Source organism: Dromaius novaehollandiae, chromosome 3 (assembly GCF_036370855.1).
Source record: "Dromaius novaehollandiae isolate bDroNov1 chromosome 3, bDroNov1.hap1, whole genome shotgun sequence".
Lineage (NCBI taxonomy): Eukaryota > Metazoa > Chordata > Aves > Casuariiformes > Dromaiidae > Dromaius > Dromaius novaehollandiae.
In genome coordinates this window covers 83786747-83858835 of record NC_088100.1, presented here as the reverse complement: position 1 = coordinate 83858835, position 72089 = coordinate 83786747, and positions in this window count along the sequence as shown.

The window sequence follows — 72089 nt, the reverse complement described above, 5'->3', positions numbered from 1 at the left end:
AGTTCGGGTCATCTTCATATTTCACGTGGGGCAGCTTTTTTGGTCGCTATGGTCCTGTGCCCCGGGAGAGCTGGCCAGAAGCCGGCTTCTTGTCGGCAGAGCCACAGTGCCATCTACTGGCGATGGCTTCTTCTCCACTGTGTGGTTCATGAACCATTTCAGTGTTTTTCCTACTCCCCCACGTCATTAAACCTAATGGGCAAAGCCCCCACTTCACACCCCTCCGCCCCCGAGCTAATGCAGCTTGGTAAATGTTTGATTACAAGATCACCTGAAAGTTATGCTAAATGTCCATAATGATGCTATCAATTATTTTTTTTCTTTAAATGCTGTTATATTTCTTTCCTTGGAGAAAACATGTTTTGGTTTCTCTAATGGAGCGTTCACAGGTACTGTGTAAATTTGTTTTGTAGACTAAGAGGAGATGTGTGTTACGAAGTTCTCTAAGATCTACCCTAAACATAGCATTTTTTTCTCTCTTTCAGGTCCAATGAGGCCCCAGTATGACACAAGGAAGATCCTCACCTTTATGTTAGGCATTTCATAATCCTAATGATTCAGATATTGCTCTATAAATCATGTATGCTGGAGCTGGAAAAAATCTTGAAAATATCATACTCTGAGTAATTTTGCCATATCTATCAATATTTAAGAAGCAGAATTCAGTCCACCTGGGAAAGGGCTCCAGGGCACTGCCAGGTTCTCCATTCACACACATTAATTCCAGCTTTGCTTTCACTGGGAAGGACCTTGTGTGTTTTCAGGTCCAGTCTCCTGCAACTGCGGGCAAGTGTGACCACGTAATTGCTTTCCTTTGCCCATGTGTTCAGAGAGGACCAGAAAATGTTTTGTTAGGGTGAATGCCCTGGGAAAGTAATATTGCATAGCTCAGTAAGCTGGCAGGCTAGGGAATTTATTTGCCCAGAGTTGTGAGTTTTGATTTATTTGCCTCTACTGAACCCCACTGATTGATTTTTGTCAGGTCATTGCAACTGCGCTGAAACTTGTTGAACATATCAAAAAAACCCTGCAAAGCCTGGTTGTTTTGAGAAATACATGATTTGAAATCTACCTTCTTGCACTGCTCTGCAATGTTTGGATTTTACCACCTGAAATGATACAGAGAGTTTCATTCTTAGGGTCATGGAGTCCTGTGCTGTAAATCGCTGACACACCCTCTCTGTTCTTTTGTTTGACATGTATCCCAAGTAGAAGCATAATGACTACTAGTAGTGGGGTACTGATTTCTCTCATCACTGGATTTTTCTAGTAAGCACCTCTGCAAGGTGGTTGTTTTGATATAGCATTGTGATTGCTACCAGTATGTGTGCATGTGGCAATGCACAGTGCTTTGAGTTCTGTCATCAACTAAGCTCAGAATTCAAAGACAAAATCTTCTTTCCTGTGTTCTCGGATAAAATCTTCTAAAAACAAGGCATTTAATATTGCAACAGTTCAAGCTGTAACTCTGCTTGGAATAATTCAGACTTTGAATTAGGTTTGCAGATGTTTGAATTTCAGCAAGTCTCTTGAGGGAACTTGAGTCAGTCTTTATATTTTCCTGATTGCAAGGTTTCAGTGCTAATATCTTTTTAATGACACCTTTATACATACTACAATGGCCTTAGCATAGAGCACTTTTACTGAAACTAATTAAAAATCCGTGTGCTGCATAAAATTCAAATTCTAAGTGCTTCACAGAAATGTTGACAATGGCTACTCCCTATCTCCTTCAGCTGCTTAGACAAAATCACTTTCGATGTCATTTACTGGTGTTTCTGTCAACTCTCTTCAGAATCTCTAAGCAGCATTTAAACACAGCAGCTATATCTATATATTTGTGTGCATATATATGTACATGTGTGCGTACATACACACACACTAATCAGTAGGAGTGCAAAGTGGTACATGCTTTTGGGGCCAGCTTCTCTAGTGATCTGAGTCTCACCGTGTCAGCATTTTGAATCCATACAACCCAGCCTCAGTGGAATTTCCACCCACTGTGTGTTTTCCAACCCTGAGGCCTGCTCCACATTTCAGACCTTGACTAGTAGAAATATTTTGATTAAAGGTCTAATTGCTAAAATAAACTGAAAATATTTGGATGGGTAAAAGTCCAAGCCTTTGATGCAGTTTTACCGAGATATAGGTAATACATACCGTACATTTTAGTGGCAGGGATTAATTAACTATTATGGCTTTTTTTGTGCTGGGATATCAGTGAGGTTTCTTGGCCAGTTTCACCTTTAGAGCCCATCTTCATGTTCTCCCAGGTTTGTAGCCAGCATGTAAGCTTTGGGATCTTACATACTTCTGCATCCTTTATAGCCAGACCACTGTGATTTTTCTTTCTGGATAGCAATTACAATATCATTGTAAAGCATGTTTAGCATACTAATATATAACTGGGCCAAGCTGGGGGGAGTGTGCGTGTGTTTGTGCGTGTAAGAGATAGCTGGATCACTTTGGTTCTACAAATGTAGTAAGATAAGCTTCAGCAAAAGAAACTGATTCTGCTCATTTCCAAACAGAATCCTGCCAGAATAGTGCATTCAGTTTCCATAAAACTTGTAAATAGGAAAAAAAAGTCAATATTGTGACAGAAATTTGCCACACCGCTTGCTGCCTTTTGCTGGACAAATGGGCTGTGGGAGGACATGCTTGGACATCTGTTGCCATCTCCTTTCCATGTGGTTGTGGGTAGAGGGATGGAGAACCTGCTCTTCTTTGCAGCCAGAGTTGCTGAAAATTAGCACATTGACAAGGAACTATTGTCTGCGAAGTCCCTCTTCAAAGACTGGGTTTGATGCTTTATTCATCGGGACATATTATTCTTTGAGAACCTCACCATGGGTTCTGCTGGGTGCTCGAGATGGGTATTGATAAAGGTGATTTGAAAAATGGATTGATGATAACAAGCTATTTAAAACATTGCAAAATACTCTTAGCGTAATTTCTGCCACTTAAAACATCAGTGGGTACAGGTCATACAAGATAAGTGGTGATGAAGGGTACACATTTCATTGGTGTTCATGTATAATGACTCATGTTGCTCAGTTGAGACTTCTCTGTTTGTGAGTCATGTAGACCTCTGAAGCACTTATTTCTGAAGCTGTGCCTCTTCACTGTGATATTGCTAAGCCTAGGATGATCCAGAACATGAGAGTGGAGAAAGAAAATAAATGGCTTAGAGAGCAGAGGAGAAATCCATCCAGAGAAATCAAAAGGAAGAAGGGATAATGGATCACTTAGAAAGGTGGGCATGCTTTGATGCAAGTGAGGAGAAATGGAAGAGGCAATATTTGTATTGAAATAAAAAATAAAATGGCATTAGAAAGCTCTTGGTGAATGGCTGCTGTTGTTGATTTATTCCAGTGTGACACATTGGTCTATGTATTCATGTACCAGTGAAATACAGTCTTCTACTAAAACAGAAAACCTAGAGTTTACATGCTGTTCTTCTGGTAATGCGCTGTGCTGTCATATGACTCATGTAGAGAAACACAATAAAGTTTTTTTAATGCCAGTTTTATAATGTCAGTTAACTGCACTGCACTGAAGGCTTGTAAACTGTAACTACTTGGCAGGGTTGACCACTCAGGGTGTTGATCTCACTAATCAGAGTCATGGCTTGGAGATGTCATCAGTCATCCAAATCATTCAGGCTTCTTCAGGTCATTTGCTTAGACTCACACATCACATGGCATGTGCATTCATATGCAGCAGGGCAGAATCATCAAGACTCCTGCAGAAAAAGGTAGTTCAAATCATCCTGGATTTGCCAGTCTTCCTTTTTGCTCAGAATGAAACTCAGTCCTTCCCTTCAGGATTTAGCTTAGGCTCTGAGTCAGTTCCTTAGGCATTTCCTGGGGAAAAGTTGCCTTGTAGGTGAAGCATGAACTGGTGTGTGAGCTGAGATGCCACAAACAGAAGGTGGCTGGCATACTGTGTGGTTACCCCTGATCAAGGGGTACACTATATAGAAGTCATATTTTCTGTCTAGTGAGGTCTTTTCAGGACCTACCTTACAGGAGGAGGGCAGCAGAAGATGCTAGAAAGGTGCAAAGGCAGGAGTTTGTCTCCTACATACCCACCTTACATGATTAGTCTTTAATTAATTTAGAAATGCCTCCAGCTACAGAGAGAGCTGAGAAGTTGCTAATTCTTTACCTTAATGCTCAGCACTGGGGGCAGATATATTCTTCATGCAAATCCCATGGAAGTCAGCAGAATCTGCATGGGCTGAATGGAGGCTACAGCTGTTCTTTTGTGCATTAAGCCACTGATCATGTATCATATGTATATCACGTCACAGGTGAAAAGAAGACAGCATGCACCTCTACCATATGCCCGTGGTAGGCAGGAAACACAAACAGACTGGACAACAGATGTTCCAACTTATCCACTTGTAGACATTTCCGATCTGTCTTTTGGTACTCTCAGGAACTGAACTGCTTTAACAGGCAGGATTTCATCTGCGTTCAGAGAATCTAATAAAGGAAGTCATACCCGTCAAGGCCTTTTATTTCTAAATGGCTGCTCTGAATCAATACTCTAGAGTTAACAGCCTCAAAAAAGACTAGCTGGAGCAAATGTTATTTTGATAGTTACAAATTCAATCATCAGGCTCATGAGCTTCCTCCTCAGCAGCACTTTGACTCACAGCTGAAATATTCTGGGTGATGGAAAGTGCAGGTTGCAGAAATGGGGCGAGAGGAAGTCGCAAGGGCATGGAGGGAGTTGGCAAAATGCCATAGGTCACAGCAGAGAACATACAATGATGATAGGATTAAGTTTCCTAAGACCTGCTATAGCCACTTCCCTTGATCCTTCAGGATTCCTTGTGGATCACAAGAAAGAGCACAGCTGCTATTTTTCATTGTGGCCAAGCATATCCCAAGTGCCCACCCGTGCCAGAATGAGCCACTGCATTGTTTTTTCAGCTGTTTTCTTCCTTTCACGTGTGCTATCAAAAAGGAAGAGGTACTGAGAACATAGCTGGGAAAAAGTATTAAGAAGTCATCAGAAGAGAAATGAGATTATTTTCTAAGCATGGTAAGTGGAGGACAAAACCGACTTCAGAGTATTTCACCTTGACTAGGTCTTCCTTGTGAAGTATCAACCTTATTACTCAAGAGAGTGAGCTATTTCTAACCACAAAATACTTCACTATGTTGAGAACTACAGTTACCATACACATAACAGGTTGCTGAGATCTTAGTGGCTGAGCAGGCTGATAAGAGGTTGGATAAATTTTCACCCCAAGGGTGCTGGTTCCAGTCCAGATGTTGGCATAGCTGAGTCCCCTAAGTGCAGGCCAGCATGTACTCCTGATGATCATATTTCAGTTGCCTCTGTTAAATGATGTGGTTTCACTGCACTCTCTGGATGACATCCCAGAGACTGAAAATAGGCTCTTTTTGTGGTGGAATCAGCAGAGAAAATGGTAGCTGGGATAATCAGTTACTTTCAGCCATTAGACAGTTTCCACAAATCAGCATAGCAGCTGAGACAGAAATTGCCACTGCCATTTCCAAGCAAGATGGAGAGATGGTTGGTGCTTATAGCAAGGCTGTAGAGCGGTCATTCTGCTCTAAAGAGGATTTAAGTAGAGTTGGCTCTTCAGACTGCCAACAGGTGAAGGAAGGCCGTATTTGCAACTGATGGCCCTCTCTCCTGCTGAAGTAACACCTATGAGTTAAACCTTAGAGTTCTTGCCGATATCCTTATTTTTAATGTAACATTTGCTCAGAGCAGAGGGAAAAATGTAATAAACTGTAAAAACTGCTTGAAGTGTACAAGAGCATTTCATGTTAGCAGGAGACCACACTAACTTTTCTTTTCACTGGAAGTCTTCTGGAAAACACCCAGCAGCCTTTTATTCCAGTAATTATAGATCTTCATTTTCAGGCATTTGTATTCTAACAGTTCCTTAGCTTATTTTCTGTTAAACTAATGATATTGCTGGATATGTATTTAATTGACCCTTCAGGGCATTAAAGTAAACTGACTGAACATTTAGAAAAAGCAGCCAAGTCTGGCATTGTGTGTTGTAAAATAAGGGAGTTTGCCTCAGCCTGGGCATAGGAGTCTTGTGCATTAGAGCATGACCAAAGCACTAGCAGAAATCTGATAGCTGGAGAAATACCCTGTAGTTAATGGCCATGTAAACCAAGGAGCCATTGCAAGATTACGTATCAGGTACTATTACACTCTGCCGCTCTAGGACGTGTTTTTGGTTCAAAGACCTATTTATACTAGTGCCCTTTACCAGGCCTGAGCTGAGTGTATAAATGCAGAGACTCTCTATGTGTAAGGAGGCCATTATTTTCTCATAGTGAAACAGAGGTTCAGCTGTGACCTTTGCTGGCCTCAGCTCCCACCTCTCTCCAGTGCTCTCCTCAAGCAACTAAGTGACTGTTTGAAGTTGGGGAGACCAGCAACAAGGGGAATTTGTATTTGGTTCCACTGAGGCTTAATGAAACCTTTATCATCGCTGTCACTGCCTCTAGTGCTGCTGGAGCTTAGAAAGTGTTTTAAACAGATCAAGGCACATTTTAAACTCTTAGCCCAGGGCAAATTGGCCACTTTGTCTGATCACAGCCTCTGCACTGATATAAAGGTCCATCTGTGAGATTGCACAGACAGCTCTTGTAAAAGTCCTACTGACCTTGGTACGTACTTCAAATGCTGTGTACTTAGTATTAGTCAATAGCTTCTCAGCTGCTAAGTTTTCTCAGGGCTCTGTGTGTGTCTCTTAATCACCATAAGGGCAATATGCATTCTTTGAAACAGCTAAGAAGCTTTTAGCAAGGTATTGGGAAGGTGAGCTGTAGAGTGGCCTTCCTTGTTAGCCAAAGTGCTATTGAAAGGATCTTGGCGTTTTACATAGCACAACTGCTGTGTTTGGAATAGGAGTAATTAGAAATGTTGAGGTGCTAAGTCTGCAGTAAAATTATACAAATAAGTGATTTTCAGTTTACTGACTGCGCTAAAAAAATCCAAACCAGGAAAACCATCAACTTATTTCCAGCTGACCTCAAAAAGGTGAAGGCAAACAAATATTTTTCTAAAATTTTCTGTTTATTTTTATCTTTATCAAGTAGGAAAACAGTTTAGATAAATTGTGAAGCAAAGTTGTTTTGAAATAAAAATCAAAATAATTGTCTTGAAAAGTCAGTTCACAGGTAGAGGAGCTAAGACTATTGGGCAGTTGTAATTGTGTAATAAAAATAAGCACATGCTTGTACAACACTTCTCATCTTCCACCAGGTGCATAATTATTTGCTGGAATTTTGTTTAAAAATGCTGGAAAGTGTTCTGATCATGGTACATTACTTTGGGAGAAGTGGTTTTGATTTTTCATTTTACATTCTTTTTCACACAGATGCATTTAAAATTCTATTTTGAAGAGCTAGGCACATCACTTGCTTTTGTATACTGCACCAAACACCTTACTGTGTAGCTTGTGGTGCTTAAACAAAGTTTTAAATCTTACTTTTAAAACATAGCACCTAGGAGCCTGTATTTGGAATAGAGGCAAGTTCCTAAGTCATTCAGAAGCTTTGAATTTTTTCAACCCTTCTGTTTACAGAAGGAAAAATAAAATAGTAAAATAATCTTCACACATCAGTTGATATAAAAGAATAAACATTCAAATTATATGTTAAATACCACATACAATTAGTGGAGGCAATACGGATCAGCAAGTTATTAGAAAAGAGCGCTCATACATATCTGCTGTGTGCCACAACATCTTTTCTTAATGCTTCAATTCCCTTTTTGCTAATAATTTCCCAAGCTTGCAAAATGCTTTGAACTCTAGTTTAAAGCATATGCTCTAGGACAATAGTATCTTGTTATCATTACAGATAGTGTTACCACAAGTCGCACATACATTTGCTGTTTCAGACTGTATTGCAGGCCTTCAAGGAGTATGGAAAGTCACTTCTTTCTCCTGGAAAGATTTTGCTGTGAGGACAGTTAAATACAATCTGAAGCTTGTGCACTGGAGGCGTATCATAAGTCTTAACTTCCTGTAGATGCTGACATTGAGCTACCCTTCAGTAAAGTAAATGTAAAGTGCATGCACTAACATATATAGAAACAACAGGGCAGCTGCTTTCTTTTGTCATCCTGAAGGTTTTTTAAAACTTCTGTAGCATTTTAAGGTTATAAAGGAAAGCAAATGACAGTTCAAGCTGCTGTTTTCCCAGTCTCCATCCCTAGCTTGTTATTGTTTTTTTCTCATGAAAGGGCTTTCATTACAGTAGAACATTTGCCCGGCTAGACAGTCCCAGTGCCATTAACAGCCTTAAACGTTTTTTTGGACCTTAATAGGTGGGGTAAATTAAACTGGTTGGTGGAGCAAAAGCAGTGCCTGTGTTGCTCTGAGGTCTCGGCGACCCTGGCCGAGATCTTACATCCTCAGAAAGGGACACCATCCTTGCTGTTGCTTGCTCAAATCATCCAGATGATTTATACTAAGAAGCTTAAATTCAAAAGTCAAACAGCACATAATGAAGTGAGTAAATGAATACAAAACATTCACCCCTGTTTTTTTACACCGATCCTGTCTTCTCCCTGCCTGTGGTCTAAGCAGAGTGTTGTATGTCTTTACCATGGGGTATAACAGTGCAGCAGCTGTTGTGATCAGAAAGCAATTTCTGCTTTGGCTATGAGGGCAAGGTCCCCCTCAGTCATCCTGGGCCGATGGGTAGATAGTTCCTTCTTCCCCAAACAGGCCTAATGAATCCTAGGTAAGGGGTAGCCAAAATTTCTGTGCTTAGTGGGCATAAGGTTACTTATGTGGGGCTAGAGGGGGGAAGGTCTTCAAAGGTGCACAAACATCAGAAGATGTAGAATTTGTACAAGCATGTAGGTAGATTTGGTTCCTAATTTCTATTGCCTGCTTCAGAAGCTTTTGAAAATCTTGACAGGCACCTCTTTCTCATTTCGGCAGTCTAAGTAACTTTGAAAACCTTCCCCCTGGAGTCTATCAGGCTGATGGCATGTGGAGGAGTAGTGGTGTACCACTGCCTCCTTTTTCTCCCTCATGGCTGAGAGGCTGCCTCGGCACGGCACGCAGGCTGCTGTCATGAGGAGCAGCTTTTTGTGCCCCCTGCCCAACATGACGGTGAAGTGCTCCCTCTAAAGTGCCTTGTATCAGCCCCTTCATGAGACAAATCTGGCATAAGAAGCCAGGACTGATGCAAATACCAGTTTATTGGTATTTCCATCCTGAAGGCCTCCCTTAGGGATTGATGTGCTGGCCTTTCTCATGGTGTGTTGTTCTTCTGTCAGGCTGCAGTTTTCACTGAGGGATAGATGGCTTTTCAGGGGAAATGAGGACAACAGAGTTAGGCTTCAGATTTTTACTCAGTCCCATCTTAAGGTAAACTTCAGTGAAGTTAATAGCCTTCTGCCTAATCGGGAATGGTAAGGACTTCAGGGCTTGGTCTATGAGACTTAGCTCCACTGTAGATCAGAGGCTGTCAGAGCAGGTGGTTTCATTCCCCACACAATGGTTGCTAGAAGAAGGCAGTCTAGAGTACTGTGTTCTACTGTGTGGAGGAAGCTGCTCTGCCAGGGTGGTGTTCAGATATCTTGGTGGCAGAATAAAACCTTATTTCCCTCCATTTTTGCATGACTCTCCTGTCATATCTGTTTTATTTTCCCAATGTGGAGGTGTCCCATCAAGCAGCAGGTGGAGAATATTTGAAGGTCTCTCAGGTTACTAGAAACCCTGAGGTAATGGAGAAAGGACATTTGCTCCTCAGTGAGGAGTGATGTCACAGTTAGTTCTGAGGCTGCTGTCTCGTTGGATGAGGAGGGAACCTGTACGGGACAATGTGTCTTCCCAAGGCAGGCTGCTGCTGTTGAGGTATAGCACGTCTCCTGTGCCGACACCTGAGGTGGCCCTCTGTACTGGCAAATGGGGTCTGCAGTGCAGGGGAGGCACTGGTGCCATTCTGCAAAGGCAGGGGCGAGCCACCTCCACAGAGAGGCAGCCAAGAGCAGAAGGCACGAAAAGAGGGTGTTGCGCTGACAGCTGAATTGGCAGGTAAGGATCTGGGCTTTTCCCATGAAAAGGTATTGAGATCTTTGCTGCAGCTTGGGCATAGTGTTGGGATACTTTCTCATTAGGTTTGCCATACATAGCTGGTAACTTAGTACAGTAATGTGTTGGAGTGACATATCCATTTCCCCTTTACAGTGTGTCTCTGCTAGGGGAATCTCCAAAGCACTGGCTGAAATAGGATTTTGTTTAACAATCAAGCAGCCTCAGCAGTGAGGTCATGGATATTTTCAATGATAACTAATGAGCACATAGGTAGCTAAGGTGAACTTTGATGCTCCAGCTAAAAATCTGAATGAGAGCTGAAATAGCCATTAAGTTATTATTTCTGTTCACAGTGAGATGACAAATAGATCTGGAGTTTTTCTAATGTATTTGTGATTCAGAATTGTTCCCTGAGTTTCTTCAAGTAATTGCAAATCTTTGCATGTTTACAATAACACAGTTACACACTACAAATCATGCTATGATAGTTAATAGATATAAAATTCTGATCCTACAGAGTATGAAATCCTGGCCGTACTGAAATCAAATAGGAGTTTTGACATTAATTTCATGGAGGCTAGGACTGAATCCTGATGCCATTCTACCAGAGCCTTCTTTACACTGTCACATTCATGGCAGATATGTAGCTCAAATATACACGTTGACTGTGTAATATATGCAGCTAGACCTATTTGAAAGAGAAGGCATACATCTGATCCATATAATTTTAGTCACATATACAATATTTGAAATATAGAACTTTTTTCCCTTTTGGTTATTCAGAGAATTTTAAGAACTCACACATAAATTTGTAAGTTAGAAGTTTAAGCCTCCTTCCTTACTAACAGATCACTCCAAAGGTTTAGCAGAATGTGAATAATTTTATTCTTCGTGAATATTTTTCAAAGAAGCTGACTGACAGCTGACAGGCACTTTCTCTTTGGACTACAGATAGGTCAGTTTTACCCATTTTTGTATGTATGGATGCATTGATCTCCTCATTTCCAAATGTGATGATATGTTTCTTTTATAATATGGAGCTCCCACAAAAGCAAAATGCAGGAAACTCACACTCACACAGTTACTTCAGAAACTTTGCAGGGACAGGGCCTTCTTTTGGTTATCTACTAGAAAGTGCCTGGCACGGCATCCTTGACTGTGGCTGTGGCTACCGGGAATTACCACAGTACAAACAGCCTGACACAAAAATACAGGTAACTGCTGAAAACTTTCAGATATACTCGGGATTAAGATAGTTGTATCCCTCTTTGCACCAGGAGATGGCAGGATCGTGCAGTTTAGGCAGTCTTTACGAGCAACAGTTGCTTCTATGCCTTTCTAGGACAGGATTTTAAAGCTTTCCCAGGAGTAACTATAACTTGTTTAAACGGTGTTAAGCCTATGACTGGCATTCATGAAAAATATGCTGTATGTGCTCACCAGTTTATTCAAAGAACTATCACTCTTGACTTGAGCCTGATCTGAATTAAATCCTCCAGAATCAAATACCCTCAAATGTTAGGAAAGTGCAGTTGCGGGTCACAAATTTCAGTTTATTCTGCCTTTTCTCTTGACACTTCTATTTTACTGCTTGTTCCTGAGACACCTAGGAAACTGTGTGATAGGTGATGCCAGAGCAACTTTTCTAACCTTGTTCTGTCCCTCTGCTCCCTCCCTGTGGGTTTTCTTTTTTTCAGTTTACTCTGAAAACAAGGTGGTTGTTTTTAATTTCTTTGGTGCTGTGCTCCTGTTCAGCACAATGCACTCAGTCTTTCAAGCCCTGGAAGCAGGTGGGATGATGGCTTCATGCATGGCACACACAGGGAATTCTTAACCTGTTCTACCTACAAGGCTCACAGTGTCATTCAGTTGTCATGTAATCAAACAGATAAGGGAAATGTCACTGCCTGGTGCCATTAGGGGACAAGTCTACTTTGTTTGTCTCAACGAAGAAAACAAGGCAATTTCTGCTGACCTCTTGGTAAAGATAATAGCTTTCCACTGCTAAATTTTATAGCCATATGCCAGAAATGAATTATGCAAGAAAGTGAGTTTTCAACCGCAGACTAAATGTGAGGTTTGTGGGGGGGGATTTTTAGACTTGTTTTGGCTGAAGCCATGCAAGCTACCTGGAAATGTGGATTTTGCTATTCCGTTATTCTGCGTAAGTTGGAAGGCCCTAAAAATGGAAATATATTTTGGTTTTGAACCAATTTATTAGTCATAGCAATAGCAGTCATGACAACTAATTAATCAGATAGGAAGAAAACATTAACATTGTATGCCTGATTCCTGCCAGTCACTGGAAACTGGAGGTACATTTTAGTAAGCAGTAACCTGTGCCTTTGAGACCGGTGGCCTACAGTGGCCTCTGTAGACAGTGCTCAGGTTAGAAGATGTGCCTGCTGAGCCTGTCCATCTTTCAGCATTAGGTCACGCCTCTCTCCCTTCAACTGTGTCTGCACTGTGTTTCAGCATGAGAAAACTCAACTACTCAACTTCACCAGCTATTCCATCCCACAACCACCCCAGGCCCAGCTACTGTATGTTTTTTCACTGACTTGTCTGCACTGTGCCTGCCCTGTGCCAGGCAGCCTGCTGGGGACTGTCCTGTGGCCTATGCTAGTCCCCAACCGTGCCTGGCCATTGCTTAGAGAGTGCCCACCAGCCAGAGCCAAAACCATGACAGAAATGGTGCTAACTCTTGAATGCTGTGGGGGATTGGGGGCTGTGTGTGGCCCTGCGCATGGGACTGCTGTGCAGGCATGGGGTGCTGTGCTCCCGGGGGTGGGGGACTAGAAGGAGACTGCAAGTTTGCAAGACCTAGTGCCAGACTTGACCCCCGCACAAACCCACTGTGTAGGCAAGGCAGCCGGTCACAGGGCTTGGAGCAGATGGGGAGCTCAGGCAGACGTAGCCTGAGGTCTGAGGGCCTTGGGTTCATCTCAGATTCTGGTCTCAGCTGATTAATGTTCTTGTAAAAAAGAAAAGGAAATGATACCTGTTGGAGTACCTGTCATCTTCGGAGTGAGCACTGGCCTGATGGCTCTGCTCCCCTTTCATAGTGAGGAAGCACTTGTTTCTGTAGGAGACAGGAGAGGAGGGCAAGGCACTGGCTGCCTGATCCCTGGGCCCCTTGGCTTGGGAATAAGGTGAGCTAACGCATTTTGCTGCTGCCTGACCTTCTGGAGCGCTGGTCCTTCGAAGTGGCAACCTTAGTGAGGTATGTCCCACCAAAAGGTGATTTTTGTGCATGCCATGTAGCAAAGTAGGTGGCAGAGTCAAATGCAGGCACCAGCACCTGCAGATATTTATGGAGCTGCTCTCTAATTCCCTCCCCTGCCCTTGGCTCTGTCCATCTGGCAAGTTCTTCCCCTCTCCCACCCCACCCCTTTGGTGCAAAAGCGCTTTAATATAAACGGAGGGAAGCTGGCAGAACATCTCTGTCTCTCTCTCATAGTTTGGTGGTACGGCAGCTACATGGACAACATTGCACCATCAGGACAAGAGCAGTGACTGGGCAGCACTAAGTCTTTCCTTGTCAAAGGCCCTGGGTCGTTATTAAAGCACACGCTCAGACTCTGGCACATTTTATCAGGCGCAAGCAAGACGTAGCTCCTGAGCAGCAGCATATGTGGTTTACAGCTGTCACCTTTATATCATCCAGATCTCAGTACCCAGAACTGCTCCAAGCCACACTGTATTACAGCAGTGGTGATTGTGTCAGATTAAATGGAGAGCACAGCTGACCTGCTCCGCAATATGACAGAGAACAGGAACCTTGGCAAAGGAAAAGAAATTAATGACAATGTCAAAAGCAAAAAGATTTTCTAGCTTGAAGACTGTTTTTAAACAACCTGCCTAGCCACACAGCAAAGTAACTAATTCCCAATATAGGAAAATCTGATTTTCAAGATTTTCCCAGCCCCAAATAAAAAAAGATTTTCTCCCAAAGTTCTCATATAAAACAGTGCTTCTGTACCATGGAACTCAGATGAACTGGCCATAGTTAATATGATTATCTAGTTTCTGAGTTACTGTTTGCAATATTTTAAAGAACCCATAATTCGCTGCATTCCTTTTGCATACAGACCCCTTCAGGAAGGGGGTGAGGTTACAGTCCGCTGCTCAAGCGCTCTCTGCCGACACACAATGAAGAAGACGACTGTATTCTATACCAGGCCTGGAAATCGGTTCATTCACATTATCTCTGACTTTTTTTCTCAGCTGCCATTTCTTTTGTTCTGATGTAGATCCCTTTTTGTCAGCTTCTTCCCATCTAATTCAGAGGATCAGCTGGTCTCTGAGTTTCTGAAAAGGGCCTTGCAATATTCTCCAGTAATTGCTCAGCACACTCTTGCACACAGCTTGTAGAAGGCATTGCTCTGGTGAATAGGTTACACACATTTTTTTTTTTACAGATAAGCTGGGGGAAGTTTCAGGGATTCTGTAGTATGGGGAGGCAGCCCACTTTTATTTGGTTGCCTGATTGTTTTATAAATGCTGTAAGTCAAATGAATAGGCTGAGAAAGTCTTTACATGTGGCAGTTTGAATGCGCTAAGATAGCCAAACCAGGAACTGCACTTCTAATTCACTGGCTGCAGCAGTTGCCTCTTTCATAGCGCAGTGGAGTTCACAGCATGCATTTTATCAGTGTAGGCTCACCTGGCAATGCATGGCAGGATGAGGCTTATGGCAGTCAGTGCATTGAGAAGGAATAATTAAGTACCCTGCAGGCTTGCTTAAGCATCATAAGATTTTTTAAAACAAGTTTTGAAGTCTTCTAAGTTTTTTTTCTCCTTTAAGGCTTTCTTTTAATATTTTCAAACTCCTCCCTGAGATTTTGAAGGTTAGGACTATGCTGGCTTATGTAACTATATGAAACCCAAGGGTAGTGTTTTAAGAAAAATATCACATGAACTGGTTACACTCTCTGTGTAGAATATAGATATGGGTCAGAAAGGCCAGGTCAGTCTGGGAACTGGCAGAGCTGAGCACCAGGACGCAGAAAAGCTGAGCACTGTGAGCACTATCCAGCATCCTTTTGGTGAGGGGCAAGCAATGGCTGAGCAGCCAGCAATGTCAAGAGGAAAAGCACCCTGTCACAGGACTATAAGTCCAGGTGAAGTGTTTCCTAAATCTTACAGGATTTAACCCTACATTTTCCATGTCACAGGAGAAAATCCAGACTAACAGGCTATGGAGAACTTCCAGGTAAAAGAGTGTTCTCTCCACCCTCCCCCACTGAAGCTGTTAGACACCTAAATGCTTTAAAAAGTCTTGACCTAATTCCCTAAAAAAATATACAGAGCTTAAGCGAAGCCCTTTTCCTTTGAATTTTCTGGTGACTAACCTGAGTAACTCTTTGGCGTGCTGGCTGCTGTGAATCAAAGTAGGTGCCTGCACTGTCCATGAGACTGAACCTGAACTTGCTGCCTAGTCTCCCTCCTGCATCTCCCCCTGAATGTTTCCCTCAGTCATTGCTAGGTTATCTCTGTAGCTGCCTTCAGTGGGGTTTTCATTTTAAGCCTGCTGCTATCCTCCTTGAACCTGTTAGTAAAAAGAGAACCATGAAGAAAAAAGCAATTGTGTTCAACAAATAATTTTCATGTTTTCAGATTCAGGTTTTGTTTTCATTTTGGAAGCTATCCAAGACATTTGAAGTTCCCTGCATGAATGGATGAAGCGCTGGCTCTGGGCTGCTTGCCAGGTCATTACACCAGACCTGCAGATCCCGGGAACACAGGACACCGAGGCACCACAGGTCTGGGAAACGCTGATGCTGGGCTCCCCATCAGTGTGGCCAGCGGCTGGCAGGGAGAGGGGCGACTGCAAGCTCTGACAGAGCAGGGAGTCAGAGCTTACCTGTCCCAAGGCTCCCCGCTCCCCTCTGCACCACTTGGACCACATTTAAGCGATACGACCAGCCCCTGGGTCAAGGTGTGAGCCCTTGGCTGGGTCCTGACCCCCTGCCCAGAACAAAAACCCGGCTGCAAACTGAGTCTGCCTGGTACCTGGGCTCAGGAGAGAGCTGCAGCATGCCCCAGCAGCTCCCCCAGAGAGACCAGGGCTGCAAGTGCCACACAGGGCATGGGCCAGGTGAGCTGAGCCCATATCCCCAGGCAGGGGCTCCACCAAAGCGAAACCAGCTCCGCAAAACCTTTGTGCTTCAGTGAGGTCACTGGCATTCCAATAAAGCCAAAAGAGTTCATTTTCAACTACATCTGCAAGGCATTTTCTGGAAAGCTGTTAAAATCCATCTGACTGCACAAGGAAATTTTAGCAATAATTTTGCAGTATATCATTTCTAGAGGCTCCTCTTCTCTCCCATAAACACCTGTCCTCCATGTTCTCCCTGGCTATTTTCCTCCATACTCCACAGCAGACAAAACATCACTTTTGAAGGTTTCCAAACACTGTTTGGAAAAGATTACTCAATTAGCAAAAGGTCCTCCAAGCCGGAGTCTTCAAAACATTGCCTCCCAGCAACCTCAGAAATAACTCTAAACTGCAGAAGTGCTCGCAGTACAGCCTAAGGGAAGAATGTAACCTGCAATATCCTGGAGTGCAGCCCAGGGCTCCCTTCCTGGTGACTGAAGCCTGGGACCACAGGTCTAAAGGTCCTGCAGGGTTTTCATGACAGGTGATGGTAAGCTAGAATACCTGCTTACTGGGGAAGACAGAAGATAATGTGCCTGCATATATTTAAAGGTAATAACATTTTTGAAATTATTTAGGGAATGGTTGCTGCCCTTGAGCAGTCTCAGTGTGTAGCTAAGAAGCAGGTAGCAGCATAGATAAGGTTGTACCTAGATTCCAAGTATTTTTACTTCAAAATTCTCTTTTTCAGCATATAACTATTCCTTTTAAAAAAACTTTTCTTTAAATTTCTTGAAACGTGCCATCAGCTTAGCCCATTTGCTTGATGTCCTAATTTATGGGTAGTTGTTTCCTGGTACTGATATAAGGATTTTGATTTGGGAAACTATGCTGTTCATGAATGCATTTGAATGTGTGGAATGAAATTTAGCAGATCACCTAAGTGGTACAGGATCACAAGGCTTTGCAGTCCTGCTTCACTTAGCAACCCTCTCCTGTATTTCATTTCAGGCATGTGCTGAAGCCTTATCCCATCTGCATGGTGACAGCAGAGCAATCACCAGTACAGCTAATCCCTGCTGGAATCAAAAGGACATACTGGATCAATTTCTGCCCCAGAAACAACACCATGAATCCCCAAATAAAGCAGCGAACATAAGTCAATGGGTGTGGAGGAGCAAGGATACCCAGGAGTTTTTCTTCACAGGAGAGCAGGCTGGTGACTTTTCCCCCAGGAGCAGACGGAGGCATCAGGAAGTGACAGCAGAGTGGAAAGGACAAGCATCCAGGTTAGCTGGGAAAGGTGAAGTCCCACTCAAGCAAAGAAGAGGAAACATGTGCTTTAGTGCTGTCTTGGATCAGGTCCAGAAAGTCTTACTAACATGTGGCTAATGTAGAATAGTCACGCTCAATTCTTTTATTGTGGTATGCAATGTTTAAATTACTTTGCTAGCTTGCGTCAACTAGACATGCTTTATAATTTAACTTTAAAAGTGTATTTTATTTTCTGAGAAAGATATTTTAAGAATGAATTGGTTATACTTTGGAAACTCCATTGACAGAGATGGTTTCTGCTAATGAAAGACTAAACTGGATGCATTAAGAATGAAATGAATATAAACCATACACCATTTAGTTTGATGCACTAAAAATGGTTCTTATCTCTATTGGATTCCCTAAGGCTTCTTTCAGACTGGAGGTAATATTTTTTTTATTTTGTATTTTAGCACTAGATAACCCAATTATCTGCAAATTGCAAGAATTTACTGTTCCTGGTCCACTTGAAAGGGTCTTTCTACTGAAAAACTGAGAGAACTAATTCTGAATGACTCATTATTCACAAGTTAAATCATAAAACTTGAACAGTTTCTTTTCAAGATAGAAATTGCTCCATTTTCCTGCTTTTCTGTATTTTTAATGAAGTTCAAGGAGGGTATCTAATCTAGCGTGCATCCTTCTAAATAAAGAACATCTTTTTTTTATGTGGGAAGCTTCAGTATTTTTTCACAGGAGGCTGAAAGCCATTCTTTGGAAAGAGGGTTTGTATCACTTTCAGCAGTTACCTATTTATGAGAAGTTGAAGACATTCAAAAAATTACATGAACATGACTCTCATAAACAGTTTTAATACCCTCATTTTAAGATCTTTGAATTTAACAACAAATGTTGGCCTTGGCTTCAAGAACCACCATCCTTTTGAAAGTTAAATTATAGCCTATGGGGGACTACATATGGTTACAATATAAAGAAGCATTCACAAAGATTCTTGTAAGTAAAAGCATACCATTCAGTTTGATGTTTGTGCTGCTAATATCTATGAGAATTTGGACAAGTGATGGGTAATTGTGAATATGTTTATGAATCCCAAACAGCTCTTGTATTTCAGTAGGAAAAAATATTCTTCATACTGTTTGTATTTCAAGTGCATTATGTGCCCTCCAGCTCCAGGAAGGCTCTGAGCAATTGTGCTGGGAAGACTGTTGTCTGCAATATATCTTCTTAACTGACTTGGTTGAAATCAACACCGTGTTTCTTGTAGTAGGTGCAATCCTATTTCTGTTTGAGTTAATGGGATTATTTTCATCAACTTCAATGAGAATTTTTATGTATGTTAATGTAACAAATTAATTCACTTCAACAAAGATAACCACCAGGTCCCCTTCCTCCCAAATGAAGTACCTTATTTAGCTTCTCAGCATCCCAGCTGTGCTGGTGAGGTCTGCAGGCTCAGTCCTGCATGTCTCAAACTGAGGTGGGACAGTAAATGCAGGAGTGAATAACCTCACCTGTACAGGAAAGCTTACCTATATGAAAAGCGGGTATGCTGCACAAAACGGGAAAGAAGAAAAATCCATTTATCCGTAGCTGTACCACCGCCTTGGGATGAATCATTCCTGCTTTGTCAAACACTATTTGGGATTTGAAAAAGTTTGTACTGTCCCAGTCAGTCCTGCCCAATCTTTGCACATTTTCTGCACTTGGTACCACTGTTTCACATAGGGAGACTTTCAGCTGGCCTTTTTGTGTCTCCTCCAGCTCTGAATCATGACTTCTGTCACAAACTCATCCTATTCAACATCTATTTTTTTTTTCTGGTGATGTTACATGTGAAGGCATTTCAGGATTGACTTGTAGCTTTGGTGTGTTTCCAACTTTTGCACTCCTCTGTTAAAGCAGTGTTAAGGTTAATACATTCTCTTCTGGATATAAATCCACCCCATTCTTCCTTTAGATTTGCTTCAGCAACTTCCTTTCCTCTCTTTAGGATGGTACTGTGGAAGACTTTATGTTTCACCAAAAGGAGTGTGACAAGGCAGACAGTTATATTTGCTGATGCTACTTATATTTTGTATTTTGACATTAGCATAGTTTGCAATTGTTCCAGAAATTTTCTCTAGGTTCATGTTGTGGCAATTTGATGATGTTCTCATTATCAGAAGCTTTTCAGTGTTTCTCCAGCAACTGCTTCTTCACTTTCATTTTTTCAAAAATTGCAACTTTTCTATTTCACAGTCACGTCTCTGCTTGTGATGTGAGTTGTTATGTCTCATTCCAGGTGCTTTAGTTCATTAGCAAATCAATAATTCCTTGTAGCACCAGTTTATTTTCTATTGTTAAAATATCTCCAGGTTAATTGCTTAGAGATCTGCATCAGGTGTACATTGCAAAACAGGGCTTCACTGAGCTAATGAATATTTTATACCTGTGCGATCCTCAGTTTTCCATATATTTCTTCAGCTGAAATTTTTTATTCTTCCCTTTGTATTATGAAATGGTTTTGATCCTTATTTTTCTGGAGGTATTTCTGAGATGAGGAATTGTTGTTTTGGCCAATTTTATATCCTTCACTTAGTCACAAATATCCTTGTTTATCCAGACCTATTCTACTTTCATTTTCTGACATGTCTTATGCACCCGTAAAGAAAAGATTACAGTATGTTGTTATGGAAATCTTCTGAGTATGCAGGTCTTGGGTGCTCTGAATTCACTTCGAAAGCCTTGCTGTTGTGTTTTGTCTGCTAGCCTTTTGTTGCTGATGTACTTCACGATCTTTGTGATTTTTGATTTTTATGAAGTTCAGCCCCACATTTTGCCATGCAGTAACTATGATCAATTCTAATGACAAATCACTGCAATTTTGTGTCTTTTGTCATTTGTGTTGTTGTGTGACAGTTTCTTTCTTCTGATCTGTAGGAGATCGCTCTGGCTGGCTCTCCACAGAGACTTACCAGGCCCATCTGTTGGGTGGGAGCACTGGCGTGTGACTGCAGTGCTAACTCGTCTCAGCACTGTCTCTGTCATGGAGTTAGCCAGGGTCAACTAGCACTCTCCCAAGTGATGTCCAGGCAAGGTCTGGGAATTATTACAGGCCAAAGAGCATTCCCAATGAGCAGTCTGGACACAGTCACCCTCTAAGGAGGGATAGGAGAATTAAGATGTATGGCCAATTGGCCTTGTGATCAATGAATGGTTCTTGTACCATTTTGCTTATTAGAGCTGACATAGCTCCTGGTTTCTGATGGCTCCCCCAAGGAATCTCAGGTTGCTTTAGGGAGGTGTCTGTGTGGATTTCAGTGGGAGATCGGTGCACAGGGGCTGCTGGAGCAGACCTTTCATAGGTTAGTCTTTCGTCTTACTCTAAAGTAAGGCATATTACCATGACTTCTGTTCTTGTCTCTCTTTGTCAAAGATTTGTTCTCCCTTTTCTGACTCAGTGTGAACAGCACCTTAGCTGGGTAATTCTTGGCTTCTATGCTAATCTTCCCAGTATTTTCCTCAGTGTCGCAGCTTAGCGTTGCCAGCTCAGGTTTCAGGTTCTTAGTTCTACCCAATATTCCTTTGTGAGTAAAGGTGTTATACCTGCTCATGACATCCCTCATCAATGCCTTTCATCTTCTGAAAGAAATTTAATATGAAGGCACACTGTACAAGTGGAACGGGCTTTTTGTAGTCATTAAGAAACACATTTCTGGACACTTATCAGGCTTTTTAACAACCTCAATAACATCAAATAAGTGGAGCTAATGCTAGTTTTGCTGTGGTCTCCATACATCCATTTTCTAAGCTGATCTGGCCTGTACTAAGTAGAAATGTAGAGTAACTGTCAAGAGCTGCACGTATCATACTTATTACATCTATCAAATACTTTAGAAATTCTGCAAAAGAGCTACAATACTTTTCTTCCTTCCTTCCTTGCTTTTTTTTTTCTCTCTCTCTCTCCTTGTTTCTTGGTATCAGCATGTATCTAAGGAACTTTGCCGCAGAGCTTGTTGTGGGAGCAAAGCTCACCCTTCCTAGATGTGAGCTAGAAGTTCTGAGCTTGTCTTAAGCTTACAGATACAGAAAAGGAAACCTTTTTGTCAGCTACAGAAAATGTGATGCCAGCAGCTGAACAAGGGACTTACACCCACCACCCTCTGTGTGCGTGTATACCACAAATGTATTTCTCTTCTGGATCCTTCAGTAAACCCAGCAGAGAATTGATTTTAGAAAGAAATGGTGAGAAACTGGGAGACCTTTTCATGTTTCCCCTCACACCCACCTTCACAAAGATGCTTTCTTATAAACCACAGTCAAGAAGACATGGTGCAGCTGGACAGACAAATACATTAAACATTATCCACTGTTTCAAAATATGTCATTTTTATTGACAGCACTGTTCTGTTTGATTTATGAAACTTGAATAAAGTATCTGTGTATGTAAAGACATTTTCAGAGTGGTTGACCTATCTAAGTAAAAGCAGAAGGAAGGAAATAGTCCTAAGAAAGTGGCTCTGTTCAGTTGAATAATTCAGTCAGGCCGTATATAGCTGGCGGTGATATTCCCACCTTCCAAAATACACGGTGCAACAGGCATCCCTGCAATTGCTAACATTTTATAGACTCAGATACACTTGAGTTCTCCCTGAGTTTCTAGTTGTTTTGAATGCAGAACAACAACTATAAACAAAGGGAGAATTTTGCGGTCAGGCAGGCCTCAAAATATCACTAACAGTGATCATACTTTTTCATCCTTTGCATTCAGGTGCTAGCAATCATGCTGATGTTCATACATGTTTCTTCAGAATAACAAAGCTAGCAATACCAGTGTTTAATGTCACTCAGAACCAACATAAGATAACTGTGTAATTGAGGAAAAGTGCTAAACAGCCTTATCCTGGAAATTATTTATTTCTATTTCAGAATAGCTAATGCTAATCTAATCAACCAGATAAATGAGATCACCTGAATGGTAAATCTGATTAGATTTTTATTAAAGAGGATAACTCCTGTTCCCCTTTAGCAGTGTCAGTCTCTGGGGTTAAAAAATCTTCTGAATCACTTAATGCTGATTTAGTTTTGATGCTGTGATGCATAGATGACAATATAGCTCCTATTATAGAATTAATATCTCATAATGGAAGCTGCAGAATTACTTATACTTTCTTGTCTGAATTTTTCTACCCTCAGAGTTAACTACTTTCCTTTTGCCTGTAATTGTCTTTATTGGTTTTGCTTATTTGTTTTTTTTAGTTGCATGGTATTACCACAGAAAATGTGAGATGATGAATGATGGGTTTGAACTCAACAATATGAAGCAACTCTTGGCATGGATGCACACCTATGTTCTGGCATCCAGACTAACCATCCTCTATTAATGGAGAAGGTGATATATTTTTTGTAACTTCTGGCAGCAAATTCTAATAGCATCCCTTGAATTTAGTATTTGGGAGTGGTTAAAGAAACAGGCCTACCTAGGGAAAGCATGAAATCAGTTATTCAACTCTTTTTCTAGATGTAAGGAATTTTTAATTTAAGACTTTTTACTAATGGTTAACTTCTGCTCTGATTTATTTCCCAATATAGACCTAAGCCAGAACAGCCTTAAAGATGCTAACATTTGAAAGGCCAAAGCCTATCATTATAGCTATATTTTGGGTCCACCTGCCCTTTTTTCAAGGACCTCCCCTCTGTGAAGTCTTTCACGGTCCTGTTGGGAGCTCAGGGGTAGTGTGATGTTCAACGCACTTTGCAAAGCAGCTCAGTCCCTGAAACATCTCTACTGTGACTGCAGAGCTGATGCCACCATTGATCTACCTCCTCTGGGATCATTAGTGATGCTATGGACTAGGGGAGTGAGTTGTTTGCTAGTTTAGTGATAGATGAAACACTAAATATTCCTCTGACATTTGTTTTGTTTCAACTATAGGTTCTAAATTGCTTTTTCTCTGCAAAGATATAATTGGCTTAGGAAGCAACGTTGGTCTAAAAGTCTGCATGGGAAAATTCTGCCATGCAGAGTGATAAGGTGAAGAACAGATACTTTTAAACAGAACCTGTGAATCTTCTTAAGCCAAGTGCTCCAGTGAATTTCCATTCTCACCATTCAGCTGTGAATAGAAAAATATCTGTCACTCTGCAAATCATTCCCTCAACAGCTGACACCTGAATGAGGGTGAGCCCACGAGCTGGATCTGCGATGCTGAGAAGAAAGAAAGAGAGGAGCAGACTAGCCAGCTCCTTCTTTGGGATGAGATGGAGGGTAAAATACAACTACCGAAGGCATTATTGGGTTATTATTTTATGACATCCAGTGACAGATAATCAGGGTGAGAGGTGAGAAGCTCAGTGAGCTGTCCTCTGAAACACCCAGGCTCTGGTCCTCCTGAGTTTTGTAGTTTTGAATACTTCTAACCTTTTGGCTTGATCAGAGGAAAATTCAGGTAATGAATCTCTGCAGAAAAATATTAAGGGAAGAAAAGTCATGCTATAGAGCTTGGCTTTCAGGTGGTCATTAGACTACTTCTATCAGCATCCAAAGCAGCACAGTGGCTCAGAAAGTCTCCTTCCCCTGAGGCTGAGCAGTGAGTATAACTGCAAAGCAATTTTCTTCACAAGAAGCCTCTCCTTTCCTAAGCATGCAGTATTTTTTTATCATTTCTTTAGATGGCAGAGACTTCAATTTGCAAAGATTTTCAATCAGTAAATAACTGATTTTTCTTTTTTTTTTTTACTTGAAATTGAATTTACACCCAGACTGATGTCTGGCCCAACTTGAGTATGTACAGAACTCTGGGTCTCTTCCTCAGTGTTTCTTCTACAGACTTCTTTTTTGCTATGCTTTCCCATTTCATGTAGGAATATAGAAGAATTTGGGACTTCTTGTGTTTATTTTTGAGATGAGCTAAGTAATCATAAAAAGACGCTTTCAGATGACCACACTGTTAAAACCTAGCAACAATTTCATAAGTATTAAAACCAAACAACTTAATTTTTCCTCAATGTAGCCTTTGAATCAGCTAGGAAATTAGCCTCTCGCCATGCTTGAACATTCATGGGAATACCTCCTCAATTTCTTGCAAAAATGTAATTGAATAAGCAGTTTTTGCAATGTGCTAAGGAGACGATGACTTTTGGGATATCCTAGGGAAACAGGGAGTGTACGTTTCAGTGAACTCCCTGGTAGCACTCCCCTTCTTCCATTTCGGTGTAGGGAATATCCATCTCAAAGCCTTCAATAACCAAAGCTACAGCAATCTGAAAATCTGAAAATCCAGTCTCTTCTCGGACATGCCTCAGGCCATATTAAGGATCTTACTGATCCCAGCTGATACTCTGATCTCCATCCAGAAATGTACAGCTGGCCACGGTGAATTTAACAGCATGCTTGTCATCTGCCCTCAGCAAGTGAGCGGCTGCATTTGGCGAGGTACCCCCACTGCATGTGCCTTGCACATGTCCCAACTTGAGGCACCAGGAGCCCAGGCGAAGATGCAAAGCTGCTGCCCGAGAGGCCACCACATGCTCTGATCAGGTGCTGCTGTGCAAGAGGAGCAGGCACCGCTCTGGGATCTGAGGCTGCCCCAAAGGCCCGGGGAGGCTGAAGCTCAGCACCTTTCTACTTCAGCTTTGACTCCTGTCCTCCTCTGCTTCACTTCTTTTTAGGTCACTCTTCCCCTCATCTCATGGCAGTGTTGCTTCTGATCCTGACCCCTCTTTACCTCCTCAACTTACACTGCTGATCAGTCCATTAAGGAATATGAGAGGTGAAATTTTTTGGGAGAACAAAGAAACGGTCTGCTGATGCTGTTATTTCTGGTAGAAGAGAAAGCCCAAGAAGCAATGGTGCAAACCTCTGAACATGAGTCAAGGCAATAGGGCTCTTACAGTTAGAGAAGTCACTGACTGAACACACACTAGAAATGTCCCCTTGAATATAATGGCACTGTTTGCACAAAAACCTTTCAGCACATTGCTGAAATCAGTTGGAATCTAATATCAGTAGCAGGGTTTCTTAACAGTATCTGTTTTACAGCTGTATAGTAATTGACTTTTTTGTTTCTCTGACCCTACCAAAAAAAAAAAAAAAAAAAAGGGGGGGGGGGGGAAAAGAAAGGAAAACCAGTTTGTATTTACCTGAAACAAAATATGTTTATTTTTCTTGGGGAACTGAAACAGAAGCAAAAGAAAATCTCCCAGGAAGGACCAAAATATTTCTTTCATCCTAAATAATATATTTTTTGTAGTGTTTAGGCTTAGAGGATAAAGGGGAAAACAGTTTTCATATTCTGTGTAAAATATTACCTTTTTTGCACTTTTGAAATGAAAAAGTTAAGGTAATTGTTCAGATTTTTTCTTCAGTACTTCTCAGGCCCTTTTTGATTTTGTTTTGCTTAGATTATTTATGGATATCCCTGAAACAATATTTTTCAGGAAACCAACAAGTCTCTGCAAAAAAAAGTCACTTACGTCTTTTAGTAGAATATAATAAGGTCTTATGCTTACCACTTGTACTCCTATTAGAGAGCCTGACTCATGAGCAATGCCATATTCTTCAATGTGACCACATGCTTAAGAGGGGACTGCACATTTAAATCAGGCGATTTAATGTTTCCAATTATAGGAAATGTATTTGGAAGGATGCCAAAATGCTAAATAGCTTGATAAAAAAGAAAGCTTCTTTGTTTCAATTATTTCTTATTTCCCTGCATGCTTCCCCTGCCACCACTTAACTAGAGACGAGAACTCTGCAGGAGATCCTGTTCTTTATTAATTTATTTTAAAGTTACTAACTGTACTAGCAACGGGAATACCCAAGCCTGAATTCTGTGGGAAGCTCTGGATGAGGAAGGGCAGTCCACTGGTTACGTCATTAATTTGGGACTGGAGAGCACTGGCCACAGTTCCCACGTCTGACAAAGCCTCTTTGTGTGAGCCACTTGGGTCCAGATATTTAAAGGTGCTTCATCTTACTCCTGTGGAAAATCATGGAAGTCAGAAACCTAAATGCCTTTCTTATTTTGATGCTCAGTCTCTCTCTCTGGCAATTTTTGCTCTAGGAAGGTTTCATGAGGATAACTACATTAAGAAGTGCTCAGTGATTATTTAAGAAGTCCTGAAAGAAAGGTAGCATACACATTTTGCTCTTCGTGAGCACAATTTGTTCCATTTTGTAGTGCCTTGTAGGAGTGGGCTTAGCTTTGCAACTTGCTGGATATCAGGCCTTTGGCCAGATGTCGCAGCAAATACCTTCCTCCTCCAGGCAGAAGGAATGGGCCACAGTCTTTTCCGTAGCACCCATGTCCTTCCTGATATGGGAACCAGTAGGAATGGTAACTGGAAGCTGAGATTAGGATTTAGTCCAGTCAATATAATTCTAATTTAAAAAGAAGCTTTAGGAGCTAATGCAGGTGAGGAGTTTGCTACTCTGTTGAGGATTATGGAGGTTAAAGGGTCACAGCTTCTTGCAGCACCTAGTTAAGGACATTAGGAGCTTAATACTTGTTTGGATCTTGCCAACAAAATGTAGGTGAGATAAGAAAAAGAACCCATAGCAGAATTTGCAAGCCAATTAGTCAGCATTATAACAAGTCACTTCACAGATGAAGACATCTATAGAAATGTTTGTGTTGGAGATTTACCTAGCTCCTGGAGCTATCTTGTTTCTGGTTTAACATAGTTGGATTTAGTCATTGAAATACTGTTTGCAGCAGCGTTGGGTTAAATACAACAGCATAACATGTTCAATTGTTTGTATAATGACTTGTGGGACAGGTCCTCACTGAGCACAATTTGATAGTGTGTATAAGTTTAAGAGAGGTCTGTACATATTTAGTTGTCAACTACTTTATTAAAAGGAAGAATCACATGAAGCAAATTTTCAGTAGTGATAGCTGCTGAAATGTGTATCTTACTACCTGTGCGATCTCACTGCTGACATTTATGTTGTTCCTTGGAGCATGTGCTAGTGAACTGGATAAACCACAGCATCCTCTTTACTCTGTGCTTTGAATGCTCATGTTTCTGGCTAGGACATCTGTAACACAGCTGTCCATCTGTCCTGCACTGCTTTGCTATCTCACTCAATTCTAGCAAAAAGCATGGGCTATGTTGGCTGTATAACATCACTGCAAACAACAGGGAGATGAAAAATGATGGAGCTGGGCTGAGGAACCCTGGCCATACCTGCACTAAGGATTAGGTGACTCTCAGGTTTTCTTTCCTGCCATGCACCAGAAATTATTCAAAAAACTTTGCTAGAATACAGGCTTTTATCCAAGTTTGGTCTTAGCAGAAGGCCAGATGCTGTCTCTAAAACATAGTCTCTAAAACATAGTGTAGGTTTAGCTCTTTTCAGAGATGCTAAGTAACTGCAGAGCTCAACTTTTGAGGGTGTTCATTATCTTTGAGAGCCAGGTCATCCCATTAAGGTGTTTATATCATGCAGCTAAGCCTGAGATTCTCAAAGCTGCTGGTGGTTTAGGTGCATTCAATTTGTGTACCTAAGGTTGAACATAACACCGAATTCCTTAGGGAGGAAGAGAAACAGAGAATTAGCTTTCAAAAGTCAGTGGCTACAAATATGGCAATATAGTCAAGAATCTAGAGAACAACTCCAAGCCTTGGACCTAACTTTCAATTAAATAATCATCATCATAAAATATTATCCCACTCGCTTGTATTTACATACAACAATTACATTTCATTATTTTTACTAACCATCCAGTAGTTAGAAGGAATCATTTACGACCACTTAACAGCCAGACTCTGAATATTTGTAGTGCAATTAGTCTGAAACAGTCTTGAATAATGTCCTGTTTACAACTAAAGTAATAAACCAAGAGCACCAGGGGACAGAAAGGCTAATTAAAGGGGACAACTGGAGAAACAATCCAGTGCTGGATGGCTGGAAACACGCTGTTATTGTTCCTGCATGGGGTAGATTTATACTAAAGGTGATTAAACCTCAGAAGTATTTGGTTTCTTTTTTGCAGTTCTATTTGGACTCACTGGACCTGATTCTCATTTACAGGCAGACTTTTTTGCAGTTCCAGTGGAAGTTTAAAAGCCCTTTGGAGGATATTTACTGCCAAAGTGGTCTAAAGAGGGCTTAGTATAAAAGGGCAGTAAAAATCAGAATGAACAAAAAATGTTAATAGGAGAAGTTTTCCTGTCCCTAAGTGCTCAATACTTTATAAAGGCTGTGGGATCTCAGGGAATTAATATCATTACTGTGTAATACACACAGACTGACCATATCTAGATATGTTGTGTAATTGCTGCTAACATCCAAACCCTGCTAAAGTCTGCCTTAGTTTTAAGTCATGCTGGAGTGCTTGGCCACCACTCATTAACTGAATTAGGTAGCAGTGATTAGGGTGCGTTTGTCATGCTTCCAAAATCTGCTTTTTATTGGCAAAATTATATTCACTGAGTGTCTGCCACATGCATATTCATTAACAATGTAGTTTTGTAGTTCTACATGTGGGCTTACAACAATATTGAGACTGAGTTAAAAATCGAGACATTTGAAACATAACACATTTTAAGTTATTTTTATTTGTCACCATGCTTGGAGTTTCAAGTTTTCGAGCCCTTCTCTGCAAACTAGAAAGCCAGAATTACTTTCCTGTTCTATTTTTTAAACAAAATCTGATCTCCGCTTCTGATCATACAAGGCCAGGAGCTTTTGTTTTCCTTCCTAAATATACTAAGATCATGATAGAGTTGCAGGAGTTGATAATGCTGTAACTTTGAGAGTAGCAGTGCAGCTTTACCCCGGGCCATACAAGTATATTGCCCTTTGAAATTGTCCTGAAAAATTATCTGATTAGGAAATATAGTCTGGGTTGTAATAACTTGATAATCAACATTATGTTCCTTGGTTGTCCTATGTATGATGTATTTGTCTTATATTTGACATACATAAATTTGCTTTTAAAAAGTTTTAAAGGTGGTATAAGAGACTATATTTTTCCCTCCCAAATTAGTGGTTATGCGTACACATAGAAACTCAGGAAGATCGTGGAGACGCTGCTCTTCCGAGAAGCAAGACTCCACTGACTGCTTCTGTGCAAGGCCTCCACTCCCACCTCCTGCTGAGTCTGAACTCACTGGGGCCAGCGTGCTTCACAGGTGGCCCCAAGGTCTTTGAAAAAGGTCTTTGAAAGTTAGCAAGCACCTAGTTACTAGAAACCTGCAGTTCAGGTGAGCTGGGAGAGGAATAGGGATGAATTTGCAGATGTATAAAGGGACATCAGGCCTTCAGTGACTATTATTCAACTTACTGATTAGAGACTGGACCCTGATCCTATAAATCTGAAACGCGTGGCAAAGAAGAAGATGAAAATGAAGAACTCAGATGAGAAATATACATTTAACTAGGCTACTTGGAGTCTTGGCTGAGCTATTGTGAGATTAGTTTTAATATATGTACTTGGGAAGAATATTATACAAAACAGATACAGATTAGGAGAATATTATATAGGAAACACTCATGTCAAAAGAGACTTACAGGTAATTATCAGACACAAATCGACTATAAATTCTCAGGACAATTTTTCCATAATGAGTCAATTCTCTTTTAAGCTAGTTATATATCAGGAAAGGATTTCTTAAAGGGCAGAGAAAGTCATATTATTTCTTCATGCTTTAGCAGCAAGAACTGCATATTTTTAAAAAAGGATGTTTAAATGATAGAAAGTTAATTGAAATGAACAAGGGAAGCTAGGAAGTAGCCTGTCTTCTGAGGAAACTGGAGTGCAGGATTTACACATTGCTTATGGTTGATCTCATTCCCAAAGTCTGTCTTGCTAAGGTCTTTGGATCTGGGAATCTCATTACAGTATTTATTGGTCTTACAGTTCAGATTCCAGGCTTGTCAGTAGAGCAAGTACTTAAGGACAGTGGTTTTGATTCAAACTTACTTAGTGGTAAGGGAAGAGTGTTAAAAATTATTTCCATCAGACATTCTTTGTTTGCTTTCAATATCAAGTTGATAAAGAGGCTAGTTAAATAAGGCAGGATATTATGGGAAATGTCTCTCCTCAGAGACTGGCAAATCACCTCTATGGAAGCAGCACTACATGCCTTTTTTACAATGCTTTATGAAGTCTTGTGGAAGCTGCACCTTAGAAAGGCTCCTGAGAAATCACCAGAGGCCCAACACTTTGAAACTCATTTAAGATTGGGGCAATCCACAAAAAGTGGTGTGAAAAGCTCACAGTACCAGCTTTAAATGGATAGCTGGCAAAACTTCACACACAACAGTCTTTTCTAGGGACTTGATCCTATAAATTAGGAGAGTATTTTATCAGAGGCTAGGTTTATGAATGGAATTTTTATGTCAGAGATGGAGAAGAAAGATGGATTTTTAAAACTGATTAAAATATTTCTTGTAAAGAAAGTCTCAGTTTGTACCATTATAAGCCAGCTGGATAAATCAATAGAGAAAAAAATTAACTATTTTTGGGCAGCACACTTGCACCTTCTTTTAGTAGCTACATCCATTTCCCTGTTTCTGGAAACCCCTGGAGTTGGGATTTTTAAAGACGTGTATATGTAGGCTTATTCTAAAACAGTATGTTCAGGTGGGCTGATCCCAGTTCTTTGCATCCTGAGTTTTGCAGGTTATTAGTGCATGTGAACAGTATTGCATCACAGTGGTTATAAAGACGCATTTGATAGTTCAGAATTTAAGTAATAAGCTGCAGACATTTTCTCCCTGAAATCACTGGGGAGAATCCACCACTTACAGTTCTGAGTGACAGAGAAAGTGTTAACTTCTGAAACCTTGAATTTCCTGAAATACTGCAATTTCCATATATAATGAGTCTCCTTCCATGTATTGCATTCCCTCAAGACTAGATATTAACTACAATGTCTCTGGATCTTGAAACATAAGCCTTTGACAACTGTGTTAAGACAACTATATGCTGGTTAGCTTCCTCCACTCCCTGAAAGAAAATTAGCAGACCTGATTTCTGAAAGGTGGGATTATGCAGCCTAGCTGTTCAGGAAGGACAAGAAGCAGCACGGTGTTCAGGCCTCTCAGCCCACAGAGAGCCACTGAGCTGTTTTGGCCCTCTGGGGACATCTACTGAGTGGCTGGAGTCTCAGGGGACTGTTGTCCCTGTTGGCATTTCTCAGCGTGACACAGACTCCCTTGGAAGGAGTGTGGTGGTCCTCCCACCCCTCCTCACAGCCAGCAGGATCCCAAGCTCTTTCCTTCCTGAGTGCAATCTCCTTCCCCTCTTGCTTCAGTGATGACAGAAGCAGGGACATATGTCGTTTATGACCCAGAGCTGACAGTGATCCTGTGTATGAGAAACCTGCTGCGTGCTCCACAGTGGTTACTGCTTCTCCTCTGTACACCCTCCATGCACAATCAGCTGAGATGCAGCCTCAGCCCCACTGTGGCTGTGTCTCATTCCCTCCAAGCATCAAGGGCTAGTGCCACTCTTCTACACCCGGCAGAATTAGTCTTTGTTTTATTCTTGAAGCCCTCAGGGAGACAAAGCCTTAGGCAGATGTGTGGGCTCTGCCGGGCCCCCAGGATGTGGATATTGACTGGTCGGAGGTTAGCAATGTTGCCGTTTGCCAACAGGCAATAGCTGAAGTTCCTTTAGGTACTTGGGAAGTGTTTTACTGTCAACTGCCTCTCATATGCCGTGGGGCTCAAATTATACCTCTAACTCATTGAAACCCTTTTGAATTTTAGGATAAACCCCTTCCTTCAGGGAAGAGCGTGACACAGCCACAGGAATCATTGCTCTGCGTGCAGTTTGCAAGCGACAGCAGTGCCGTTGGCTGTTTGACATTTCTCATTGCAACAGGGAAGGACTGTTATGTTCTCTTTTCTCTGCTAGCAGCAGGAGCCATCTGCACTGTTTATCAGGGAAAAACTTGCCCAAGAGGTGCAGTGTTTATGCAATTATTCAGTGCATCAGCGGGAATACCCATATACACATTTATGATCCACGTCAGTACAGTGGATAGCAAGGTAGTTTATAATTAGCCCAATAAAAGAAGACCCACCAGGGGCGTGGAGGATTGTCTAATGTTGCCAGTTCCAAGGGGTTGCAATGACGTACTAAGCCAGGCCCAGACATGCTTTAATTAACTCCATCTTTGTTATATGGCAAAAAAACTCTCATGCTAAAGCAGAGGAAAAACATGCAAGTAGGCGAGTCCTGTGGCCTGCAGCTCCTAAGGGTTGAGAACTCAGTGTCCCATCTGGCAAACAGGCAGGCATATAGGTAGGGACCAAGAAGCTGCATTTATGGGAGCTCTACCCTGAATTCCCCCTGCAGTACATGGGGAGTGACACTGGAACTGCTCCCTCAGGGCACAACCAGCTGGCCAGTGAAGCCCAGTGCCAAGAAAAAAGGCTCTCATGCAACAGTGAAAATGTGCCATTCTTAGGGTCCAGCCCTTTGTTGGAGGTTTTGTGTCCCTTTATCCTCCCTTCCCTCTTGCCACCCAAATTCTGTGTCTGTGGGAGAGATAAAACATCTCCACTGTCATGTTAGAGTGTGGTTTGTGTCTATACTCCCTAGTTACCCATTTTGACTGGTTTGCCAGGCTTGCACATCTAGCTGTGAGAGGTGACAGAGCTGCAGATGAGCTCTGCCATTGCAGGAAGTATGGTTGTAACCAGGGGACAGCACTTGTCTGAGCAGACTTGAACTCAGCGACAGCTCTCAATGCCAGTATAGACAAAGTCTTTGGGGAGAAGTGGAGCTTGCAGAAGTGACAGGGGATAGCAGCAGAGCTGAGTCAACTCTTTTATCCCTCTTCCTACTAAGGCCACTCATAAAGTTGAATATCCATAGCTGAATTAAGTTGTGGGGTTGAAGGACAGGACCAGGGAGCCTCCTCAGAGACTGAGCACAGTCCTGCCCAAGTGCTTCTCAGGGTCTGGGAAAGGGCTACCCACTGATGACAAACTGTGAGAAGGTGTAGTGGATAGGGAAGGTGATGTGATAGAAGCATATTTCTCTGCAAAATATCTGTACTTAATGGGAGGGAGCTGTTAGATGCAGTGGCTGCAGAGGAAGAGGGAGGAAAAAAAGAGCATTTGTTAATTCCTGCTGCAGGTAGGCTGTTGCTGTGTTTTCCAAATGATCACCAGGTTTTCCTCTCTCCTAATCACCTTTTCCCTGTTCCATTCCCTTGTGTTCAGGGGAGCAACACTACCATTAATAGCATCAGGGAAGGAAGGTCCCAATCACAAATATTTCAAATAGGAAAGAGAGAGAGGAAGTTCAGTAATGTTGGTTAGTTTTAAGGATGATCTCTTATCACTTTGAATCCACTCTTGGCAGTTAATGTCAACACCTGGTATGCAGGGATGCTCTTGTGCATGCTGCCCTTGGAGGTAAGTGTCTGATGCAGACCGTTCACAAGACTTTCCTCGTCCCTCTGCCTTCCTCTGTAGGAGGAGATGGCAAGAAGCCTGCAGCCTTACTGCAATACTTTTATGTTTTAAACTGCTTTTTACACAACCTGATGCAGTATAATGGTAGTGCCATCTTACAGGCTATTGCAAACCTGTACATTTGGCCCTCTACAGGTTAGAAAGCACAAACTAACTGATCCCTCTTGGAAATTCTGGCTACAGTCTCTAAGAGTTTACAATCTGAACAAACAAACTGGAGTTAAGGTGGAGAACAGGGACACAGCATTAAAGATATGCAATTTATTATAAATGACTTAGCACTGATTTAAGATATTGAAATATTATCATACAAATAAATGTTTGATGAAAGCTAAAAGAGAAGTGCCTAAGGTAATAAAGATTTATGGATTCCTGGTTGAACGACAGGGATTTAGACTAGGATAGGAATGAAAAAACAGGCTGGTTAAAATGAACATCACTTATGAAGGAAATTAAAAAGGAACTAACCCTTGCCTAAGTGAAGGGAAGCAGCAGCTGCTGTGTGTGGGAAGACTCTTCTGCTTGCAGCCATTATTTTTCTAATCAGAATAAATTACTCTGTAGAAAATATCAAATGTTACCCCATTTGATCTGTTTATTTTGGGGGGGTGGTGGTGGGGAGAAAAAAAAAAAGAAAAAACCCATTAGAACTGCAGTGTCAAGACATCACTGCATGGAGAGCACAGGCACCCGAATGTAAGGAACTCACTGTTCATGGAGAGAAAACTGTAGCTCAGGCTGATGTCATGCAAGTACTGTATACTTTTGACACTGATATTGAGTCATAGATGGAGAGGAAAAAGGAGGAAGAGGTAAAATATTAAACATTAAACTGAAAATAGATGAGGAAAAGCTAGCACACTAATCAAAGTAGATACTCTTATAGGGGAAGAGCAAGGTCACAAGAGGTAGAATACACTTCAGTAATACAAACAAATCAAGTACAAAAATGAGGACTCATCTGGCTCCCTAGCTAACTGACATAGTGAATTGCAAATTTGCAACACAAAATTCATCTTCAAAATGACCGAAAACGTTTTTAAAGCTCTTACCTGTATGTATTAGAAAGAGTGTGCTGCATACATATTTAGGGCAACAGCTAAGCTATGCTGATTCACTGAATGAACTGTGCAAATGATACCAAGTAATTCCTTTAGGGTGAAATTTTTCATTGTGCAGTGTGACCACACAAATTCTAGGCACCATGCAGATTCCCCATCATCCCTGAAACAGGTTTAAAGAGGGGTGTCAGCAGTTCACAGATATTACCATCATCCATTTAGGATTATTTGAATTCATACACACAGCGACTATTGGGGTGAATAAACACAGTAACCTTCTTAAGCACATTTGCTTGAGAGGGAAATAATGAAGTGCCATAGAGGTATTTCTTAGAAAGGAAGATCTCTGTGGAAAGGGCTAATACATAGTGTGCACCTGTACAGAGTTTAGTAAAGGCAGCCTGTGGTTATGACCAATTCCTCCAAGCACAATCTGAATGGTCATAACATTAGTGTTATATATAAGCAGATCTATAACAGTTCATTTGTCAGTACTAACTGCAAGGTCTGTATAAACCTGGCTTCAGTTCCAGAAATGGCCTGGAGAATGGAATTTGCTGTGCCCTCTAGCTAAAATGATGCTTGACTTCACGCTGGAAATTTGGGCTACTTGTGGAACAGAAGATTGCGAGTATGGTTATTTTTCTCTTTGTTTACTGATATGATAGACAGTGAGCTGTTTCTTCTCAGAGTCCCCAGTGTTCCCAAAATGTGACATATCATTCACCATGAAGGGTTTTCATCTTTTATCACAGAAGCGATTTCACGGTCCTTCTCCCCAGTCATGGATGTACAGCATCTTTATGACAGTTACAGGAATGGCTTACCTATTACCACTGATATTAGTCAAAATATTAATTTGACTCACTGACACAATAAATAAGCATAATCAAGTCCAAACATGCTGTAATCAAGCCTAAACAAACATATGCATTGATGAATATGTGTTATTAATGACGTAAGACCCCTCTATATCATTTTGGAGCCTGGGCACTTAGCTCAAAATATGTCTGACTCCAGCCAAAGCAGCCTCACACTGTTCTTGTAACGTACCAGATACTATTTCTTTGTAGAGAAGAGCCTAAAAGTCTGATATTCTCCCTCAAGCACTTTTAGTGGAGAGACTATCATGTCTGTAGGGGTTCCTGCTTGACGGTACAGCATTCATTGTGCTGCCATCCCATGGCTATTACTTTGGACTAGTGCTGTGAACTTTGAGTTGAGCCTGTTGTAAAAACTTATGTTTTTGGCAGATGCCATGCTGGGGCTAGATCCAACATTTTTCATTGTTATCTAGATTTTTTTTTGGTAGAGATTACTGGGTCAACTCATTGCCTCCATTAATTCTTTGCTTAATTCCTCAGCCCCAAGCTTTCATGGGGGAGTAAATACCTTGGTATTTTCACTTTCCTGACGTTCAGAACTTGGCATGACTGAACAGTAGAAATATGCTCTGATAGATGGGTGTAGGATCAAATACTCCAGCTTCTGTTCCTTTCTGCTTTTCAGAAACATCCTATAATGGATAACAAATGAAGGAAAACATGCCAGAACCAAGGTATTTCCTGGAGCTGTCAGTCCTATGTCATCTCTTCCTGCTGTGGCATTGGCACCACCTAGGATGTTTCGCTGTGAGTTTGAATGATGCCAAGACTATGGCACAGAAGAGAGAAATGGGAAGTGGAGAGGCCAATAACACTCTGTCACTGTGGCTGGGACGGGCTAGGGCAGCTCTACTCCTGCTGGGTCTGTGGTCCAACTCTCTGGCTCTCCTCCATGGCTTTAGTGAACACAGTGATGTCCCTGCCTCATCTGTGGGGACTGGGGCTGGTGCTGTGGTTTGAGCTGTGCTACTTTGGGAGGTGTGAGCAGCAGCCTCAGTGCACAGCCCGTGTATGGGAGGAGGGGGCTCGACATCGTTACCTCCTGAATTCCTGGGAGGCTTCGTCTGTCCCTGCAGGAACGGGTGAAAGAAGATGTGGTTGATTGTGAGATAGGCAGGAATGGTTCATAATGGTTGTGTGTGCCATTGTTAGAAGAACAGCAATGAGGAGTCATGTTAGGTAATGCTGAATGCTTTAGACTCTGAGACATGGCTGCCACTGCACATAATCTACCGTAAGAGTTAGGCCTGAATGAGCTGGTAAAGCAAACCTATCAGGGTAAACAAATTAACAGTATAATTCCTGACATAGGTGGGAAGGCCCAGGATCTTGTCCTCACTTTCCATGGCCCAGTCTGGAAGAAACTCTGGTTTAACGATCCTGAGGTGATCAGACAGGTTTTCTGCAGCTGTTTCCACACGTTAAACATACTGCTTTCCTTGAACAAAACCAGAAATACTTCAGCCTTTAGACCACTCTTTTTCAAACTCTGATGCCTACAGTTATGCTCCTCAACCTGAACTGAGATATTTAAAAAGAAATCAGTTCTTTCAGTCATACATGTGTTAATCAGAAGTGGATACGAGCCCAGAACTGGAAGAATCCTGCAAGGAAGTGTGGTGGAAACAAGTCTGGACACAGGTCAACCAGGAAAGGCTGACATATAGAACTGAGAAGCAGACTTTCATAACACCACTTGCTTAAGTTTTTGTTTTTCAAACTTCGTAAACAGCAGAGGTTTTATCTGAAGGGAAATTTGATTTTACGTATGCACTATGTATCAGTTACACTTCTTTTGAACATGATCATATATTCCACTTGTGCTATATTCTGACATACATGCATTTTTTATTATGCTATTATGTTATGATAGATCTATATTTTGTACATTGTGCCAGCATGTAACTTCATTAGCTTTATAAAAAAATCTTAAAAAACAAATGAGATCCCAACATAGTGGACAAGAAGCAGCAAGAACTGCCTAGAGTATGAAGACAGCTCACAACTTTTATACTTTACGTGAAGTTCCTGATTCACGGGGTAGTCAAACATTGTATTCCCTTTTATAGGTGCCAAGCTGAACTTATGTTTTAGAAAGGTTCATGTTACCAAGATGGGACAAAAATCAACAGCCTTACTTATGTGCTTCCGAAAGCTCTCCCACTATACTATGACCCTGATGTAAAAAAGTACGTGGTTATGTAAGTGGCTAACAAAGTGGGATCTGGTTCATTGTCTGGAGTTGTACTGAGTGCTGGGGTATATAGGTTCTGCTTCTTTATTTAAAGGATTGGGGCTGTGCCTGAGGCTGTCAATGGACCCTGTTTCCAGCACTCGGCTCTGACTGCTGTGTTCGGACTCTGTGGGGTGGTGCCCCGTGGGTGAGGGACTGCCCATGCCGGGGTCACCCTCACTCCTGGCTCATCTGCCCCTAAGGGAGCTGCCCCTAAGGAAGCAGCATACCCTGACAGATATAAGGAAAATGAGTAGCAGCATGGTAGTTTATGGGATCCACTGGTGCTGTGGGTGTACAGTCTACCTTGCTCTCCCTCCCTGTCAGTATAGATAATTCTTAGCTGCTTAAGGGAAAGTCATCTCTCAGGCGAGTCGAGCTCCTTCTAGCCACTGGAATGGATTAGAGTGATGGATATGCAGTAACCCTAAAAACTAGGCCCTGATTTTGGTGGTTTCATGTGGATCGTGCACTCATAATACAGCCTTTCTGGTCACTTTGAAAAAGGGCTGATCTGCCTTATTCTGCACCCAGATGGGTTATAAATTTTGATGTAATGCAGAAACACCCTGCTGGGAAAGTCCAGCCAAAAGTACAATGACACATCTGTGGCCTTTCTTTTAATTCCCAGCCTGCCTTCATTGTTGGCCTGACCTAATCATGCCCACTGGCTTCTCAGATTAGCTTCATGGATCTATAAGACACTGTACTTCTTTCAAGAACGATTTTAATTCAGCTAAGTTGTAACTACCTGATGTAAAACTCCCTTGTGTAGCAAGTATGTCTATATGTATAGGTACTTGTGTATCTGAAGGTACGCAGTATGAATCCATGTTTTTTCAACTACATGAAGAATCATATTGCTTATGCTGTTGATTACATATAATCAGGATTTAAAAGATATGCAGATGGAAAGGCAAAGGAGCTAGGAACTCAGCTTAGATTGAAATTACTCATTGCTCTCAATCATTTTCACAGCAGGAATCAATTGTCAAGGGCTGCTTTATTTTTTTATTTAAATGCTCACTGAAACCTGAAAATTATTTTAATTAGATTAGATTATGGCAACACATCTGCCTCAATGTGGTCTCGTCTGTGCAGAACCAATTACTGCATCATTCCATCATAGTTTACGAGAGCAAGAGAAGGGTGGGGATGTGTGAAGGGAGGGGGAAAAGGGAAAGCAGATGTGGTTCAGGGATTTTTTTCTGTCTGATTTTCAAAATCCTTTCCCAGTGCCTTAATTCCACTCCCACTGGTGTCAACTGGAGTCCTGCCGCTGATGCAGTGAGATTTGGGCTAGGTTAGTGCATGACCCTTTTGAAATCAGATCCTCATTTGTTATATAAATGAAAGCTCTGTAAATCATTTATGCTCACTGTGTTAATTTTTGAAACTGAAAACTGTCAGGGATGGGGGTATGCCATGATTTTGAAGTGGGATCACACACATCTCAACATGGGTGACTTGTTTGGCTGCTCCTTTGTAGACTGGGGTTTGTCCTTCTGTGCAATGAGCTGTGAGGCTCATGCCACGTCCCAGGGGTCCTGCTCTCGGAGGGTTGAGAGAGAAGATGAGTCCTGCACCCTCTGATGTGCTGAGGTCAGTGGCACAAATACTGTGTGTGCTTGTTCGCAGCCCATAGGCCAAGGTGGTTCAGGGCCTTGACTACAAAACCAGGATAAAGTGGGAGTATATGCTGGTGGTTAGCTAGTTAGAGGAGGTAAGTCATTCTTTGTGCTAGTTAGAGGAGGTAAGTCATTCTTTGTGCCAGAATGTATACTAAGAAGCCATGCAAGGCCACACCTGGGAACAAGTGTGCTTTCTTTTCTAATTTAATTTCAAAGTCAGGGAGGGAGATTTCTCATTCCTTTTTGCCTTGTTTTATTCTGCACGAGGGGAACGTGGTACCACAGAAGAGGGAAGGAGGATGAGTCAAGTGGGTAGGGAAGACAGGCACACACCAGGAGCCATTAGAGCAACAAGAGAGAAAAGTGCTGCCTCTGGGGTATGGAGGAAATCTCATTTTAGCTTCCTAAATAAGCTGTCATGGCTTTCTTTGAGACATAGGCAAATGGTCTAGGAGGAAAGAGCCATTCAGAATCCTACTTAATGCATTTTTATACTCATTGGTACATGATTTCCTTCCCAAGTCTATGGTGTTGTACATTAGTAGAGGCTATTGTGGGCTCAGTGCCAGTGCATCTTAAGCACACACTCAGTGCAGACCTTGCATTAAAGCCTGACTCAGAAAAACAGCTTCAGGGCTCTGTGTCAGCCCTGTTCTCTGCTCTGAATGAGATAGATAGTGGTAATTATTTAGCTCCACCATGGTCTAGCTTTCTCATTTGTAGTACTGTGCCACCAAAAGCATAATTCATTAACATTAATTGATAATCACTGTGAGATCCTCAAGCAGAACATGCTGCAGAAGTGCAGAGTAAAATTTTATTTAAAGGAATAAAAAGACTTATAGACTAAAAGGGTGAAAGGTTTTAATGTGTTCAATTCAAAACTTAATTTTCCTAATTCCTTCTTTGGAAACAGAGCTTCAGAAGTATCAGAAGAAAGATTAAACTGGATGCTCTGTGGCCATCTCATAGTCTTCAGTATTGAAAAGAAGAGCTGGAAAAGCCAGAATTTTGCAAGAGAGATTGGTTTTCTGCACAGAGACTAGAAAGCTAATTGATTACAACAGTTTGTCCTCTGTATTGGGGTGCTCCGTATGAAAAGAATATATATCAGTTATACACACTGCACACACTTTGAGTGAGGCAATGTTGTGCTCACTCCCCAACTCATTTGTCTGAACACCCTAGAATTCTGTTTTTGAAGAAAAAGCGTTGCTTCTGTTTAAGTGATTGGTCCATGTTCTGTCCGTTTTGATGTATATGGGAACTTGGCTCATGGGAAGACATTTCGATACAAAAATTTCCTCAGCTTGTCTGGGTGCTATGCTAATTTGCATGCCAAGTTAATACATGATCTTTCTGTAATAAAATGGCCTCAGGAATTTGAAAGACACTGTTGTGTAATTCTACTAGGTTCTTGCTTTGGAGCCCATATGGTAATTGCTGGGTTCTTTCTCTCAGATTTTAAGAACACGGCTGAGGTTCCTACAAGGTAGAATCAGGTCTGTATAAGTTTCAAAAGATACTCTTACATTATGTGACAGCCAATGTTTGCTGATATCTTCCATTTTATGTAGTGGATCACAGATATCAGATGGAGATAACTTGCACGTTGTCAGGTCCTTTTGCGTGCTGATAAAGACAGTAAAGTCCTTAATGCTGGGAGTCAGAATATCAATGTGAGTATATGCAATAATTACCAGTTTGCAGTGTTAATTTTCATTCCTTCATTAAACACAAACATCTAAATCTTCTACAGGGATGCATATGAGTCAGTGCCTAATCAGACTTGGGTGGCTCTTGTACCTTCCTTATGTGGTAGCAGTTGGATCAAATGGAAAAGAGACTTAATTTTCTCCCAAGCCAGGGGAGTCTGCTGGGCACTGTGAGACTGGCTATTATGGGACAAGAGTTCAGTCACAACTGACACATTACCCTGCAAAGCTTTAGCTTTCAAGTAAATTGAAATTTTTGTAAGAGAAACCATTTCTTTTGAGAAAATAACTGGCCAGCATTATTTCTAATAGCCTCTTCTGTACAGGCTTCATCCAAAGCCTAGCAGAGTCCTTACACTGGTCTTGGTGGACTTCAGTGCCCAGAAGAGATGCCCTGCAATAGGTCATTGTAGGGCCTTGCCTGGAAAGAGAGCATAACTGAAGCCTAGAAGACAGAAATTATGTGTTTCTTAACATGAAGTTGTTAGCCTGGTGATGGAGAGTTGTGTAGCACAGAAGAGATCTGTTTTGAAGTCAGTCTTTTCCCCCTTACAGCATAAATGTGGGATCCAGCCTGCTACATCCTAAAAAGTGCCCTGACATGCGCTATTGATTGCTCTGCAAAGGGCCCTTTCAGTCTATATTGCTGGAGATATTCCAGTTTTACATAAGCAGATATTCACTGGGCTGGCAAGCAAGAGGAACCCAGTGTAGATCTTGTGCTGCTGTGGCATAGGAGACCCTCACTCGGGGACCTCATCTGGGTCAGCAGAAGAGGACTTTAGTGCATGGTGCCTCTCTGGGGAAAGCAGTGTGTCTCATCCTTTTCCAGGGTTTTCCACAGGAAAAGTGAACTTTGCATGCATCTGCAGAGTCCAATTTTAGAACTGGAATGGATCCTCCTGAAATTTTGGAAGTCTTTTGTGATGAAGAGAAATTGTTTTCTGCCCTGTTGTAATTTCTAACTTAAATGGTACAGCTTGCTTTGTGAGTGTGCACACACTAGAAATTAAAATAGAAGCTATAGGAATGAGTAATACACTCGGATGGATTCTGCAGCCCTATGGAGTCCTCTGACACCTGCTGTGGTTTTCGAGGAGGTAAATCTCTGGCTTTGGTGCTTCTACTTCTTCCATGGGATGAGCAACGGAAGGAGCTGTGCTCTGGCAGAGCGAGGGCAGTCCTTTTTGTTGTCTCATTGACAGTCATGGGCATTAAGAGCTTACTGGAGATCTGGCATGGAAACAAATTAGGCCATCACACACTGTTTTGTATTGATCCTTATATTTTGTATTGAGCCTTGACAACAAGGACATGCCAAAGACGGGCAGGCCTGTTCATGCTGTACCCAGCTTTGGGAGCTCTCTGATGCTGCTGAGTTTACAGATAATCTGCAAACAAGATCTGCACTGTTTGGATGCAGTGGTTTATTCCCCATTCATGTCATCTTCTGGAGCTCTCCCAAATCCATTAGACATGATGTTAGTTGAAAACCACTGGTTCTCCCTTCTTTCTGTGTTGCTATGTTTGTGTTTCTGGGAGCACAGGAGAAAGTCTCATGCAGAGGCTCAGATGCATATGTCATTAAAAAAGCATTTTGAATACATCCTCTACTTTTCCCATCTTTTCCTAAGCAAAGAATAACAGTTTTAAGAGGAGTCATGAAAAGTAAATATATAAAAAATTAAAGTGGAGAAAAAAAGAAAGGTAAAAGCTGTTTAAAGAAACAACAGTGCATATTCACACTCTGGCCTTCCCATGGGACTGCTTAATTAGTTACAGTCTACCCTTACCAACTCATTCCTACTCAAGGATTTTCTTTTGTTAGCTGTAGGCAGGATATGCACCCGAGCGGAAATTTGTGTGAAAGCAACTAAGCCTGTAAACATCACTTCTGTCCTCACTGGGAGTGTTTGCATTATTATAAAACAACTTTAATTATAGACAACTTAAAAAAGATACCATCACTCCAGCAACAACTGTTCTGTACTGAACAAGATGAAACTCAATCCCTTGCAACAAAAACAAACAGGCCATCACAAGACACTAATGTTTTGAAATGTGGTACTTATAACTAGGAGGGAACTGCCAGAAAATCTGATCCCCGAAAACATTTTCTGAGTAACTCACCAAACCTAAAAGTTTTCATAAGGGTGCAGCGTAATAACTCCCTAGTATATTATATGAATAATACAAATCTATTTAATAGCTGTAGGTGTTTCGTGTTTTCCCTTCACTTCACAATCCAGAGAATCTTATCTCAAAGCTTTAACAGCCAACCCCCCCAAACCACAAGGCAATTTGGATGCAGTTGCACTTTCTTTCTATTATCCCTTATCCCCCCTTATGGAAGTGCTGACTTGCCCATGTGACTGATCAGGACCCATGTTGCACTGAGTGCTGTATGGGCAGCAGCAGCAGCAGACTCTATCTACCTTATGCGTTTACAGTCTAATTTGAAATGGGGGGCAATAGACAAATTTGTCAAAAATGGAGGGCAAAAGGGGAAATAGGATAAAGGAGCCATGGTAGATCTTCTGGACAACCAGGCAAGTGAGTGTGCAATAAATACATACAAACAATACAAATGTGATGAGCATAGACAGGTCTGATCAAAATCAGGAGGTGTCAGTGGCCTTCCTTGGAAATGAATTGGAAGGAACCACAGCACAGCTTGAATTTGGCCCCGGATAACATGTTTCAGCAGATATCAGCATGTGCTAGCACTTCAGTGCATGATATCTTTCACAGAGAGATGAAGTGAAGAGGAATGGAGTTGGACCCATACCATATCATCGCTTTTAGAACCCTAATACTGCTGATGGACAGTGTGTTTGTAGAGGGTGAGTCTGTATGAGGTCTGTGTGAGCATTGCTGTTGATGTGAATGGGGGCAAATCCTTCAGGCGCTTTACTGCAGGTCCGTATTTGCCCTTAAAGTTAAGACTAAACGTTAGGATAAGTGAATCCCAAGGCATAGTTTTAAGTGGCCTTGGTAGAGTTACACAAACCTTACCTTTAGTCCTTAAAACTTGCAGGTTTACTATTAAAACTCCACTGAGCACATTGCAACACATATTTGATTTAGGCAACTGAACATCAGGGCTTAAAGCACTCAGAAAATATGTGTGGTGCCTGCAGGATTTAGGAAGGTATTTTTGTTTTTGCACTGCCCTGTTCAGTTGGCTGCATGCCTTGCATTGAACTGGGAGCTGGGAGTTGGCATTGGGAATAGCTTGTGGGAACAGAGGATGATGAGTATGTGCTGAACAGTGGAAAGTAAGGCAGTTTTGCTCATAAACTGAAAGCCTTTAAGAGACTGGATGAGCACTTCTCCTTTTAATAATGAGTCCACATCTAGTATTTTTACTATGGTGAACTGAGTGTCCAATAAGGGCATGGACTATAATTGCATGATGTTTGTGTGTCAGGCATTGGGCAAGCGTTTCCCTAGCTGGGAAGTCAGCCTGCGGGTCAGGGTGACAGAGGTACATGGCCAAGAAGAGGCACAGTTGCAGTGTAGCTCAGGGAGCACCAAAGGCGAGGGCCTGAGCTTAAATATGCTCCCAAAAGAAAGGGGAAAAGCCCTGCTTAGCCTTGTCACAGCTCGCCCCCCCAGGCAGCTTTTTTCTGAGCGGCCTGATCCAATGTCCCACAGCTGCACCATTCCCGAACTGGGCTGGGGCGCAGACCCAGCCCTGAGGAGCAGAGGAGGGGTTGAGAGCCTTTTAGCTTGCTCCCCACCCTGATGGGATTTTTGGGGAGGGAATGAGCACATTTTGGTTCTACCTAAACAAAATATCCATGTGAGAAGCATTCCTCATTTTACGAAATTAACCTCCATAACCTGACATTTCTGCCTATGCTTATTTACCCTCACATTAGCTTTCATAGGTCAGGTCTATTCTGAATGCAACTCCTGCAAATCATGTACCAGGAATTAATTCAGCCCTTTATGTTGTCCTTGCTTAATTTCTGTCAGCTTTGCTTAAGCAATTTGATAAATGTCTGTCCATCTGTGTTGAGATGAATTAAAATTGTTCAAACTCAATCTGATGGTGGCTGGCTGTAAATCAAAAAAAGGTTCTCTTGTTCTTTGAACAGGGATCTCACTCCCTCCTGCTGAGCTGCCTTCCTCTGGTCTCCATTTTTCATATCCTACTATCATCAGCTCTATTGTTGTCTTATCCTTTTTATCCTCCTCTGGTGCAGTAATGCGGAAATATATATATATTTTAAGAAGCTTGATCAATGTCACCCTCCTCCACCAGCATACTCTTGGGGCCACCTTAACCAGGATCCCTGTTCATCATGATGTCTTCTGGGAACCTCATTTCTAGGTTCTAGTCTCCCCCTGTTCAATGTTTACAGGTAGTGTTTCCCAGCCTTTAATGGATTAGCCACCCTTTGGGGAAAAAAGCAAACTTTAGTTTTTTGAAAACAAAATGATGAACCATCCAGGTTTTCATGTTCAGCCAGGTATAACTATGGACAATTTCATGTTCAGAGTAGGCTAAATTGCTAACACTTGCCTTTTAGTAGTATTTTCTGCTGTTTTGCTGGTTTTCTTGTTTGGGGGAATATGTGTGAGTATAGGTTTTTCCTTCTAAATTTGCAGTGGGTTTGCAAACCAAATATTTGCAAACAGATGTTTTGGAGGCCCCCAAGATCCTTGGACCATGTGTTCAGGAATGCTGGTTCAGGAAAATCTGTGCAGCTCTGGGTACTGCAACTTCCATCAACTTGTGGGCATATAGACCCTGCCGTGGGCAATATTGTTGAACTTAAGCTCTTCCTTCCCCTCAAGTGGGTTTGAAGCAAGCCTTTATTTGAACTAAGCAGTATAGCTTGTGCCTTTCCCCTGCCCATGTAAAGCAGGCTGTAGAGCTTCCCATGTGCACTTTGTTAGTGCTGTTTAGTTCAAGAGAAGAAAAAAAAAGCCGAGAGAGGTTTGATACTGTGAAACCGATTCATTCTCTGAAGAGAATGATGAATTTTCCCTTGATATCAAATAACTTGCATCTTGATTTCATGCCTTTGTGTGTAGATGAGAGTACATTCTTGTTTGTCATGCTGTGGGACACAAGGGGTCAGATTAATTGCTAGATCCAAGCTGTTTCTCAGTGGCATTATCTTGACAATGAATTTAGCTCACGGTGTGTAGCGAGAACACCAGATATATGTTTGAGTTGCAGTAAAAAAAACAAGTAAGCCCACGTATCAATCACCCTAGCTTTCACTGATTTTAGTCTGAATGCTGTATACTTAATCGTAGGTGTATTGATTTGGTGAGAATTGTTTGGATGGCTTGTCTGAATATTGAAAATGAAACCATTCTAGGATACTCTAGCTCTTTTCTCCTCCCTGGTGGATCTAATTTTTATTCCTGTAACAGCCGCATCTGCTGATCACATAGCAATCGCAGGAGATGTGTTAATGGGCTGGGGGAAAGGAACTCTAAATGTATATTAGGCTATTTATCAAGTTGATGTTTTTCCTTTAATGAGCTTTCCCTTTACACTGCAAATCTTACACAGATGACTGGATTTAGCCTTCTTCAATTAGCAATCAAGCCTCTCCATATGCATGAATGTTGGGAATCAATACCCACTGAGCCAATTTCTCTTTATAATGATAAGAATAAAATAACTGTGGCAGAGAAAGAAGAAGCTGCTTTCATTTTGAAAGATTCATATACGAGTGGGAAGAGGGAAATGGCTGAGGACTAGGAAGCAACCTGTATGTTAATAAAACTAAGGTAAGCCCCTGCTGAAGGTGTTTGATCTGGAATGGGTGCATTGCATGTGACAAAAGGGCATATGGGAGCTCAGTGAAGGGGTCTGGTCTCATCTGCACAAACAAGACTTATCACATCCCTCAGTTCTTCCTGTGACCGTAGTGCTAACTTTCGTCAAACCTCTTCTATGTACAAAACTCAGCAAAGCCTTCCTTGCAAAAATGCGCTTGTCTTAAAACTTACCCAGGCTGAACACATGTCTGACTCAAGATTTGATGAGAAACATAATTTCATTTTCAAAAATACATATTTATTTCAGGGTCTTATTTTCCAGGTGATAGATATAAAATTGCCAATGTTACTATCTCTCTGACCTCTGGACTTAAGGTCTTTATTTTACAGTTCTGTTTATGCAACTGGAGAATATCTTATCTTTTTTCCAGTTCCCTCATCAGAAAGAAGCAATCCTTTGAAGCTTGTCCTGATTAGTGTTTTGAGCTCACTTGTATTAAATGCTGCAGTCTGCTTGGTTAACTCTCTGTATTACAAATGACGACATAGTGGAGTGATCTCTTTCAGAGTGGGAGCGATAATGGATAACCATTGGAATTAATGAAACTGCTATGCTTGATCCCAGCTGGTCAAGCAGGCCAGGATACTCACCTCTCCTTGCATTTTTACCATGCAGAGTGAGATGAATCGCGTAAGTCCTGCAAATTTCTCGGTCAGGCCTGTTGAGCGTTTAACTTTGGCCGGTGTACTAACTTTCTCTGGATTCAGAGATATTAAAGAGAGGTAAACACAGAGATGTTCAAAGGCTTTCCCTCCACCTTTGGCTCCTTCCACCTTGCTCCTAACTTGAGATGAAAAGGAGAGGGCAAAGATTGTTCTGTCCCAACGTGTATTCCAGCTAATTAAGTAATTATCTTACAATGTGGCTTAGCATGGAATAATTGTAAAAGAAAGCTGCTTGGCAGCATGTCCTGGGGCAAGCTGCTTCCCTGACATTTTCACTCTCTCTCACCCAGCAGTAAGTGTGGCAGGTGGGCTGGGGTTATGAAACGCGGTGTGTTTGGGGAGCCCCGTCACTGGGCTCTGCACAGGGTTGTGCTAATGCCTGCTTTCTAAGCCTATAGTTTCTTCCACAAGCTTGCAAAGACTTCAGGAGTATCCAGACCTTTACAGTTACTGTGCATGTGTTCTTCAGCAGATAAAGATTCATGCAAATGCTTAGCCTATCTCACATATAATGCCTCCAAAAACAGTACCTTTTTTGGCAGTCTCTGTATGGAGGCTTGGGACAGAGATTGAACTACACTTTAAAAATGAATCGCTCCAGAGAGAGACAGAGATCGATGGCAAGGCCACTCAGGGAAGCCTGTGCTAGCCCTGCCAGCACTTCATATATATCCACTTGGGACTGACAGTCTCAAAAACAACAGTTTCCAGGAGCAATGACATTAAATTGGAGGGGAGCAGATTAGGAGGCAGCCAGTCTACCCTGAATGTCCCCTGACTGTTTCACCCAGCCTTTGTACTCGTGTCCTTTTTGCTGTAACTAATGGTTGCCCCTGAGTTAGATTTCCTGAGTCTCTGGTGACAGGAGTGTTAGAGATTTAGTGGGGGGTGAGTGTCCTGTCTTTATTGCAGGCTTCATGAATGCCCATTTATAATAATGAAGAGTGAACTGACCAGGAATGAATGTGCTGTTAGCTTATGAATTCTGGAAGGTTTATAAATTACAGCTCCTTAAGTCAGGCAAACTGTTTATTAGTCAGGCAAATCACTTGGACAAGCTATAAAAGTGTAGGATACTCTGCAACAGCCGTATCTCTTGTCCTGAAGAAGCTTGTAGCTGCAGATTATGAGAAAAATGTCTTGCAATCCCAGGCAAAAAATTGCCCTTTAGAAGGGGAACACTGCAATCACAGAAGAAGGAAAGGTTAGCATAGCCTGGTTTATCAAAAACACAGGCTCCCAAATTCCGTATTTGAAAAACAGGAGTGGTGTTGAAGCAAAAATTAACAGGCTTGCAGATAACTTGGCCCTGATTAGTCTGCTTGTTCAGCTCTGCCTCAGTACAGGCCTTTTTAAGAGGTAAACATCTGATTTTTAGGAGGGAAAAAAATGTAACAAAATATTAAAAACCTGGATGGTAAGATGTGTGGTGCAGATTCATGATCCAGGGCTTGTCTGTACAGAGACTATTCCAGCATAATTGTTCAGGCGCTTTTTCCAGAATAACTTCAGATATGATCACTCTTATCCTAGTGCTGTGAGCTAGTTGAAAGTGCAATAGCTATTAAACATGAACCAAATTATTTTTTTACTAGACTTTAATCTGAATTTATTCTCAAGAGTAGATTCATTTTCACAGCTTACCAGCTTTCCTGTAAGTGTCCTATTTGCCATTGCATAATGCAGAGAGCAGAAAACAAAGAATAAGAAAGTGATACATTTAAAAATGACACAGGAACAAAAGTTTGTTTAGGTTGGTGTCCTAAGGAAATGAGACTTTTCTGATCACACATTTAGTCTGTTTGTCCAAAGGTCTGTCAGACTTCTTTTCCACAATAACTTTTGGATTTACTGTCCAGTTGCAAAAAAAAGTCTCCAACATACCTCATTCCTACAGATTTTATTAGAAACAGAGACGGGGTGAAGCAGTGCCTCAGCAAAGACCCAGTTGGTCTGGCCAGGGGTTTAGCAACAATAGTGGCAGTAGTAGTCCCAACCCAGATCTCATCCTGCTTACCCCTTTCCTTGCTTTTTTCATACTACATTTCTAACCTATATGAGGATCGCATAATGCATTGCTCTGGGGCAGTGGAAAAGGTGGGGTGCTGCCAGACAGGGTGTGGAAATAAGGAGCCAGAGCAGGAGAAAGCAGAAACCAGTATATCCTTCAGATACCCCATGTCCTTGGACCGTGGATTGGTGAAAAGGCTTCATTATGGGTCCCGCAGCTGGCTGCAGCTGCAGGTTGGCCGTGGATGCTGTTTGCCAGGGCGATGACTGTTGTGGCTGGGCACCGTGGTCTTTGGCCCCCAGGGAACACCAGGTACCCCTGGAGTGGCCAAGGACACATGGCTGAGGGGAAGCGGTCGTGCTGGTGCTAGCTGGGGGACGGGGATGGGGAAAGCTGAATGCTGTTGAATACAGTTTGTAGACAACCTTACTGCTCACAAAAGAGCATGTGTTGTTTGTGTGTGTTTTTTCTTTTCTTTCGTCTTTTTTTTGTGGATGTCACTGTCATGAAGTATTATCCACCCAAAGACCTCAGGGCAAAAAAAAACAAAACAAAAAAAAAAACCCAAAAAAACACAAAAAAACCCCACATAATTTTTGTAATGTAATAGCAAAAATGACATGAGCTAAACCCAAGCTGCTTTGTGTTTGAAAAAATTACTCTGATTGACACGTTAGTGTGCAATTCTCTATTAGGAGAGTACATGCCTCCCTCTGCAGCATCTGATACGGTTTACTCTGAAATCAAAATACAGCATTAGATGGATCATTAATCTTACCCAATGCGGCTGTTCTGTCACCCATCTTTCTGTATATCTGATCCATTAGGGGTTTCAAATCTTCTGGAGATAACTGAAAGGAATACTGTGCTAGGCTTAGTGGAGCAATAATTTCATAAATATGAAGAATCCCACATTCGTATGAGGTGCACTGAACATATCAGGAAACATCTGCTTTAGTTCTTTCTCCAGCATTAAAACTGGGCACATATTGTGTATCACAGCTTGAAAGGATTGTATCTTTTTTTTTTTTCTTTAAGAATGAAACTATTAATTCCCTCCCACACCTTTTTTTCTTTTTAAATTGTAAAAGTCTTTTATAAAGGTCTGGAGCCATTGTGGGATGAGAAAGTGTTGGCTGATACAAATAAAAATCACAGCTTCCCTGTGCACTTACGTCTTCCTACAAAGAAAAAAAAAAATACGTTATTAATGAGTAATGAAAGATGAACCTGAAACAAACCAGCACATTTCTACTGAAGATCAAGATGGTTTGGAATATCTGTTTAATGTACCCAGAAATGAAAGTGCCCTTTGTCTCTCTGCTGCTATATTGACATAGCTTCATTTCCTTTAGTCTTTCAGGTTACTGCTCCTGGAAATGCCAACATGAAAGTCAATATTTAACAGTGATTTTGTGTAGGAGTTCCCTGTGATGACTGGGCTTTGGTACCTTCGCTTTCTCCAGACTTTGATAAGGGCTGTTCAGATGTTGTTGACCATATTGGACAGCCTCCCAAAGAAATGCTACCTCCTATGCAAGTGTAATAGTCCCTTCAATGGGTGTTCAGCCCATCAAAAGAGCTATACCATTTACTTAGATTTCTAAAGGGGAACACCAGAACTAAATTCTAGACGGTCGTTAATTTTATCCATACTCTCACTGTTTCTCTGTTGGGGCTGTCAGACACATCCCTCCAGACACATCAGCAGACCAAACAGCACTTGAATGGCAGTATGGATGTGTCCAGTCTGTGGGCCAGTGCACCGAGACGGCCGAGCTGGGCGACGGGTTCAGCACCGTGACTCTCACCAGAGCTGCCAGTGGGCACTCCGCGCTGGCTCACCGTCTGGGGCCAGGACATGCAGCACAGCGCTGCTGGGTTTTTATACCCAGAGCCTGTAAAAACTTTGGATTGTTGTTCAGACGGGGAAAATGGCCAATTTATCAGGTAGGCATGGTGTTCAGCATCACAGCGACACAAGTGAGACAGCAACCGAATCACAGGGACACAAGTGAGACAGCAACCAAAAGATCCGCCCAGTGCAATCCCTTTAATAATTAAGGATTCATGCAAGGAATCTAGTAGCAAAGAGAAGCTCATGGTTTGTTTTTCCTCCTCTTTCCAAATGGATGCTGAGAAGTTTGTACTGTGATCACCTATAATCTCATACCCTTGCCAGGACAGTGGCCTTGGTCACTGCTAATGCTGAAGAACTGTATAAAATGGTGTAGCCTAGCAGTGATTTTGTGAGCACATGGCACAATGATCACACACATTTTGTATCAGTTAAAGTAGTAAGATAAGAGGCAAATCTAGTCCTTTTGAGAGCAAAAGGCACTGTTACATTAGACAAAAAGTAAACTGAGAATTTATGCCTTGAATTTAACCAAAGCATTGAGTCAACTGAATACAATAATGGGTAGAAAACAGTTCTTCTAAGTAAGAGCAGGCTTAACAAACAACTAAATCAGAACAGGGTCAACTTTTCAATGGGTGATAGTTGAGAACTGCAGAGTTCTGGTCTAGCACATTATTTTTGGGGAAAGTTTAAAATAAATGAACTCAGCATGTGTTTGCTTTAATGTAACTGTTAAAATCAGTTTGCTTTGCTACAATCCTGCTTCTATTCTCCTTTTTTTTTGAGAGAGAATAAAGCGTATAGTAGATTTGAGGAGAGTGAAGAAAAAATTCGCACAGGAGTTCGTAATAGAATTTTGCCTTCACTATGTTTGAGCCTTATTCTGCAAACTTTTATGTAAACGCTACTTTGTTCCTATAAATATTTACTGAAAATACATTTTAGGGTCTAGAAACAGATTTGTTTAACTTATACAAATCATGTCTTTCAGTTAAAGAACAAAACTGAAATGAAGTCATTAGAGTTGTGTTTGCAAATCCAGATTTAGTTTTTCTCTCTTGAAATTGAAAATTGTTAAAAAAAATATATATATACACATTAAATATATACATTTGATCACAGACTTCAAAATTTTCAACCCATTTCATACCTAGTATAGGTGAACCACCATGCACATCAAGGAGTAAACTGTAACTATCCAGTGTCGAAAGAAGTATATACAGAGAAAATTTTTGAGTAAATGGAGCATTCAACTGCTTTAAAATACTTGCACCATTTGTAAAACTCAATAATGTATATTACAGTTTGTTCTGATCATTCACAAAGAGGAGTAAAAGCTGAATTAATCATTTGCATGATTGTCCTTTTGGCTAATTTTCTATTGTTCCTGATGTAGCAGGACTTTGAATCCCAGTCATGAAGCAGTACCCATTTTAATGGGAGTTATTCAAGTAAGAAGTCAGTCCTTGCCCAGAGTGCTTTTAAAATATAAGTTTCTGAGAGCTAAAGTTATACAGGAATGGGACAGAGAGCCAATGTTATATAGGAATGGAAAAGGGATTGAGAACATAAGGGAACAATAAAAGAACAATTTCTATTAAAAGCAGAACTTTAGAAACAGGCATAACTGGAGGGGTTGCAACTAGTTATATGTTAACCCATATGTAGATATTAACCTAAGGACTGGCTACCACCCTTCCTCAGGATGCTGAAAATGCAATGAAACATCTGGGATGAGGCTATGTGACCAACTGTGAACTGGTCAGGAACCAAAAGGTAATGCAAGAAGTTGTCCCTTGATTAGGAGATCTTCATGGAGGTGTGTGAGGGTGTGGACAAGACTAGTGTTTGGATTATGCTTACTGTCTGGACACATTTAATTTACTAAGAGATGTGGCCTTTTGTTCTCTATGGGTGTCTGGATGGACACAGCTCAGTAGTGACTGATGCTTTCGTGTGCATGTTTAGAGTTTGGCACACCTTCCAGATCTGGAACTGTAGCTCTGCAGATTTTGCACACCTCTTCCACAGTTCCTCATTCCTCTGAGTGCAAAGGGTGGCTGGTATACTGAAACATTTTTAGTCTCAGAAAAGATTAACCTGTCCATAAAATGGATAAATCTAGCTTTCTGCTATCAAGCCAGCATGGTTGGTGTATGTGTCTGAAAAATGAGGGGACCATGCCCTTTTTCCTGCTCACAAGGGCCAGTGAGTTCTGTCCAAGAGTCTAAGAAATGTCTGCCCTCTGACATGCCATCATAGTAATACTTGTCCGGATGACCAAAGGACTGTACCAACATTGCCTTTAAACTGGTTAAGAAAAGCCTTCTTGGACCCACAGATGGTCCCCACATCTTTCTATGAGTCTGAGGCTGAATAGTCAGCTTCAAGTTAAATGAATGCTTTAGAAAACAAACAGTAGGAGGAAAAATATGTAGCCTACATTGGTGATCAAGTGGGAAAGAGTATATGCATCTGACTGCACGTGGGAGTTAGTGTCTGAGTATTGTGGGTGCAACGGGATGGGGCATTGACTGTAACAGACATTGTCCAAGAAAACATTAGCAAGCAAGTCTCGTTAACCATGAAAAATACACACATCTACACTCAACTCATGGGGACATTGCATCTCAGCCAACCAGCTCTAGGTATTCTATATAGCGATGGTATTACTTAACAGATTGAAGTGGTGTTCAGCTCTACCCTGCTTTTCTTTCGGTCTTTCTTGAAGTGGGTGTGAGCCCAGATGGGATGGAGAAAAAGATGAAAGGGTGGTGGAAAAGAGTGGGAACATCTCAAAGGAACCCAAAGATTAAAGATAAGACTGCAGGGAGACCAGGAGATGACATGATACGACAACACGAAGGGAGCTCAGAGAAGGGGCTGCAGAGGATAAAAGATGTAGCTAGAAGATAAATAAGGAGATACTGAGGGAACTCATTGGAGAGGTCACAGAGAGACACAGCTGGGTGTCAAAAGCAGTCCTTGGGCAGCTCACATGAGGCCTGGCTACAGAGAATGAAAGAGCTGGCCTTAGGAGGTAAGGGCTGGTAGTGAAGTTCACACAGGGATCAAAGAGGATAAAAGGCATAGCTGGGGGTTAGGAAGGAGATGAAGTGATTGAAGGAGCTCACAGAATGGTGACCAGTCTTGAGATGTGAAAAGCTGATAAATGACAGAAATTGCTGTTTTACTTTAATCATTACTAGATTATTCAAAATAACTAGAAAATAATTTTCAATAGCTTCTTTCATGTAATATGCCCTATGTCTTTAACTAATGTTTAGTTGTAGTAGGTAAATATTTGAGCTGGGCAAACAATTTTTACACTGAATACTTGGACAATTCAGGCATTCTTTTGCTGACAGTATATCTTGGAGTGTACCTTGATGAGTCCCTTGAGTGTATTCATTATTCACTCGATATGTTTCCATGGTTCAATTATCTGCAGTCAATATTCATAATCCAATGTCACCAATGCCAAGATATTATTGTGATGTTGGTATTGAGTGATTTGCATGAATCTTCAGCTGATGGAATCAGCCGATTGTGTGACCTTCACTTTTCAGCGAAAAACTTAGAGTTCTCTCAGCTGTGGAGCAAATCTTAAAGACCTGTAAAGATTTTGAAACTAAAAGAACACTAGAAATCCAAATATGTTGCTTAAAAAAACCAGACTTTGGAAGCCATTATTTAATATTTAAATCAAAATTTAATATTTAAAACAATGCAGAATTTAAAAACCCCTTGTGCGCATATTTACATAGAGGAATTTGCATTTTGTATTCAGTGAATATTAGTACTCATAAAATTTAAGAGCGTGAATCTTTTTCTGAAAGGTAGTCAAAGGTGTCAAAAATGATTTGAGCAGAGGTCAGAATAATGTTCTTATCTGTATAGCAAAATTCTTTAAAATGTTTGTGCAAATGATGTTTGATCTAAAAAGGTCACTCAGTCACAGCAAAGTGGAGCATCACATGATTTAGATGGCACCTCAGAATTGAGCAACTCAGTTTGAATATAAAATATTCCTAAACAGTTAGATAGGGAAACTAAGGGACAGGGCAAAAAACTTATGTGAGAGTATAGAAGATTTCCCAGAAATGAGATACCAGAAAATAAAACTGGATTTGGATCTTCTGGCTCAAGCTCATCTCGCATTTACAAATACAGCCATCTGACAATTTAAAAACGTGGATGTGTAAAATAATCCCAAACCAAAGAAATGCATGAAGTGCCCTCAGCCCAGCAGTACAACCCCAGCCCTGCTGTTCTCCTTCTCGGTGGCACAGGCTGCCTAATCATCAGCCTGAGCAGCCGCCGCACAGAGAACTGTCAGCTGCCTGTGAAGGCATTTCTTAAAATACTGACTGACCTAATTATGTAGCACAGATATTCACCTTAAATATATACAGTGATTGTGTATGCAAAGTGCATGCCTTGTAATCCGGTACTTAACTATCATCCAATTTCATTTCACTTCTCATGCCATCTTCCTTCACAGAATGCAATTCAAGTAGATTAGTATTTATGCATCAAACATTACAGCACAGATTTAGAAAACAGATGGCATTAAACTGATTGCTTTTTCACTAGTAGTCATGGGGGAGGTGGGTAAAGGGTATGGAATAGCGATAATATTATCTGGATTTAATAACTTCTCTAATACAGTGTAGAAAGTTCTTGTATAGGTAAAACCGTCTGTGCAGTAATACCCCAGAATGGATATATGTTTTGACTGCTGTTTTCATTATGTAGCCTGTTAAGTTTTAAACCAGAGTAACTCATTATTGTGGAGGTGGCAGGCATTGAATGGTTTCTCATGATAACAATCATGATCTGGAGTTTTAGTATTTTCTTTATTAAAATGAAAAAAATAACATTTCATAGCCGAAACCACTGGAGACAAACTGTAATTATCCACCATCTATAGGTTAATAGATTGCAGGGTGAAGTTGTGATCCGTACCAGAAACAGATTCATAAATGAGCCCTGCCATATTTACCTGGTTTCCCTATAAAGAAAATTAATTCATAGACTATAGACAATAGCTGCATGCTATTGTAGTAGATGGCTTCTACAGCTCTTGTGCTCAGCTCTCTCTATAATAGAAAACCTGGATGTTTCTACAAAAGCTATAGCCAGAACTTAATTGCATCATAGATGTTAAATCAAGGCTGAATTCACAGGCCAGAACCTCTGCAGCTCTCCACCCTGATAACGACCTCCCACCTCCAGACTTTCCCCAACACTTATCTTGGATCTTGTTTTGGAGCCCTTTGGCTGAAAATTTACAGGAACCTTCTAAGGTGCCTTTATCATATGGTAGTTCCCTGGCATAATATAAGGACTTGAGGGCCCTGTTGTGGTATTTGATTGGTTTCCCTGTCATTCAGAGCCAAAATAAAGTCTAGTCTTGGCTAGAGCCAAAATAAAGTCTTACTCCTAGTTTTCTTACCAAAAGCCATGGGTTTTGCAAGGAGCTCTCATAGCTTTACATTTCTTTAAAATACTGGCAACATTGCTGCATCCCCTATTACTATGCTGGGACACCAATTCCATGCAGAACCATATGGGAACGTGCCATTCTCACTTTTGCAATTAGAGCAGCAATTCGTTCTTGTCTGTTATGGACAGTGAGTTTTCACAAGTGTAGAATTTTGGTGTAGGAGAAAAGGAGCTATTTACAAAATTGGTTTTTAAAGCCTGTGAAACAGTAATGATTTTTCTTGAAAATGTCAACATCTTAATTTAACCTTTAACATCTTAATAAAACCTTTATTTATCCAGTGTAGCTTACCTCTGATTTTCTCTGTAGGCTTTCTGCCCTCCCTAACCTTAAGTAGTTTGTTAAATCTGCCAAGATCACAAGCTGATGACAGTAAAATGATATAGCTGGAGGCTATTGCTAGCTATTAGTATTAGAGTCATTATGATGGGCAACCAGTATAAAAATCTATGTGCAGCTCTGTGTGCAGAAGGAACACAAGCAATGTCTCCTGAGCATTGCACACTCTAGGGTTTTATCCATCCTCCGTATTACAGGTGACGAGACCACAAAGTGTGCCAGAATGAGAAAATAGCATCATTTGTGTATCATGGAAAAGGACTTAAGAGTGGGGAATAAATTTTGCTCTGTGGTTAGATTGCAGAGAACATAAAGGGCCTAATTTCAGGCCACTCCCTGTGGTAGGAAATGAGGTTTCTTGCCTCAGCTGTCTGCTAGTTTGTGTCTGTATTGTACCTGCAAGATTACCAAATGGAGAGAAACTGTAGGCTAGGACATAACTACTAAATTGTGCCGAACCTTTTAAGCAAGTAAAATAAACCACATCAGAAAGATTATTTCTAACTTCTGATTCAGACTGCCTTCCGGTCTTGTAAGCTGGACTGACTCCTCATGACCTGAGTAAAGACCTGACAAATGTGGGGAGGGGCAACTGGAAGGCTCAAATTATAGTTTTCCCATGATTACGATAAGATTATTGCACTCCAATGGGATGCTTAGGTTGTCCAGGGTGAGTGTATTTCATATACAAGAATAGAATTGTTATCCCACATTTCTAACATGCATTACCCCAGTGGTTCCAAGATTATATCATTTACAAATATGCTTGATATACGGTACCGAGCAATAACCTGGATGTGTGTGAATCTATTCAATTGCTTATCTATCTCCCCTGAAAGTTATGCCAAAGATGATTTAAATGTGATGCTCAATGGTGAAAAAGCATCAAAGCTACCTGAACTGGTCTTCGAAGGCAGATATATACTCTTTGAAAAAAGAAAATGAATACTGTTCATTTTGGACAATACAAACATCTGTCCAAACGTCTGGACATCTGACACTGTCAGGCTTAAGGTTAAAAAAGTCCAGATAGTATTTTTTTTCCTCTTTTTAAGGGTTCTTATGAAAGATACAAGCAGCTTTAAAATGTTCCTCTGGATGGCAGAATAGTCTGTACATTCATGAGTTTTATACTTTCTATCCTCTTTGACATGAATAAGTATCCACCTCCTCCTCCCTGGCTGAAGGAGCTTCCCAGGTCGGTAAAGCACTTAGGGATGTAATTTAGATTTGCACTTGATTTCAGTGGAGTTTAGAGACCTGCTTAAATCACTTGCTGAATTGGGGACTGTGAGGAAGTGACTTTATAGTGGCCAGAAGGAATAGCGAGGTGACACAGCGACAGGTCACACAATTACTACCAACAAATGAATCAAGTTAAGGATGTGTGTAGCAGTATCGATGTTGGGCAATATGAGAAGGTAAAAGAGATGGCAGCTCTGTATTAGCCTCTCCTGAATTTAAATGCTGTAGAGGTATATTGAGAAAGAGCAGGACATTTTGCCATAAGTGAACACTTTGCTCTCATGCACTCACTGCCTGCTCAGTTTTTGAGGAACGACTGAACTCCTTACAGTTAACTCACTGTTCTTGCTCCAGGCAGTTAATCAAAAATGATTTGGGAAAGTTCAGCAAGGCACTCTGCACCATTTAGAGTTAAACTTGGCTAGAGAGAATGACTACAAATGGAGCTGGAAGAGATGTTAGTGTGTTTGGGGGGAGGAGGGATAGTTGTTTTTGCTGAGGCAAAATTTTTCCCCATGGTATGTTTTTCATGACATTGTCTGGACTATTTAAAATGAACAGGCAATGGACTATCCCCATTTCCCTCAGGACGGTCTTCCACAGTCTAATAGATTTGACCCTTAATTTTTTTTTTCAGCTGTCATCAAGCCAATGTTTTCTTTTTGCTATTTCAGCCCAATGCTTCTAGCTATGGCCCACACTGAATAGTCTCTTGGCTGTTTTATGCTCTGAAAATAATTAGAGTTTTATTATCCTTTCTCTTTCTCATTTAGCCATGCTAAACATATTTAACTCCTATCATCAGTTTTCATGAGTTGCCTTCAATCCTTTCAGACATTTTAATTTCACTTCACTGACTTCTCTCTAGAACTGCGTTCCTTCGATCATTCTCTGTTTTTTTTAAAAAATCCTTTCGTCTTATGTGCTCCTAACATCCATAACTGAATATATGAACCATGACATAACCAGTGATCATGGGTGTCCTTACTGCATGCCTATTTCTGTGTTATTGAGCATGGTGATTAAAAAAAAAAAAAAAAAAGGCATTGTAATGTATGGAACCTAAGATACAATTGCTTAGACAGAATTCTGAAGTGCTTTTGCTAGCAGAAAGTTTTTATCTACCCACATTACAAAGACATTTTTATTTACCTTTCCCCTCCACACCACACTCTTGAGTCACGGAAAAGCACATTCTTTTTTCCCTTGATCTAAATGTTTAAATGTCTGAGTTATCTGTCCTTCCTTCCCTGAGCTGATGAAAAAAATGCTAGATAGCTTCTACTTCGTACAATGGCAAGCAATGCTGTATCCCAAAAGGTCTGACACATTTCTAATATGAAAGGTTATATTGTCTAAGGCTGAAGGTCCACCCAGCCAAGTAGCCTGTCTCTGAAGATGGCTATGATCAGGTAATTAGGGCAAGAATGTAAGAAAGCAATAGAGCAATAAAGGAGCACCACTTCTGCCTTATATCCTTTGTGGCTTCCAGCACCATGAGGTTGGAGGTCCTTCTGAACCAGAATTTGCATCACAGCAGCTTTTGGTGGCTCATTCTGTCATAACTTGCTCTACTGTTTTGTAAACCCGTCTAGGCCCTTGGCTTTCATAACAGCTTGTGACAGTATATTCTGGAACTTAATTCTATTCTGATGAGGAAAAAAAGTATTTTCTTTTGCTTTAGACATTTAGATATTATAGATTTGTCTGGAACTTTTTGTTCTCATGTTCTCATGAGAACCTGAACCCTCTTCTCCCCCATGACATTCAGGGGTTATTGACCTGTCAGGCCTCTCTTTTCTAAGTTGCTGCAGTGAGTTAACACTGAAAACACTTCTGTCTTAATGTCAACTATCCTAATCTTCACTTTCCTGAATTACTGTTGCATGGATGGCTGCTTCACTGTGGGCTCTGCTATGCTCTGTGTTTGGGAATAATCCCAAAGATTAACAGACCTTTCAGCTTTGTGTATGGAGAAAGCTGTCTTATTTTGTGCTTTGTTATCATATTCATCTGGCCTTAGAACAAAGCATGGCATATCTGATTACTGTAACCTGAATTTGACTCTCTCCTAGGGAATGGCTAGCCCTGCTGAGCACTTCTGATTTTTATTTACCTTTTTTCTAATCCAAAAGCTGTCCCCATTCTGCCAAAATGATTGTTGCATCTTCAGTGCACCGTCAGTGCACCTTCCCTTTTCAGGGAGACGGGGGACATTTCTGGAGAGACAGAAGTGCTGATTCCATGCCAAAATGAAATTGTTGGCATCAAGATCTAGATGCCTTGGTCTGTCCTTGCTGAAAGCCATCTAGGTAAGTCTGCTGACAAACCAGGTTGGCACCCAGAGACCTTGGTGGTTTTCAGATTCACACAGCAGCTGAGCAAAAGTCTTGAAGGTAAACATTTTGGCTATAGACTGTCCCTGTTCCATGTTGAATTTCACGCAAAGCTGTATGCATACTTGTGCTGGGATGGTGCTGGGAGTGGCACAGAGGAAGAAATCCACAGCTGGAGAAGGGAGAGGAGTAGCAGATGCTGTCTAAGCCCGATTAAGCAGCCCTGCTGCTGAAAGCGAAACCAGAGTCGTAGGCCCTGGAAAGTGGCAAGCTGTGGATGAAACATCAAGAGTCCTCAGTGCAGCTCTCTCATTTATCATCATCATAATCATGATTTGGGTTATGGCAGTGCTTAGAAGATGCTTCGCATTTTCCACGCACAGAAAAAGAGACAGTTCAGCCAATGATCAAAACATCAATTCTGCTGCCAGACCAGCCACTGCAGAGCTCTGCAGTTTGGCTGTTACCCAAACAGAGCAGGAGCTAGCACTAGTGCATGTAACGTCACCATCTGTATCTTTGTCCAGCAAGGGGAAAGATGGAAGATACCTGGCAGAACTGGTGAAGCTGACTTCAAGGCAATATGTTAGTATTGTTATTTTTGTGCATGTAATTATGAGTTCAGGGGAAGGACAGAGGCAGCATTATTTAATGATAATAAATTTTTTTAATATGAGAAGCAAACTTTTAAATGACCCCAGAGGCTAAGCCTTGGAAGTGTTCCCTGGAGGTGCGGTGGAGAGGCAGGAAAGGGAAAGCTTGAACTGCTGTTTACTGTATTTTTCTCTGTCCAAACAGAAGATACTACCCAGTTTCTGGGACTTCCCTGAGACTCACTGCATTCAAGGCTGAATGTTTCTACATTTCTAGTGGGTAACCAGAGAATTCAGTGTCCCATTGCCTTCCCACCCAAATAAGGTGACTTCCCTTCTTGTCAGCAAGGCAAGTTTGCAAGACCTGGCTAGTGGGAGCTTGGTGGCTATGGGTGCTGTCTTAGCTGGGACTTGCCCCTTTACACCAGGGTCCACAGCAGGGGTGACACTGCACAGGCATTGCCCTGCTGCTGTTTGCCTCCAGGTTGCTGTCTTAGCTATCTTTGAATGCCCTGATCTCTCTTTTTGTCAAACCTCCTGCAAACAGGCATCCCAGAAGGGATGAAATGGTTCAGCAGGTCAGTACAATAGCAGAGAAAATAAAGGGCCTCTTGGGTGTCCTAGATCCCCTGATGTGTGTTAATACAATTACCAGCTGATCAAACAGCCATATATTGCTGATGGGAAAGGAACAAGAGAGGAAGCAGGCATTTTGTCACAAGCCTCTTGTCTCAGCTGCTGTCTGACCCTCCTCAGTGGTAAAGCCTCAACTGCTGGGGCTGGTAGCCGGGAGGGTGTACAGGCTTCCACTTTTGACCAGGCATTCAGCCCAGCCTTGGTGATTTGCACCAAAACCCTTTTTTGGCTTCTTGCTTTGTGGATGTGTCAAAGGGGTAGCCTGAGCAGCGGGTGAAATGAAAGGTAAGTGAGCAGCCTGCCATGCCCTCTGCTTCTGCTGGAGAGCTGGGGGCTCTTCCAAGAGAGTGGGTCAGAGGGACCCGGGCAAAGCAGGACTGGCTGCCAGGAGTCTCTGAGACAAAGGTGACTGCAGGCAGGATCACAGTTCAATGCTATAAAACCTGACACACCAGGACATGCTGGAAGACACATCATGCATTATTTCTGTGGCTTTGCCAGCTAGTTTCCTCTAGAAAGAACAGCTTGTTTAAATTAGTGATGGTCTTCATTGACAAGGTTTGGAACAACAGAGCTCTCTGATAGTCCCCTACTAATCTTGAAATGCTTAATGGACACGATGTGAGACTGCTTTGGTCAGAGAGATAAATCTCTTGCTGTTCAGTAAATGGGGAAGAAGCCTCATGTCAGTGGGACGCTGCCAGTGCTAGGATCCCAGGTGCTAATGCTGAGGCTAACCTGCAGCTCTCTGTAAGGGTAGGAAACAAATAGCCCTCTGGGCTGTGAGTGATAAGAGAAAAGATAAATGGACTTAAGAGAAAGAGGGAACAGAGTGTCCATGAGAGAAGGAAAAACTATTTGATTGTAAAAGTGATTTGAGAATATAGCAATTCTTCTGGAGAACCAATTATGTTGTATCTTTAAAGGAAAGTGCTGAGCGGAAGTGACTTAAGCGGAGTGGTGTAGTTCAAGCATTTGAACCTAAGATAAAAAGATGGAATTACCTCAGTATCTTCAGAATGCCCTTGTTCAGCACTTCCCTGTATTTACTGTAGGAAATATCTCCTATATCTCAAATACTGAGGTTATCTGACTGCAAACACTTATTTAGTCATCTAAGTAACTTGCACTAGGACAGAAAATGAGTAGTTTAAGTCATATTGGTCCCTCTGTCCCAAAGGGGTGAGATTAGATTTGCTGAGAGATTCAATCCTGTGAACGTGTGCGTCACTTACCCCCTTGCTTGTGAACCCGAGCATTGCTGGGAATTTACCAGAAATCCCTGCTCTCCTGACTCCCCTTGGTGGGTCTAGAAAGACCTAACTGAAATTACTATTGAGTGTCTTCCACCTCCAGCATAATCACACAGCCCTTGAAGCACTTCCTTTTTGCTCCAAACCTCTCCACTAACAGAAGTGTTAGATTAGAGCAAAAAGCTGTCAGAAGTATTGTAGCAGCTGGATGACTCAAAGCCACATCTTCAGCAAACTGTTTTAGGAAGTGCAGCTGGCTTTAACCTGTAGCTGGCTCCAGAACACACAGATTTGGAAGAGAAAATCCCTGCAAGTCACTCAGGTGAGGACACAAACAGTGACTGTGCATGGGGCAGCTCTCCCAGGCAAATAGCTCATTGCAGTGCTGGGGATGGCTCTACTGGTGGCCAAACACTGCAGTGGGAAGCCCTGTGACTGATAAGTGCAGTGCTGACAGGTGCCATTGTGGCAGAAATGTCTCTATTTATTGTGCTTCAAACTTGGACTGAAAATTCCTCTCTTCTTTTCAGACATGAATTTAAAACACAGTCTAGGTTTTGGCTACTTTATTCCAAGAAATGTTGCCCCAGCATAACTCTAATTGTGGGTTTTCTTTATTAAAAATATTCTAATGACTGTAATAGTTGCATCATATGACCAGCCTATTTTGATGAGTATCCTACTCACAGTCTATTACAGCAACACAAGTGGCAGTGATTGTTTGCTGTGAATGCGTACAAAATGTCAATAATGCATTATATCCGCTAGAAACATGAAGAGGAAATCTCTGGTTTTAAAGACAAATCAGGACAAAGTATTTCTCAAAAAATTAATGATTGAACAGTGCTGTTAAATTTCTGCCTTTTATTTCATAAAAAACCACAGAGAGCAGTAACAGCTTACAGTTCAGGAAGGACGCACATCCCCTGTGCTGACAACCACTTATGCTCTATTTAACTCATGGAATTTAAGTGGTGCAGAAAGTACCCTTGTCCAGGAATTGCTGGCTGAAAGCCTTTGCAAAGGAAAATGCATTTGCTGCCAAAAAATTAATTTTCAGTAGGAAATTTCTTAATATTCTGAAGAGTCATAGACTTTCCTTCTGCTCTGTAATTAGACATCAAAGGAAAGTCTGTCATATAAATTAAAATGTACTGATTGAGATCCTTTGTAATAAGCAACACACTGTATATAAATAATTAGTCATATTTCTGTTTATTTTAATCTCATTAATCTACTGTTGGAAGCCATTGTTAAGTGCACAATCTGACAGTGGAAAAACTCGTATTAACTTTCACAGGCTCCAGTGCTTAACAGTCTGCATACATGAAATAACACCCGTGATCTGTATTACTCACATTGGTCCACAGCTAGCTCAGACAGGTTATGTTTATTTTAACTGAATAAAAATAAAGGGCCTTTACTATGTGGGAGGTCAGAGTAGATAACTAATTATGCCTTCCAGACCTGTGCGCTCTGAATTTACACATTAATGGTGGGTAGGCAAAGGGTCTGGGGAAGCCCATGAGATCCTTGTCAGGGAAGAGGTACAAACTTGGCCAGCCTCAGCAGAGCAGCAGAGGAGCAGCTGGGCTGCCGCAGGTACATGGGATGCTGGAGAGGAGCTGATGAACATTAGTGGGTGCCTGGTCCCCTCTATGACCTTGAGTCTGAGGGGTCTGCCCAGGCAAAAGGAGCCTCACTGCTGCATTTTGCTGTCCAAAGTTGTGATGCAGACCTGGGACCTCTGCGGCGCTGCACCAGCCAGCTTAACTCCTCTTGGCTCTTGGCCGGTGCACAGCCATGGACCTTGGATCCAGCTAGGGGCAGTGTCTCATCCTGAATTTGAGAGCATCCCTAAGGCAGCGGTGCTGGTGCTGCTGAATCCTGTTGGGGTGGGCTGGCTCCATGGCTCCAGCACAGCAGCGAGCCCTTCCCTGCTCGCAGCATGGGCCCTGCAGGGAGACAGCTGTCCTCTCTACCTCCTGTCCCGAGAGCAGGTACAATGCAGAGGGGGGAACCTTGGCCATCCCCGGCCCTTCCACTTGTCCTGCTCCCTGGGCCAACTCTGCTGAGGTGGTGAGATGCTTGTGCTGAAATGACCATTGCATCTAGCACATGGAGTGTTCTTGGGGAGGTGGCTTTCGCTCTCCCTCCTGTCCCTGCCAGGGGTTTCTGCCCTTCCTGGTGTTGTCTGATTGTGATTGTAGAAGAGCAAACTTACTCCAGCAGAGGTCATTCCTTCTTGTGCTTCTGACTCCTTTAATAGCCTGAAAATACTCAAACTATTGTGAAAATGGCTATAACTAGGACAGTTACTCTCCAAGTCTTGCAATAAGCCTGTACCAAACACCTACATTTGGAGAGGCTGATCAGTCACTAGTAAGAAGAGGTTTTGCCCTCTTCCATTCTTAATCAGTTCTCTCTGCTTTTCTTCCCCAACTTTGTAGCAGGAAATTCTGAATTAGGGAGCTGGAGTGACCGGCTGGTCAATTTATATTGCCCAAGGCATACTTGTTTGTGTAACAGACAGTTCATGCATGCAAGTGTCACTTCAGAGCAAGCAGCAGCAGAACATTTCAGAAAGGAGAGGCACAGCTCTAGGACTGACATTTTCCAGGACAAATCCTCGGGATTGTATAAGGAAGGGCAAGCCAAAGACTGTTTTAGTGTTGTTTTGTATTCAGTCCTCTTAATTACTTAGCAATGCGAATTGGGGCGAAACACTGTGGCTCCTTACTGAAGGACTCCAGATGCTGATTAGCAGTGATGGTCACCCTGTGAGCCCATATCAGTGCCCTGTGAGACCAAAGGATGGATGCCTCTCTCCCACCTGGCTGAGCTTCTCCACACTAAGGGATACATACATCCCATACGGTACTTTTAGTATGACTTGAAAAAAGAGGTCAAAAACAATCAAAAATTTGAATTGGGCTTATGCCACCAAATAGCTATTCATGTTTAGGTTTAGCTTTCCAGGTGCTCTCCAACCTGCAATTCAGGTTCCCATTTTGTGCCATGTGGGCTATACAAGAACTGAGACTCATTGTAAAGATAGTCTTTATTTTGCTCCGTATTTTCACAAAGAGAAGTCAAAAGGTATACTGCAGAAGCACAAAAGCTGAGATGATCTTTTTTACTTTCAGAGGGAGTGGAAGATGAAGTAATTTGCAGCAACGGGTGACTCACCAGGGTTTTCAGAACTGGTTTGTGTGGATGGGTGCAAACTGGTCCAAGTTCCTTTGCTCTGACTATGCCTGGTTCAGAAACCATGGAGCCGTGGTAATGCTGTGCCCAACTTAACTTGCCATGCTGAGAAGTTAATATAGGTGTATGACTTTTGAACCAAAGCTGGCACATAGCCAAGCCTCAAGCACAGGCAAAGTGAGCTCATGTCTGTCTGCACCCACCCATGCAGATGGGCCCATGAGGTCTGTTTAATATGACTGCAAGGATATCGTATCTTTATATTCCAGACCTTAATGAGCATGACATTTATGAATCAGAGCTTTTGCTTTGCTTTTAACCAGAAAGAAGAAGTCATATACAGGATTTTTCAGGGAGCATGAGCTGACGGCAATGGAGGGGAAGGGGACACCTAATTTTTGAAGCGTCTTAATAACCTGGGGTAAACGCCTTTGGATTATTGGCTTATTGGATGGCTGAGCTACCCAGCAACAGACATAACCTTGTTGAAGTTTTAAATGGTTCTGAACTTTTCTAAAATTAACTGTGAATGAGTTTCAGAATTATTTTGTTTTCTTCCAGTATCTTTTGCTTTTATTTATCTATCTCATGCCAAAGCTGAGGGTTTTAACTGGCATTTCAAACATTTCAAAATCAGTCACTTAAGTCTTTGTAAAAACAATCTGGTTAGATAGAGACTGTTTATATACACCCAGACAGCAATTCCAGCTTCCTATAGTCTAAGCGTCATAAAAAAAGAAATTCAAAGGAATAATTACTTTCCATATTATGTTAGATTTAGTAAAGAAACCAAAGAACAAATTAGCATTAGTTTTCTAGTATTTTCTCCATTATTTAGACATAATCTGTTTTGAAATCATGAGGTTCCTCCCAAAATATAAAAGTGTGATTTCGCTGTGAAATCTGAATCCAGTCAAAGAAGATATTGTGGTTTATACATGCATCACTGTCATGAGGCCACCAATCACATTTCCAACAAATGAAAGTTTGAAAAATGTTACAAATTTAATGTCAAATTTAAACCTAATCAGATTCAGTTCACTAGCATCCTAAATACACATCTACTTCTTAAAAGCTTTCCTAATTGGGAAAATGAAGTTGATATCAAAAGCTCCATCTTTTTTAATGGGAAAGACCTTAAGGTTATTGTTTCATAATGAATTCTCCATTAAATATCCCAGAGCATTAATAAAAATATAACACTGCTTTAGTCTGGACACAGGTCCCTAAAAGCCTGTCGTCTTATTGTGCAAGTAGTGTCACTACTGTGGAGAGTGACACTGAGCTGCAAAGATCACAGGATCCCTTAGGCTCATGATGCTGCTGTCTGCATGAGAGTTCTGAAATTCAGAGTAATTTGAAAAGTTGGGCAAGCTGTTTTTGAAGGATTTCAGTGATTTTTCACCCAGATGAGGAATCTGAGTTTTTATTGCAAAGAATCCCCCAAACCTAACTTATTTCAAGGTAGGGCCCCATTCTTGCTGTCAATTCTTCTTGTGGTTACTCAGAATTCTGGCTCAACACTTGGGTTGAGCTGTGGCTTCTAATGCTCATGAGGTAAAAGACAATGGTGAATGTATGAAGAGTCCTAATGCATCAGACCAATAGTCCATTATTTTTGCCTGGGATGCTGGCCAGTACTGGAATCAACATATGACAAATCTCTCTAAAATGCTATGGTATGTTTATAGAGGACATCCTCGCTGCAAGAAATTGTCTTCTGCCATGGAGAACAATGGCCTTATCCTCTTGGTACATTTTATTCCATCTAGTGCAGTCAAACTTCATCCTTATGTATGTTAACATTCTTGTCTGAATTCCGCTAAAGTCTTGGACACACAATCGGGCCTTGATGTAAGTATCTCTCAGGGATTCCAGTAATTCACTCAGTTTATTTGCATACTATCTTTCATGTCCTTTTGGTCTTGACTTATGTAAAAAGGTCAAGCAAGTATGGCAACAGTTCTGAACCATTCATTTTTTTATTACCTCTATTGTGTCCCCTTTTCATCTCTTAAAACTGAAGATTCTTGCCCTTTCACACTTCTCCTCATATTCATTTCTTGCCAAGACTCCCATAATTTGGGTAATATGAAAGGTTTTTCTGAGAATCTGAGCAGAACAGGATGTTCACAGTGAGTGCTTATGTTCTCATAACAGTAAAATATTTTCAGTATTGTACTATGGCAACCCAGTATTTTATTTATTAACCAGACTGCAGCTGAAGACTGATCAAAGACACTGTTCCTATGAGTACTGGACTAGATTTTTCAACCTCTCCATCGTCCCACTTTAATTAGATTTTAGCAGAGCTAGTTGTGACTCTGCCATGTAGCTGGTATTAAATGAATACTTTATCCATCATATTAAAAGAATTGAATGAGTTGTACATCCACACGGTATCAGTAAAATCCTTAACACAAAAGAATTCCAACAAATTTCTGTCAATGTCATGTCTTTCAAAGGCTGGACTTGCCTATGTTTCTAAGACTTGTCTGACAATAGTTAGCAAATTCAAAAAGTATTGTGTTGTATATGCATATGTCTATACCTCCTTCATATAGGTCATAACATATAGGCTTTATAGGTCATAACAACCATCTTATATTTGAGATCAAGCATGAGATTTCACAGTAATAACAGGTCTCCATTGCCTTTTTCTGGGTTAAGCCAGGATTTGATCCTGGGTGTTGAAACAGGACAAGAGAATAGCAGAATAGCAAGCTTTAAGAAGGTCTGTTGTTAACTACAGAGAGTGCTTGGAGCTGCCTAAAATAAGTATGACTCATTTGCAGAGGGTTCCTGAGTATATACTGGAGAACAGAATGTGACCCTATGTACATAGACAACGTCCATTAGCATGGAGGAAAAGCAAACAGACACCAATACAGAGGAAACAGCTCCTAAACAGTGAGCTCCGGGATTTCTTAAAAGTCTTGTCAGGAGAAGGCAGGTCCTCCATTCAATATCACTAAAAAAATCATGCTTTTGTGGGTTGCTATAGCAGCCGAGCTCCCAACAGGCACTATGAACAAGAGTTAAGGGTTGACAATAAACTTAACTGGTCTTTGAAGATTAAGTTTAGGCAGCGACTGCCTTGCAGGGAAGACAAACAGTGGTCAGCACCTCTGGAAAAGTGCCATTTTCTCTGTGGTGACGTCTGCTGTGCTCCCAGGCAGCTCCCAGGAAACCACCAGGAAGGTACTGGCCTCTGAGTTTTGCTGTGCCAAGAGGCAGCAGAAGCACATGCAGACGGCACAGTGCTTCTCTCAGATCTTATCAACTGTGTTGTTACTGCTTGGGCATTGAGGATGTGCTCTATTGTTGCTGATATAACGGGGAAAAATGTCTCAGTACCAAGTTTTTGGTCTTCTAATTATTTTTTCTTTCAGTGATCTGGGTCTTTGTGCATTTTTCCCAGTACACCTGGAAAGAGGACGTATTTCTCATTTTCCTCTTTCAGAAAGATTGTTAAAAACAGGAATGCATCTGACCCCCGTGGTTGGTAAAGGAGGCTGTGTGAAACTCTCCTGTTCCCCAGGGGACATTCTCCCGCATTCAGAGAAGGACTGGTGAAGAGCACCCATACAGAGAGGTACCAAAAAATCTCTTTCCCTTTATACATAAGGTTCTTCTTTTTAATGTATGTTACTTTACCTATTATGCTAAAAAATCTGTTTCATTATTCGTCAGCTAAAGAACTACACAAACCGCCTTAGATGGGGAAAGGAATTCAGAGTGAATATGAAATCCATAACCATAATGGCATTTCCCCATCTCATTTACTGCTTCTTATTAAGAAGAGCAAATACTCTAAGGGAACAAAGAGTCTGAGGGACTTGCACGCTATAGGGATGGTATCATAAAAAAATATGAACAGCAGTACTGGGTCAGATCAGATGTCCATATCTCCAGTGTGGCCAACAGGCTCCATAAACATTGGTAAGAAGATGACGTGTATGTGTTTCATTCTCCCTACCATTCTCCTAGCCTCCAGCTATTCTCAGCTCAGGAGCTTCCTGGGTTTGATTCCTGGCACCTTCCTGAGCTGTTCATCTCATAAGCACCCCTGAGTGATGGGACAAGGTCCCCTATATATTCATATTCTCCCGTAGTTCTTCCTTAATAACTTTTTGCTTGTCTTAAGTTATTTTCAAAAGTATTGTTTAAAGTTAGGTGTTTACCTATTTCTATAGATAATTTCATTTTCTGATCCATTTTTGTTTTGGTTCCATTATGTCTACACATTAACATTTATAAACATACTCCTTAGCTATATATGTACACATGTATTTATGCATATAAATAGATATATAATGAAATAACTAATAAAGAAAGTGCCATTAAATAAAATTGCTTGAGCAGCCTATTACTGAGTTAAAAGAATTTAGAACATCAAAACCAAATAATATTCAATTCAAGACTAAAACTAAACAGAGCCAAAGATGTCAAAGCTTGAAATCTTAGTCTGAACATATGTGTCTCTGAGAATAGGCAGCTGGGGTGACTTAGAGAATGCCAGCTTATATTATTGCTATTTGTATAATGCAATATTGAAAACATTTACATTACAGATGATAACTATTGTTAGAGAGAGCAAGTAATCATGTTAAGTTCAATAATGTCTAGCAGCAAAGTACTGAACAAGGGAGAATTTTAATTTCCTTAGAGGATGAATCCATTGATTTTCCAGGTTTGCTTGTCACTATCAGAAAATCAAAGTTTTATAACACTCTGCATATCCTTTTTCCTACATTGATTTTTCTCCTTTCTTTAAGCCAGGAAGACTTGAAACAATCTTAAAATTATTTCCACATTCCCATTAGTGAATAAAAAATGAAATTTGGGGATTAATTATACAGATATGAGCCAAAGAAATGAAGCACATACCATTTTATAAGGTAGGTACTTCAGTTCAAAGCATTTCCTTCCAGAGTGGATTCAACAAGTTTTCAAAGTAATGGAGCATTCATGCTCAAAGACTCTTCTCTTAGGAATGCTGTGTCTGTTAGTGCACTTGATGGCTTTGGGAATAAATGTAATTTCAATGAGCAAAGTTTCAGTAAAGTGATCTGGCAGGAAAGGATTGTGATGAGTTTGCACATGGATTGGCCAAAGATGTCATCAAGAGATAAAACTAGAATATTATCCATGAGTTGATGTATACTAATGCATACAGCAATATCAGAAAAATCTTTTTGTAATGGTATAAAATACCTATGAATTAAATGCAGTGCCCC